This window comes from Euleptes europaea, chromosome 3, assembly GCF_029931775.1.
Source record: "Euleptes europaea isolate rEulEur1 chromosome 3, rEulEur1.hap1, whole genome shotgun sequence".
Classification (NCBI taxonomy): domain Eukaryota; kingdom Metazoa; phylum Chordata; class Lepidosauria; order Squamata; family Sphaerodactylidae; genus Euleptes; species Euleptes europaea.
The window spans coordinates 95037158-95109246 of NC_079314.1; positions in this window are offsets into that span (position 1 = coordinate 95037158).

Sequence of the window (72089 nt, forward strand, 5' to 3'; positions counted from 1 at the left end):
CATTCTGGAGTACGCGGGTTAGTCTTCATCGTGCTATCGGGTTGGGGGTTTTCTTTCTCTATTGTTTAGGTTAATTTACAGTCATATTTTTTGTTGGATAACTGGGGTGGGGGTTAATGTAAAAATCCCTACCTTTTCTTTGGGTTTACGGTTTCTGCTTGTGTGTGCGCGTATAACTGGCACAAGCCACCTTCTTTATATATTTACTTAAGTTTTACTATTTAGGGGGGGGGGGAAATGAGGATGTTTGAATACCCACCAGTTTGGCTCACATCCTGTTTGCCTGTTGGGCACAGGGAGCAGATTCTTGATGGACTGTTCATCTCTTTGTGGGTCCATTCATGGCCGTTCAGCAGGTTGCTTTGCTCTGTTCCTTCCTCACAGTGCAGTGTGGCATAATCAGTTTGTAATACATGTGAGTTCTCAAGCTCTGCTCCCCTGGTCCTTGCTGTGCTGCTGTTCTGCTTGGCAGGCAGTTGTTTCAATAGACAGTTAAATCATTTGTAAAGCATATAGATCAGTCATAAATAAGCAGTGTGGTGTTTTTTTTGTAAATCCTCAACTGGTGCAGACTTCTTACAACTTTCATCTCAGATATTTTTAGTTATAAGCAAGGAAATAGTTGGTTTTTGTTTTTTTTAAACCTGTGTTTATCTTGGTCCCACCATATCCAGTGCAACCTTTTTGGTGGTCAAAAGAGCCCCTTCTCCTTGACAGTGGAAAAGCTAGAAGGATAATAATGATGATGAGGATAGTTACAGCCATTGCTATCTATGCCAAATCATTACTAACATTGTTTATAAGCTCGAACAGAGAAAGTCAAATGTACATCTGAAGACTCATTCAGAACAATCTGCGCAAGGAAAATACCATTCATCGACACACACCAATTGCATATATTCTCAGTAGACATGGAGTCGACTACTTGTCAGTCCAGCTAATGAACTTGTTTCACACCTTAGTATTTTCAGCTGCTGGAAGTATCTGATTCTTGCCCGTTAAGTACAGTATGAAAAACGTATAGACTACCAATGCCACACATTTGGTGACATCAAGACAGTATCAGTATTTTATACCTGCTGAGTATCTTGCATAAAAATGTGGTGCTAAAGAAGATTCCAAGTGTGTTTCCAATTGAAGAATATGCTCCCACTCAGATATTATGAAAAACTTGATTTTTCCAGTGGAGAGGATAATCCTTAGGGGAAACTATAGCACACAATTGCTTTGTCACAGAGCCAGAGGCTTCTCTGAGTAACCCACATGCTTAATACTATCACACTCTCGAACTATCACACTCTCTTGGTAATTTGGGCGATCTGTAAAATTTATCACTGGGAATAGACTAACTAGATTTCATGCTGGTACTAAATTCCTTATAGCAGCCACTACCCATTCTCTTTCTTTGTACCTAGGCAGACACAGGTTCCTGGAGATCCATTAGTCAGGGATAAACATGACATAATTCCATGTAAGTTTCTTTTTAACATTCCAGCACCTTTCTAAACTAGAGTTCAGTCCTGTTATCTAACAGTAATAGCCAAGAATCTAGGCAGGAGCTTCTGAATAACCCAGAGCAAAACAAAGAACTATTAAACAAAAGCAAGTATATATGTTGTGACTAGATTATACAGCCTGCATAAACATACTTTGAAAATGACACAATTTAGCATATTGATTTAGCTTCTGATATGAGTGGCCACCAAGATTAGGTTAATTCATGCCACCGTATTCTCTATTACTATGTATGGGTGTGAAAGCAGGACAATGAAGAAAGTAGACTCCTTTGAAATGTGCTGTTGGAGGAGAGTGTTACGGATACCATGGACTGCCAAGAAAACAAATCAATGGGTTCTAGATCAAATCAAGCCTGAACTGACCCTAGAAGCTAAAATGACTCAACTGAGGCTATCGTATTTTGGTCACATTATGAGAAGGCAAGAGTCACTAGAAAAGACAGTCATGCCAGGAAAAGTTGAGGGCAGCAGGAAAAGAGGAAGACCCAACAAGAAATAGATTGACTCAATAAAGAAAGCCATGGCCCTTAATTTGCAAGACCTGAGCAAGGCTGTCAAAGATAGGACATTTTGGAGGACATTGATTCATAGGGTCGCCATGAGTCAGAAACGACTTGATGGCACTTAACACACACACACACACACACACACACATGAGTTGTCAACTCCATCTTGGCACATTCCTGGAGATTTAGGGGTGGTACCTGGAGAGGAAAGAATTTCAGGAAGGGAGGGAGCTCAGCAGAGATTTGATGCCATAGAGTCTGTCTTACGAAGTTGCCATTGTCTCCAGGCGAACTGATCTCTGTAGCCTGGAGATCAGTTATAATTTCAGGAGAACTCCAGACTCTACCTGGAGGTTGGTAACCCTACTTAAGATTGGCGCTGTGCCAAATGTTCACAAGTGAACATTTTTACTATGACAGTAGTGGAGGATGGGGTACGGTTGCCAGGTCCCTCTTCACCACCGGCTGGAGGTTTTGGGGGCAGAGCCTGAGGAGGGTGGGGTTTGGGGAGGGGATGGGAGGAATTTCAAAGCCATAGAGTCCAACTGCCAAAGCAGCCATTTTCTCCAGTTGAACTTATCTCTATTGGCTGGAGATCAGTTGTAATAGCAGGAGATCTCCAGCTACTACCTGGAGATTGGCAACCCTAAGGTGGGATCTGTTCACAACCTGTTTGCAATCCCCATCCACTATTTTCCAGTTTTTTTAAAAATCCCTTCTTCGTTATGTATTTCCAATTAATCAGGGATCACATAGTATGAAGAAGAAGAAGAAGAAAAGTTGGTTTTTATATGCCGACTTTCTCTACCACTTAAGGAAGAATCAAACTGGCTTACAATCACCTTCCCCTCCCCACAACAGACACCCTGTGAGGTAGGTGAGGTTGAGAGAGCTCTAAGAGAGCTGTGACTTGCCCAAGGTCACCCAGCTGGCTTCATGTGTAGGAGTGGGGAAACAAATCCAGCTCACTAGATTAGCGTCCACCACTCATGTGGAGGAGTGGGGAATCAAATCCAGTTCTCCATATCAGAGTCCACCGCTCCAAACCACCGCTCTTAACCACTATACCACACTGTTGAAGTGAGGATGCCATCTTATTAATTAGATTTGGCTACAGGGCGACATCAAAAAAACATTTCACTCACTTTGGTTTTCTGCCTTCATTTTGAATGGGTCAATACATTTATACTTGCTCCCAGCCTTCTCCAGTAGCTAAAATAGAGGCAATTCTCACATCTTGCAAAATCTTTTGTGAAACGTTATCTCCTATGCTCACTTCACATCCAGATTTGGCTGAGGCCTACTTAATATGTTAAATAACATATGGCAGGACAAAATGCTTAGAGATACAAGAAGTACATTAAAATATCAAACCAGTGTGTTCAAATAGAATATCTCTTCTCTGATTGACAGTTGGAAGGAATCACATAAGCAGAAAACTTATCACTCCAAATAGTCAAGCTAACTTTTTTTATCATAAAACAGTTCTTTGCTGTGCAGTGATTCCACAATCCCACACGTGACAACAAAACCTATCACCAAAAATCTGTATGAGGTGGCCAGTGATTTAATTGATATTCAGATTAAACACAGGGAAGAGACAGGAAGCGAAGTGACCAACTGAGATCTTATTAGCATATTAATCAAAGTTCCAGAAATAATTGATGTAAATGTCTGACTGGGAGATAGATGGGTGTTAAAAGGGTGAGATTTAAAAACAAATTTTCTATATACATTTTAGCCTTTGCCCTGTTGGTAATTTCTTCTGCAGTCATTCACAAATGGATAGGAAACCTCCACCTAGGCTAGAAGGAGATTGTGCCTCCCCAGTCCAAAGAGTTCAGTAAAGTATATCAAGTCCTTTTTCCAGTCTAAATTTGTATAGTTACATGCTCTATTAGTCCCAAGGTAAAGTTGGAGAACTCTATTAGTCTGAATCTGGCTTGATGGGGGGACCTCCTAGGAATACTATGCACATCACCTTCTGTTCCATGATGGAAAAATGGTGGGTGTAACAAAATTAGAATGGGGTTAACAGCCATAGTTATGTGTTATTCAGATAGCTAATACCTTCTCTTGTATCTGATAAAATATGTCAGTTGAAAGGGACAACTAACAATTAGTAGAGCGTTAGATACAGTAATACAAGTCTTTAGAAATCCTTTTTGCCCACTGTGTTTTCCTTTGCAGCCCTTTCCCCTGGTGCTTTACTCTGACCCAGATCAATGGGCAGACTCTGATAGTAAGAGCAAAGCATGGGTGGGGGAGGATTCAGGATTCAGCACCCTTTCAATTGTAACTTTGGCATTTTAGATTTTTCCCCATTCCCTGTCTCTACTTCTGATGGCATTAAGGCAGTCCTGCACTTTGAAGGCTGAAATCGGCTGCCATCATGGGTATTTTTAGTCTCGCTCAAAATGTGGGGAGTTTGAAAACTTTTATGTAATGTGAATCGGGGATATATGGACTGATGTTGCGTTGGAAGTAATTCTGCAGGTGCCTGAAGACCCGCCCACTTCAAGGCACTGTGTTCTGCTTTTATAAATATCCAGCAAAATGAAAAGGTTCTGAGATGGCACCATAGAGATCATGCAACAGCTACATCTTCAATCCATTATAGCACTCTGCATTATAGATCCTGCATTTTGTTTATTGGGAATTCCTAAAAAGAATATGCATAAATATGATAGAGTTATATGCCAATATAGCTTTGCAGCAGCAAGAATTACAATAGCAAAAAATTGGAAACAAGTAAATAAACCTTCAATTAAGGACTGGAGAGAGAAACTGTTGATGTATATGCGGATGGCCAAACTTACAGATTCTTTACATGGTAAAGATATGGAAGAGTTCAAAAAAACTTGGCTAAAGGCCATCGCATTTTGGGATGAACTGGCAAAAATGAATTTTACAAGTATAGTTAATGAATTATAGATAAAGTGTAATGTTGTTTATATAATAACAGTATAAGGTAATTTTAAATACTGTCAGAATACTTCTCCGGAAGTCCATTGGTGGTGGGATACACATTTAAGGTGGGTGGTGGGTATTTGGGCACTGTTTATTCTATAATATTATAACAGATGGTGTAAAACTGTAGTATAAGTGCTCCTTTTGTATTTTTGTATTTTTTTGTTTTCTTTTTATGTGACTTATAATTTGTTATAATTATAAGTCACATAAAAAGAAATTATAAAATATAATTATAAAATATAATTTATATAATTTGTTATTATTAAAACTAATAAAAATTTATATTAAAAAAATCCATTATAGCACTCTGTAGTCAATGTCTGCCCATTGTCAGGATCAATCAGCCCAGATACAAATCGGGAATCTCCTGTCTTATGCTCTGGCAGCTGGACAGGGAAGCAGATGGGAAAGCTGGCTGTCTTGTAAAAGAAGAGACAGCCAAGCAGGCCAGCAGACAGGCAGGCAATGGCACTTGAGGCAAGTCTAGAAATTCATAGGAAAGCCAGAATTGAGGACTACTGCGATTGGAACCATACAAGGATGTGTGAGGGCAATACTACCCCTTCTCCCTCTACACCATATCCTTGAAGTGCTTGTCTCAAGTGCACAGAGCAGAAGGCTCCTGGTGTGACTCTGCCACTAGCTTCATACAGTAGCTTCAAACTGTTGTGCAATTGCAAACCATACTACTTTTTTAGCCTAAACTACATTCCAGCATTGTGTCCCAAATTTATGTCCTTAAATTCCAGACCTATCTAGGGATATGCGTTGGGGGGAAATTGTATTTTTCAGATTAGGATACAAGAAAGGGCATAAATACCCATATGCTGGGTTATTCATGACCCCAATACCATGTCAGCTTGCATTCCCCCACCCCAGAATTCTGAAATTTTGGGGGTCCAGTATTCAAAATGGAGAATGTTTCCAAGGGGGGGCTGAAGTGGCTGGTTTTCAAGAAAATTACACCAAAATGGCAAGGAACCTAGTCTGACCTGTCCACTAGAGACCTCCCAAGTTTCAAGAAGATTGGGCTAAGGGGTCCAATGGGCCCCTAAACAAGGTGCCCCCAGCCATTCTACTTGTCTACATGGTTTCTTGTGGGAAGGGGTTCTATGCTTTCTCCAGGGCAAAAAAAAAGGCACAAGAGCAAGCAACCACCACCCAAAAGCCTCCCAATGCAAAAAGAACCAACAAGCCCAACAGAAGCAACATCAAACCAGAGAATCCCAGTAGACACATAGGCCAACATGGCAAGACTAATACAACCAATTTCAAACCAGAAAATTCATGCTAAACCAACCTGGCAAGCCAATACCAAGAACTGGTGAGAAGACACTGCTGCAGACACATTGTAAAAGAAAAACAGTCCCAGGAGCCTTTAAATGCTGGCCCCAAATATTTCCATACATTCCTGAATATTTCCAGAATTTTTGGGACCCTTTTAGCAGTATCTGAAAAAATCCTGAATGCCATTCAGGACACCTGAATGCCTCAACAAAATCAAAATAAGGAATTCAGGCCAGAAATATCCAAATGCACATCCCTAGAGCCTAACTGCCTTTCCAACTCCCATTGCACAAAGCATGTGTAGCAGAATTCTCACTTCCCCCAATAAGGGTTAATTATTTTAGTTTCTTCCCCTTGAGAAACAATTTTCACCTTTCTTTTTGAGAACTAGAGCTCTGTAGACACAGGGAAGCTTTAAGCATACGTTTGACTAGAAGCTTGCAATATTGCAGTGGCTAGCTGACTGAGGAGTTAATATTCAAACACGAGTAAAAATATTTATCTCCCAGTATGGGATAAATTAGATTTGAAATGGCCATGGTGGGCCATCATTCTTCAAATGGACCTACCCTGGGCCTTCAATAAAGAGAAGCATATCTTGTGCCAAACAGATTCATCTGGAGAGGTTGTTTATTATGATTAGAGAAGGGAGAGCGGCTTAAAATTCAGGAATGTAATTTATCATGACTAGGTTTTGTAAGCTCAGAGTTTGGACAGTTTCTCCTACTGCAACCTAATAAGTCATTTTATCAGTGCATTTTATTTCCTCGGCTGCTGACATCTTCGCAACCCTCTTCCCATTTTGGTACCACATGGCATGAAAACAACTGACAAATAAATAGAAATCATTGGTTGCGAACTTACTGAAATTGCACATTCCATCTGGAGGGCCCGGATAATACAGTGTAGCAATAAAGTCATGACCATTGAAGGAATACAAGATCCTCTTTCTCAACACGTCATGGATATAGGAGGGGAAGAGTAATTGTGGGTTATATAATGAAATCCTTTTCCTGGTGCTTAGCGATGAACTGACACTCAAACTGTATTGCCAAAATGAAATTTAAAAACATTCCTGAACTTTACTTTCTTGTTTGAGATGGCTCAGTGCAGCTCAGTTCCTTCTGATTTTGGTCTGAGGAAGTCAAAAGCATCAACCGTTGAGTGAGAGGCATAGCTGACAGGTAGGACACCTGCTTTGCATGCAAGAGGTACCAGGTTCAGTCCCTGGCATCTTTAGTTAAAGGATCTTAGGCAGCTGGTATTGAGAAAGACCCTTCTCTGCCTGAGACACTGAAAAGCCACTGCCTGTAAGAGTGGACAGGAGCCTGACTAGGTATAAGGCAGTGTTATATGACTGTGTTGGAGAGCATCTCCAGTAATTCCAGGAAGCCATTCCCTGAGCTTTAAATTACCAGCATTGAATGTGTTTTATCCCATTCCCTAACATTTATCCGATTCCTCCCTGAGCCCAGTTTTGGCCGGGGAAGACAGGCTAGAAATATAAATATAATCATATAAATATTATCTATCTATCTATCTATCTATCTATCTATCTATCTATCTATCTATCTATCTATCTATCTATCTATCTATCTATCTATCTAGTACTGCTCATACAGCTATAGCCTTGAGCAGAAAATAAAGGAATAAAAAATGCCTTACTCAGTGTTATTCTTTTGGTATTTAACTATTGCCCCTATGAAGTTGCCACAGAGTAACAGAATCGTTTGTATCCAATAGTAGCCACGTCACCAGCACCCTCGTACTGCAAGATGCCTTGTTGGACCTTTCCATATTTTCAAATAAAGGATTAATTAAACTGGCCCTCAGCTCATTAAACATAGGACGCTCCATGATCATATGTTCAATAGTTTCAGCTTTATCATGTGAGCATCTACATGTTCTATTTGAGTATGGCACTTTTTTATATCTGCCCTCCAGAACCACTGAAGGAAAGGCATTCATTCTTGCCAAAGTAAAAGCTCTTCTGAGTTTTGGTATTGTCAGGCAATAGACATTCTTTGGCAATTGCATCAGAATGGCAATACCCAGAAAAGAGGCTGAGCACACCCTACAAGTCCTACCAGATGTACTGTTGAAGCCCAGTTCCTTTACTCACATTTTGATTAGCTTAATTATTTCTTTGGTCTGTATAGTATTTACCATGTCATCTGTAATTGACATTTCATTTTATTTTCCAATAAATGATTCCATTCGCTAATGTGAGCATCTACCTGCACAAGTCCAAGTAAAGTAGGCCTAATATAAATATAATAATAATATCTAGTGAACTCCATGATATTTGGATGTTTCTGTCTAAAAGAAGCATCTATTAAATTTCTTGGAAAACAAAGATATGAATAAGCCCAGTAACATTTGTCTGAATCTGGGGCCACAATATCTTAATGACTGTCTTCTTCTATACCAGTGGTTCCCAAAGTGGGCAGTTCCACCCTCTGGGGGGCAGTGGGATTATCTAGGGGGACACTAAGTGGCAAGGGGGCCCTAGAGACGGGCCCCTTCAACTGTGTTGTTCAATAATTTACAATAGATCAAGTTATGGCACCATGCTGGCAAATTTGGTGGAAACTATCAGAATTTTTTTTCCAGACGTTGAAGAGCTGGTACCGCTGGATCAAGTTCATCAGTTTTGTTGAATAAATTTCAGCTAAAAAGTTTTAATTTGATTTTGAATAGATGTACAATTAATTGTTACTGTTTTAAAATTTTATTGTTATTATCTTCTTTGGTGAGTCATGCAAACCTCTATTTTGAAGAATGCCTTTTATAGGATAGGGTAGGGGGCGCTGGGGTTGAGTTTGTGGAAACAAGGGGGCGGTGGCTCGAAAAGTTTGGGAACCACTGTTCTATACAGAATAGGGGATGTGGAATAATATAGTAATAGCCCGGTCTCAGAAACTAAGCTGGGTCGGTACTTAGAAAGGAGACCTCCAAGGAAAACTCTGCAGAGGAAGGCAATAGCAAACCACCTCTGCTTGATCACTTGCCTTGAGATTATGTGTGTGGACCTTTTCTTTTGAATGAATGCTTTCTAACTTTTAATGCTGGCAGCTGGCCTCTGTACAGTTCTGCCCAACTCAATATAGCAAGCCACAGCCTTCAGTTTGCAAGACCCAAATAAGGCTGTTAATGATAACTGGTTGGTTTTTTTATTTAACCAGTTATCATTAACAGCCTTATTAACTCCCATATTATTAGAGGCGGTTTACTTCAAACTTGGAAGAAATATAAAGGATTTTTGGAAGGTAAAACCCCTGGGTGGATTAACCCTGTAGAAGCTTTTATGAAGAGAGGGGTACAATTAAATTTGGATATTGATATTTATAGAGAAATTATGGAATGTAAGGAAGGGGTTTGGTTTCTGAAGAGTAGAGAAGAGTTAAAAATTAAAGATTGGTTTATGTATTATAAATTAAGGGATATATTTAACAAAGATCATTTGAGGGGATTTAATCAAAATAAATCTAAATTAGAAATTATATTAAATAAGGGAAACAAAGGATTGATAGGAAGAATTTATAAGTTATTAATTGAAGTGAACTTAGAACAAGAAAGGATAAAACCAGTGATGGTGAAATGGATGAAGGAGTTAGGTTATAATGTTGATTTGGAAATATGGGGAAATTTATGGAAGAGGGAATATAAATTTACAATTACTAATGAAATAAGAGAAAATTTATACAAGATGTTTTATAGATGGTACATAACTCCAGTACTGTTAAGCAAAATGAAGAAAGATGATATGGCTTTATGTTGGAAGTGTGGAACTAAAAAAGGCACATTTATGCATGTATGGTGGTTTTGTAAAAAAATTAAGAGATTTTGGAAATTAATATTAAATGAAACTAATAATTTGATTAATGTAAAAGTAAAAAAAGATCCTGCTTTTTGTTTATTGGGAATTCCCAAAGACAATATGGATAGATGTGATAGAGTTATATGTCAATATAGCTTTGCGGCAGCAAGAATTATAGGAAAAAACTGGAAGCAAATAAATAAACCTTCTATCAAGGACTGGAGAGAGAAAATGTGGATGTATATGCGGATGGCCAAACTTACAGATTCTTTACATGGTAAAGATATGGAAGAGTTTAAAAAAACACGGCTAAAGGCCATCGCATTTTGGGATGAACTGGCAAAAATGAATTTTACAAGTATAGTTAATGAATTATAGACAAAATGTAATGTTTTTTATAGTAATAATAGTATAAGATAATTTTAAATTCTGTCAAAACACTTCTCCGGAAGTCTATTGGTGGTGGGACACACTGTTAAGGTGGGTGGTGGGTATTAGAGCACTGTGTATTTTATAATTCATATGGTATGGGGTAATTCTGAATGATGTATAAGTGCTATTTTTGTATTTTTATGTTATTTTTTTGTTTTTTATAATTTGTTTTGTTTTTTCTTATTATAAAAATAATAAAAATTTATAAAATTTAAAAAAAGATAACTGGTTGGTTTTTCATTGTTTAATGACTGCTGACTTGTAAGGCATTTAAAACTTTTAAAGATTGTAAAGTTATATGGTAGATGCTGCTGCTGCTTTCACAGTGTGTATCATATATTGTCTCCTATGTCTCCTAAGTACTCTTCAAGATTCATTTAAGAACTGGGTTTTAATGGTTTGTTGAACGATTTTGTGCTTTTTTATTGTTTGAGTCTGTTTTATTTTGTAAACTACCTCTGGAGAGAAGGCGTGTATATATTTTCTAAATAGATGAATAAAAATATTGGTGTTAGTAGGCATCAAAGACCAGTGACCTGAACCAGCCATAACACTGACCCACCTAATAGAGTCACATAGAAGAAGAGGCAGAGGCATTTTCTTTGAAGAATGCATTCGCACACATCTACATTTTCATGTATCTCTTTCTTGTTTCTGTCTATTCCCACCCCCTCCTGCCTCCACTTCCTTATCCTTCATTTTGACTAATCATAACTGGCATCTACCATGAGAGTTGTCTGTTGGCTGAAGTGCAATTTACTTGGGGGATATGCTTGTGCCTAACCCCTGACTTCACTGCCTTCAAAGCTAAGAACAGTAAAAGCTTTACAGGTACATCCTGAAAAGTTTCCTCCCATCTAATATACATAAGAGGAAGAGTATTCTTTGGCTTGGAGCCATACACCATGGCACAAGAGATAGGCTCAGGTTGAACCTATTACTTTCTTAAAAGAGGATCTTAGGTGCTTCCTGAATTGTTGTCTGCCATGTGGCAGGGTGTCCAGGCTCCATGCCTGAAAAGGTCTATCAGTCTGTCTATTGTGTTTTTAGCCTACCCTTCCTCTGAGGAGCTCAGGGTACATCATTCTCCTCAGCTCAATTTTATCATCATAGCAACATTGTGTGGTAGATAGGCTAAGAGAGATTGATTGGCCTGTGACCATGCAGTGAGCTTCATGGATGAATGGGAATTTGAACTGAGCTCTCTCCCATCCTAGTCTAAAATTGTGACCTTTACCCCCAAGCCCCAGCTTCAGCAGTTAACATTTTGTCTTCCTCCTATTCAAGGTCTTTGTGTGATTGCTCCTCAGAAGCTGTTTGGGGCAAATTTTGGTGATATGGGACTTTTGGAATGTAGCTCAAAGCTGCGGTTAGAAGTGTTCAAAGGCTGAAATTTAACAGATCCTAGCTGAATATTTCTCTCTTGCAGAACTACCTCCCTCTCAAGGACCAGCTGATTTGAATCAAGCTGTGTGGTGCCTTTCCATCTGTCTGAATGATGGTTAGGCAGTTGGCTCCATTTCACCAAAAAAATACAGTCGATCACAGGCCCATTCATCTGTCATCTGTTGCCTTCTTGTCTCCTTTACTTGTGCACAACTGCATGAAATATGTCCCTCTTGTTGCTTGTCTGGACCCTTTTTTCAGTTTTATTTTTATTGCTGTTTATTATGCAGTCACAATGAAATATTCACATATAGCAACATGGCAAGCAATAACTATGAATTGAAACGGGGCCAATTTAAGGAATAAACAGCTTCCTTCCATTTTTCTTTCTCTCGTTAGAAAACTGAAATGAGCACATTATTAATTACTCTTCTGTCTTCCCTGTCTGTTCCCTTTGCTCTCTTTCATTCCACATGCGATCAGAAAAAAACAGTTAAATGTGATATTGTATTCTCAAAGGTTCAAGACTATATAACATTAAAATAATGATCAAAGCATAATAGAGTAGCGTAGCTGAAGTACACAGGGGTGCAAACCTAGTCAATGATATAGCAAAAAGGGTAGGATTATTTAAAGAGCAAGTGAATAATATTGAGGGGTGGAGGGTTAAGCATGCATGATTAAGAATTATTTACTCCACAATCATGGATGAGTTCTGTGAGAATTTCCCCAAAGGCACCACTTTCATGGCTTAACTAATTTGGATGAATGTATAAGAATGTATGAGAATTTGCAAGACCTGAGCAAGGCTGTCAAAGATAGGACATTTTGGAGGACTTTGATTCATAGGGTCGCCATGAGTCGGAGGCGACTTGATGGCACTTAACACACACACATAAGAATATTTCTATTTCTCTGATGAATTGTCCCTGGACTTAACCAGGGATAAGATCAAATTTCAAAAGCAGTCTGGTTTGATTAGAATATCACCATTTTGACTTTGTTTATCTCTTGTGGAGTGGGGGAGAAATATGCTAGTCTTTATTTTTCCATCCATTTCTCTTTCCTCATGCTGAATTTTTCACACTAAAATGAAACAAAAATTTCAGTATTAGATTTGCGTCTGTTATACATGTATCCATGGCGCAAAAATAGTGTTAAAGAAATAAATGTCAACAACAGTAATGAAAATGAGACAAAGAAAAAACAGTGATAACAACATAGGCAATAAAAAAGAACTGCACAGTGCACATAGAAGTATCAACTCATCCTTAATCTTAACCCTTTAATGAGAACTTTACATGTGCTCTTTTTGACTGTTTTTATAAGGCTGTACCTTATATACTAAATAAAACACTTCAAGTTTTAAAAGGTCATTTATGCATGGGAGTTTTACTTGGTGTTCGATGTTTGTTTGATCCACACATTTCTCTAACAAATTCAAAAATTGCTATGCACCTGCAAAAGTCACTAAATTCAAATCCAGAAGCATCTCTCCACCCCTTGAGAATGCTGCTTTGTAATTGGCGGTAGTGCTTACTGTGAGAAAAACATCCAGTTCCCCTCCCTCCCCCGCCCCCGGGAAACCCAAGTGTCATGGTAAAATCTATTTCACAAAAAGGAGCTCTTTTAAAGGAATGGAATGGGGCAGGGGGGAAAACCCAAGCATCATTTAAAAACCCATTTTTATGTGATAAAGAACTCCAGCTGGAAACCAAAAACCAGGAAGCATTTGAGTCCTCGCCCCCTGAAACACTGCTTTGTAATTGGCAGTAGTGCTTAATGTTAAAAAAAATTCATCCCCTCCCCCCCAGCTTCATTCTCTCACACTTTGGATTATACATGGAGAGGAGGACAATTTGACCTGGGCTGATCTCAGGAGAGATCGAAGCATCGGGATTTAACAGCAAAGGGAAGACCCAGGATTTGCGAGGGCTGGCCACGAGGTCATCTCTAATGGATGGAAAACTCATACATAACTCCAGAGAACAACTGAGTCAGTCTGAGGGCGAACATGAGTCCAAGTACCCATGCATAAACAACCAAATTGACACTAGACTTTTATTTTATTACACCTCATACGAATATCCGTTAATTTTCACTTTAACTCATTGCACATCTGTGGAACCTTTGACTTCTCTCCCTATACAGTAATACTATTGATTTATGATGGGACTCACAACTAACCTTTCTACATGAACTCCTTCCTTTTCCACTGAGAAGTTGCACTGGAAAGACCCATGGTGACATCATGTAGAAGACTCATAGCTTGTCCCCTCTTGTAACCTTCCCCATGAGATTTCCTGGTACAATTTTCCTTCCACAAATCTATCTGAAGAAGTGAGATATGACTCATGAAAGCTCATGTTGAAATAAATGTTTGGGTTAGTCTTGAAGATGCCACTGTACTTTTGTTTTATTTTGCTACAACAGACTAACACAGCTACCCCTTTGCAATCATTATAGCCCAAGCAAACTATCCTACTAAAGCCTGACCCCAGAAGGTGGTAAGTTCAGCATTTGCCCAGATCCCAAATTTTACATGGACCCACTGCCCCAGATGTCATCATTCTCACTTTGTACAAGGCACTCAAGAAGGACAAGAGAAGCGTAAGAGGATTCTAACTTCTTATGCCTCATTTTAGGGGTTCTGTGGGTACTTTGTCCCAACTGCCCCAAATCCTGGAGACTGCACTGGTCTCATCATAAATATATACATCGCTTCCCACACTTTAAGGATGGTTTCTTAGTTGCTTTTGACATTAATTACTAAGCAGCTTTAGGGGTGTATATATTCTGGTGAGCCGGTCCTTAAAAAAAATATTCACTAAGTACAGGTGGGGACCCGCAACAAAATTATGTGAGTTTCGATTAGTTGCCCAAACTATCCCAGCAGCCAGTCTCTTGGCCCCAAGATGGCAGTAAAAGTGAGATTCTTTGTAGCCATCCTCATGAGTTAGAGAGGGGTTGTTAGCACAAACCAAGTGTTCTCCCCCACCCCAGCCCACCCAATCAACTTCACCCTCCTGGTTTGGCAATCACCCGATCTCCTGGTTCTCCCCCTTTCAGTCTCATCACTCATCTTACCAATTGTTTTCCTCCTCTTCCATTTGTCACTTACCTTTTGCTTGTCTGTTTCCTTTACGTGCTGTTAGGCAACCCAAGATGTCAGCTGGATGTTTTCTCCTTCATGATGTTTGCCATGCATGGGTGTTGGTACTTACGTCATGTGGAGGCTTGTAAAACTGAGTTAGCTAGAAGCTGTTTTGTGTGTGTTTCCCATCCCCATCATTAGGGCTGTTGATTCGGTTCGGCCCGAACTGAAAATCCGCCGAATTTCCCTTGATTCGGTGGTTTTTAGTTCGGGACGAACCGAACTAAAAAATGGCAGGAAAAGGGGGGGCCAAATTCAGCGAGTTTGGGAGTTCACGAATAAATCCGGCCAATTCGGGGCCGTCAGTAAGCAGCATAACCTTCAGTAAGCAGCATTCTCCTCCCCTGGCCAATCGGTGGCCAAGCTGGGTCTTCTTCTAGCCAATCAGTCAGGATTGAGTACTGGAGGAATCAGCTGATGTGCGGCCCTGCCGGGGAGAGAGAGAGAGAGGGAAATCCTTGTGTGTGGGGGGGGGGGTGCTTGTGCACATTCGCTCCTTTCCGTGGCTGCAGGGGGTGCATTTTTGGGGGTACAAACCCCAAACTTTCAGGGGATATTCAGACAAGCCTTCTTAAGAGACCACCCAAGTTTTGTAAACATTGGGTCAGGGGGTCCCGAGATATGGGCTCCCCCTTTTTTCTTTCCATGGCTGCAGGGGGCGCATTTTTGGGTGTGCCGACCCCAAACTTTCAGCGGAGCATCAGACAAGGCTTCTTAAGAGACCCCCCAAGTTTTGTAAACATTGGGTCAGGGGGTCCCGAGATATGGGCTCCACCCCTTTTTCCTCTCCCCCCTTTTCCATTTCCATGGCTGCAGGGGGCGCTTTTTTGGGGTGCACCCCCAAACTTTTATCATAGCTTCAGACAAGCCTTCTTAAGAGACCACCCAAGTTTTGTAAAGATGGGTTCAGTGGGGGCAGAAATATCTGCTCCCCCCTTTTCTCTTTCCGTGGCTGCAGGGGGCGCATTTTTGGGTGTGCAGACCCCAAACTTTCAGCGGAGCTTCAGACAAGGCTTCTTAAGAGACCACCCAAGTTTTGTAAACATTGGGTCAGGGCCCCCTGAGATATGGGCTTTCCCCTTTTCCCTATTGGGATGAATGGATCACCCTCGAGAGATGCATACACATGGATCTCATATTGGATACAAATGGAATCATATTGGATTACCCAGCCTCCCAGCCCCTCCTGATGGAACAGAAGACAGCCACAGTAAGACCCCTTTGGGGGCTTTAATCTGTAATTTTTCTTTTCTGTGTGTGTGTGTGGGGGAAAGCAGAGTCTGTGTGTGGGGGGGGAGGGAGCAGTTTCTGTGGGTGGGGGGGAAGCCAAAGGGGGCTTTTGCCGGTTCTGCCTGGGGTGTGTGTTCCCCCTCCAGTCTCTCTCTCCCTGGTTTGAGGGGGGGCTTCATTTTTATGTCTTCAGGTTTTCCCTCATTCATAAGATCAGTTAGGTTATTTTGATGCTTGCTCAAAACTGGTTTTCAAATGGTGACTTAAAGAATGCATCTGCCTGGTCCCAAGTCCACTGCAAAAGGAAAAATTCCACCCCCTCCTGCTCATTATGCATAGCTAGCTGCCTCTGTCCCTTTCCATGGTTTGCAAACTCCCAGGTGTCAGGTGTTGCTTTGCACTGTTGCAAAGGTGTTGCATTGTGTGCTTGTGTTGCTTTGCAGTTGTATTGTTTTGCAAAATTCTTCACACCTGCCCCACCCTTTGCATGTTTGCAAAGGTGTTGCTTTGCAGTTGTGTTGCTTTGCAAAGTTCTTAGCACCTGCCCCACCCTTGCTCTCATCAGCTGTTTGTCGGGGCTGGGAGCTTTGTGCATGGGCGGCAAGCTCTGCCCAGAGATGCACATTAAGGGTGGGGGACCCCTTTCAGGGTCCATATCTCAGCCCCCCCTGACCCAATCTTTACAAAACTTGGGGGGTCTGGCAAGAAGGGTCCTTTGAAGCTCCTCTGAAAGTTTGGGACCTCTACCCCCAAAAATGCCCCCCCAGAGCCGCGGAAAGGCGCGGTTGTGTTTTTAATGGCTTTATTCGGGCGAATTTTTTTCCCGAACTTTGAATTCCTGCCGAATTGCACGGACCCGAAGCGGGGGAGTTCGGACTTCGGCATATCCCGAATCTAAATGGGCCGAATTCAGCCGAATCTGAACTATACCGAATTTTTTTTAATTCAACAGCCCTACCCATCATACCCCCAAATTTGCTTTATTTGTGTGTACTTAGAAATGAACCTTTCAGCATTGGAATCTTTGTTGTGCTGTGTTACTTCCACACAGGCCAACTGCTCCATTCACCGCCCATGGGCCTTCTGCTCCATTCAGCTACCAGGGATACTGAGAGGGGATATGGATTGATGCTCGGAGATAATGCATTCACCCAGTTCTTTTCTCATTTCACTTGGGGGACATGTCTGACTGCAGAGCCGTGCAGTGGTTACTACTCTAATCGAGTACCATCTATTGTTTTATTATAGTTATGTTGTTCAGCATGGTTATATTTATTGGTTTTAATGTATAAGTATTATGGTTTTTATATTATGGTTTTAATGTTGTTACCAGCCCTGAGCCCAGCTTCAGCTGGGGATGGCGGGATGAGGAGGACCCCAAACTGACTGGGACAGTTACATAGTAAAGAAACATACTGAAAGCATGTTAACATACAGAAAGTAGGTTAGAAATTAACTTACTTTCTCCTCCCCCCAGTTGGTGGTAGCCAACTGAAGTGACACTGTGAGTGACGTCTACCCGCCCTTTAACTAAGTATATGTACAGCAGGTCCCATGAGAGTTTTCTCTCTGCCTTCCATTACACATTATATTTTAGTTATTTTAACTCTTGTATGAAGGGAAATGTGCTGTGCTACATTTCTTCCCTGACCTGGATGGCCCAGGCTAGCGTGATCTCATCAGATCTCAGAAGCTAAGCAGGATCAGCCCTGGTTAGTATTTGGATGGGAGACCACCAAGGAATACCAGGGTTGCTGTGCAGAGGAAGGCACTGGCAAACCACCTCTGTTAGTCTCTTGCCATGAAAACCCCCAAAGGGGTCACCATAAGTCGGCTGTGACTTGACGGCACTTTACACACACACACATTTCTTCCAGATAGCTGCAAAGCTACCTCCACTAGTATTCACTGGAGGCAACTGTGACTCTATTAAGAGAGAACCATGGCTTACGTCTAGCATAATCTGGGGAGAGTAGGCACTTTCCCCATGGGTAAATAAACCATCATGTGTGTTCATGCCCTGTGTGCTTTCAATACATAGGGCAATGTACAAAAAGAAAAAAGTTTCGAAACGTTTTATGGACATCATCATAACCTGACGTTTCAAGCAGATTAAAAGATGGTTTCATACTAAAATGATACCTCTATAATTGCAGACAAATAAAGCAGCAAAACTACTACAGTCACCATTAATGCTGTCTGAACATGAAAAGCCAAATAGGCACGGTAAGAAATCCTGACTGTAGGGTTTTTTCCCCTTTCTTCCACAAGTTCAGTTCAAGATATGAAATACAAGTTCTGCAAAAGGGAATTGTATTCATTAAGTGTTAGTTCGTTCGAGGTGAGGTGGCACCATTTCTGATGCAAGCAGCTGGCCAGCACCTCTGTGGACGGAAGGCACTCGCTCACTCCTATAGCTTTTCTATGCTGAGGAACCAGGCGCATGCTGGCATACAAAGCTGTGCATCCATTCTTGTGGCTCATCACAGCTCATCTTTATCTCTCACCTTCACTTGATTCCCACTGAAAACCTACTCATTTTGCACATCTCCTTGGCTTAACATCTCCTCCATCTGGTAATCGTATCTGTTGTAGGCTGTCATTGCCAGATCCTGCAAAAAAGTTGAACATTCCCATCAGGGCTTGCCCATGTGACACGGAAGAGGGAGAAACCATGCCATTGGTAATGAATTGTACCAGGAAATACAGGAGCCTTTCCTTCCAGTAGAAAAATTTTGTTCCTGGGAATTACATTATCACTCAAGCAGCATCATTTACTTTCTGTGGAAACTAAAAACACCAGCAAGCAGGTGATCTGAGACACTGCCTCTAATGTGGAATGTTAGGAGATAACAATTATCTTACTGGATCAGACAAAAGGTTAGGACCAGTTCTAGGTATTTTGTCACCCCCAGCAAGATGCACTCATCCCCACAGTTGAAAGGGATTGACTTTCAGTTGGAGAAAAAAACACCAGAGTTTTTAGTGGGGGAAACTGGCTGTTCACAATTCGAATAAGAATGGAGGACAACATTGTGTGGAAACCAAAAACGAGGCTCGCATCTAGATTTGCTGAAACAGAGAAAAACATCTGTGTGGAATCAGCCCTGGATCCTCCTTTATGATAAAGTGTAGGATTTCAGTATCAGTAATAATGCTGACAAAAGTATAAAAGGGAATGATATGTTTGGCGTTGACAAGAATTTCTCTAGATACTTCCTGTTTTCTGATTGGATTTCTCTAGATACTTCCTGTTTTCTGATTGGTCCCTGCATGTGGCTGTATTTCATGGAGCTGCCATTCAATCATACAATTGTTTCTAAGGCACTGAAACCAACACATCTTCAGCAGATGAGCATATGCTAAATTGATCCTCTCACCGAACGGTGACTCCCTCCAAAGTTATTTTCCCACTGTGTAACAAGTTTTAATTGAATAAATACTTTTTAACTGAAGTATACCCTCCCAAAATCAATCCCAGTCGACTTGCACATCTAAAAAAACAGTCATGTGTGATGGTCCTTAGGGATGGCCACTTTTCAGCTACATGCATGGACATAAGTTAATATCAATTAACGGTCGGATTGACTAGAGGTAGCCATTTCCCGTGCAACACCAATCAAGAATTGCCACGGTTACATCGAAAGGTAATAACCTCTTGGTCACCATTTCCCATGCATTACCAGCACAGTTTATACAGCTTGCAGCTATTTGTCTGAGTCCTTCAAAATGCTTTTTAATAGCTGGAGGCAAAACAACTCCTTGGCTTGGAGCCTGGCTGTTTTCTCTGCAACCTGTGCTTTGTATGACTTGATGCACAGTTTATGATAGTCTGCAGTTTTGGACTTGAACTGGCTCCATACGGCTGTTGTCCTTTAACTCAGTTCAAAGAATATCTGAAGAAGTGATCTGCGACTCACAGAAACTCATACCCTGCCAGAAATTTTGTTAGTCTTTAAGGTGCTACTGGGCTCTTGCTCTTTTCTACTGCTACAGGCAGACAAACACGGCTACCCATCGTGATCTATCTCAGTTCAAAAAGGTCCTCTAACAGTTCAGTTCATTCAGGTAGCTGTGGGTGCAACATGGAAAGAATGGGTGCAAACTAGGATTAGACAGCTGGGGCGGTAGTCATCTCTTATGTTAGAACTGTGCGCCTCTTTCCTTTCCTACCTACAGCCTTTGATCTAAACTGCAGCACAGGTACAGTCTGCGAGATTCTCTATGCTGACACTGGATGGAGAAGCTTCATATTTTACCTAACTTCTTTCAACTTGCACAGAAGTGAAAAAATTTAAATCCCTTATTAAAATGGATCAGATATCACCTGAAGCATGAGATATGGTTGGTATCAGTCCTGAAATTCAAAGGCAGGCTTACTTTCAACGGATACATCCTGTACCTACCTTGCTTTTTAAGTAGCGCCATGCTAATTTCAGGGAAAGCTGCCCCTCAAGGATGCAATATCCTAATATTTCATATTAAGGAGTTATGCTCAGCATTCTTAGCATACTGCAGAGCTGCATCACTCCACTATAAGTCCAGCATAATAATACTGGTGCCATGGTTCTGCATAGTAAGACATATGAAGAATGATAGTTTCCCCTCAGGAGATTATGTAAGGGAAGATTTGTTTCTACGTGTGGGACATTTAATACTATAGAAAGTTCAATTGGGATCACCCTAACACCTGTGGATCTTCATTTAATTTTTTTCAATCTTTCTCCTCAGCATTCTGCTTTAATAGCATAAGTCACATTTTAAAGGTGCACCGCTTTTGCATATTCAGTATTATGCAATTACATATGTAGGGTTGCCAGGTCCCTCTTCACCACCAGTGGGAGGTTTTTCAGTCAGAGCCTGAGGAGGGAAGGGAGGGACTTCAATGACATAGAGTCCAAAGCAGCCATTTTCTCCTGGTGAACCAATCTCTATCGACTGGAGATCAGTTGTAATAGCAGGAGATCTCCAGCTACTACCTGGAGGTTGGCAACCCTGTACATATGTAGCATACCACTTTGTCCCACATAGATCTCCCTGTATCTGTAGTTCACAAACTGAAGTCCTGGCTTGTATATTACTGTGTTTTGTATGACTTGATGCACAGTTTATGATAGTCTGCAGTTTTGGACTTGCTCCGGTTCCATAAGGCTGTTGTCCTTTAACTCAGTTCAAAGAATATCTGAAGAAGTGATCTGTGACTCACATAAACTCATACCCTGCCAGAACTTTTGTTAGTCTTTAAGGTGCTAACAGATATTTTATGGATTTTACTTGATACTGTGATCGTATTGTTTTATTTGTTGTTTTTATTGTTTTGCTATGGCTTTCAGCTAATGCAATAAAACTGTTATGGGAGTCCTGGTTTGCATTTCTACCTTTACTTTTTTAAGACTGTGTAACAGGTGTGGCGGGCAGCTTTTTCACTTCAGATTCCCTCTCTCTAGAAAGAGTCTCCTGAGGCAAGTTCAAAGACCTACCTCCCCGTACTTATTCCCCTTGCCAACAGACATTCTCCACCCCCTGGAGGTATTCATAGTTTTTTGCTTCTACGGATCAACTTGGTGATGTTTTTGTTGTGGTTTTCACTGGGTCACATCCAGACTAAACTGGATGTGACCCAGTAGGACTACCTTTCTTGCCTTTCCCTCCCACTGTAGCTTATTGATCTGCACAAAATGCTGCTCCTGGGGGATAATGGACCTCAAGGAATGTCTAGGAATACCAAGACCCGTGGCACAGAGTGGTAAGCTGCAGTACTGCAAAGTGTCATTCACAACCTGGGTTCGATTCTGATGGAAGTCGGTTTCAGGTAGCCGCCTCAAGGTTGACTCAGCCTTCCATCCTTCTGAGGATGGTAAAATAAGTACCCAGCTTGCTGGAGGTAAAATGTAGACAACTGGGGGAGGCAATGGCAAACCACCCCCTAAACACAGTCTGCCTAGTAAACATTGTGATGTGATGTCACCCCAAGGGTCAGTAATGACCCGGTGCTTGCACAGGGGACGACCTTTACCTTTAGGAATGTCATAGGGGGAGTCTGCAGTGAGAAGGGGATATCAGTAGAAATTTTCAGTTTAGTCAGGATTCAGTCCACTGTCTTTACTGTGGTTTTATAACATCATCCTGAACACTTTTTGCCTGTAATCAACAAATCTATTTCTTTATGTCAGCAGCTGGATCAATCATTTCCCAATACTAGAAATATAAATATAATTGTGAGATCTAACTCTGACACAAGAAAATTTGGCATATTGCTCTGATCGAAAATCTAAGACACCAAATCAGATTGACCAAGGTTGAGCCAATGCAGAAAACAGTTATGCAACTTGATATCCTTTCTTTAAATATACATCTGGCCATTCTACTCAACCTCCAAAATATACACAGTCCTTTGGACTGGACATAAAAAACTGTCTGAGTCAGATTTCTGTTTGTTTCAACAACTTCTTTGGGACTCCTTTATATGTTAAATGAATCTTGATAAGAGGTGTGCATTCAGATATCCCAAAGCTGAAATTAAACCCCAAAGTAGCTGTTTATAATTGGCTCAGGGATATCCAAAATGACCCAAACACTCCCAGAATTCCAGGAGTAACAAAAAGTTATCTTCCAGAATTTGGGGAGTGTTGCAGTTTTGGTATAGTAGTAGTAGTTGCTGATTTTAAGGACATGATTTTCAGGTGCTAAAATTTCTGAACCTAAAAACCGTGCCTGAACAAATTACAAAAATAGTATTGAATCTCCCAAAGGTTTGGCACACTAAAACCCACACCTTTTAAAAAATCCAACCCAAAATTAAAATGAGAGTTTTTTTAAATGCAAACCCTAATCTCAATATTCTTCTATCGTTTTGTTATAACTACTTGCTTTTAAAAGAATAAATGGATGAAAACATAATTAAATAGTTCTATAAACTTTTACATCTGCTCTATGTTATATTTCACAGTAACTGCACATGACAATGGTCTCAGGAAACCAGATGAATTTAGCAGTAGAACATAATCCAGCCTGAGCCATTATAATCGACAAGAATGCTGACATGCAGCTCAATGAGATGTATAAGCACAGCACCTGCATGTAGAGGGATGCCATAGGTAGATTTGTGAACTCAGGCTTAAGAAATTCCAGATTTGGAAGTGGTATCGGAATCTGGGTGTGAGAGGGAGCTCACCAAGGATGTGGAATACGGTTGCCAATCTCCAGGTAGTAGCTGGAGATCTCCTGCTATTACAGCATGAAGAGCCAGCGTGGTGACGTGGTTAAGAGCAGTGGTTTAGAGAGGTGGACTCTGATCTGCAGAACCAGGTTTGATTCCCCACTCCCCCACATGAGCTGCGAATGCTAATCTGGTGAACTGGATTTGTTTCCCTGCTCCTACACATGAATCCAGCTGGGTGACCTTGGGCGAGTCACTCTCTTTCAACCCAACCTACTTCACAGGGTGTCTGTTGTGGGAGGGGAAGGTGATTGTAAGCTGGTTTGATTCTCCCTTAAGTGGCAGAGAAAGTCAGCATATAAAAACCAACTGTTCTTCTTCTACAACTGATCTCCAACCGATAGAGATCTGTTCATCTAGAGAAAATGGCCACTTCGGCCATTGGACTCTATTGCATTGAAGTCCCTTCCCTCCCCAAACCCCACCCTATTCAGGCTCCACCCCAAAAACCTCCTGCCAGTGGAGAAGAGGGACCTGGCAACCCTAATGTGGAGTCACTTTAGGTCTTCCATTGCTCCTACCATTGAGATTGCACCATAATCTGCCCTCCAAAACTGCCATTTCCTCCAATCAATCTCTATATTATGGAGATCAGATGTAATCCCAAAAGAATGCCAGGCCCCATCTGGAGGCTGACAACTCTAGCCTAGGACTGCTAATCTCCAGGTGGTGGCTGGATACCTCCCACTACTACAACTGATCTCCAGGAGACAGAGATTAGTTCCCCAGGAGAAAAGGGCTGCTTTGGAGGGTGGACTCGATGGTTGTTTATGCATGGGTACTTTCACTCACATTTGCCCCTGGTCTGTCTTGGTTGTTCCTGGGAGTTACATATGAGTTTTCTGTCCATTAGTGATGACCTCACTGCCAGCCCTCGCAATGTCCGGGTCTTCCCATTACTCTGTTAATCCGACTCTTCCATGCTTTTTTGTGCGGCAATTGGGTTTTTTTGGGGGGGGAGGAATTTTCTCTCCCAGTAAGCACTACAAGTAAGCCAATTAAAAAGCAGCATTTAAAGGGGCGGGGACTTGATTTGAGCTTGGAGACTGCTGGTGCATAGATTCCCAACAGGAAAGTGTGGGTCCAGCCGGCAACGAACCTCAGGTAAAACTCCAATGCATAAATGACCTATGGCATTATACCCCATTGAAGTCCCTCCCCTCCCCAAGCCCTGCCCCCCTCAGGCTCTACACTCCAAAACCTCCAGGTATTCCCCAGCCAAGAGTTGCCAACGCTACCCTAGCCTCAGACATAACAAAGTCCCAGTTCCTCCCTCACTGTGTGGGTCCAGGCATTCTGTCTGTTAAGCCTTTATGATCTCTATATGCATTTTATGATCTCTAGTGGAAGCTCTAAGAGCCCCGTGGTGCAGAGTGGTAAGCTGCAGTACTGCAGTCCAAGCTCTGCTCACGACCTGAGTTCGGTCCCGACAGACGTTGGTTTCAGGTAGCTGGCTCAAGGTTGACTCAGCCTTCCATCCTTCCGAGGTCGGTAAAATGAGTACCCAGCTTGCTGGGGGTAAAGGGAAGACAACTGGGGAAGGCACTGGCAAACTACCCCATAAACAAAGTCTGCCTAGTAAACGTCGGGATGTGACGTCACACCATGGGTCAGGAATGACCCGGTGCTTGCACAGGGGACCTTTACCTTTTAGTGGAAGCTCTAAACTTATGTTATTTGACAGAGTGGAAGGGGTGGGCTGTATGTGTATATGGGAGGCACACACAGATTTCCCATTCTTTGTAACAACTTGGTATATACTGAATACTATCTAGTGAGATCACACCTGAGCTGAGATTTGAACTGCACATTTTTTTTCTCCTTTGCAGTTCATTCTCTTAATGATGGCCATACACTGGAATCTACTCATTTTATGACAGCAGTCATTTTATTCACCAGCAGTGCTCAGGTGCAAAAGTATTAGTAAGCATTCAAACATATGCATGTACCTTATTATTGCACTTGTTCACACACACAGGCAGAGGCTGCACTTTTTAAAGAGCAGAAATGAAGCCTTTACTCCTATTAGTGATCAATTATTCTCACCGACTTCCCGATTTTTACTGCTTCTGTTTGGAATAAGGTTGCATACATTTTGACTGTGATTTCAATTGCAGGTCTTTAGAGGATCACCTTTTTATAACATTCTCTCTCATCTAGAGATCTACTATGAAGTCCATAGAGGTGCATAACTTTTCTGACATCTCCTGCTTAATACCCAAGATGTCGGGAGGCTCGGAAGGCCTTGCTTTCATGCTCTGTAGTCAGACAGAACTTTGAGATCAAGTGAATTTTTTGCCTTTATTTTCTGTCTGCATTACATATTCTAACTTGACAAGGGAATAGAGGGGAAACTTAATCTGTTAATTAAGGCTTATCGTTGGGAGGCAATCGTTCTCCCTTGTATCCCCAGCCCTGCTTATTTTTGGCACTGTGAATTCACACCAAGCACCTCAACCTGTTTTTGTCACAAGGCCCATCCAAATCCAAGGGTAGCTGTACCAGGATTCAGGCCTAGAGATCATGTTGGAGTGCATGTCCCAGGTTACCAGACTCATTTGCTTGCATCTAGAGCACAGCAAGAGTACAAGAGGTTCTTCTCCAAGCAAGAGGCCAGGATCTTAGTATTTATGTCAACTGGGGTTGCCAACCTCCAGGTGGTGGCTGGAGATCTCCTGGGATTACAGCTGATCTCCAGGCGTCATAAATCAGTTCACCTGGAGAAAATGGCCACTTTGGAAGGTGGACTTTATGGCATTATACCCCACTGAAGTCCCTCCCCTACCTAATTCCTGCTTTCCTCATGCACCACCCCCAAAATCTCCAGGTATTTCCCAACCTGTAGCTCACAACCCTAATGCCAACCCAGAGGTAATACTTCTGTTCAAACACTGGGGGGGGTTGATATTGTCCATACTTCTTCTTTTCTGTGTGTGGTCACCACCTCAAGCAGTCAACAAGAGACTAGAGTGAGCCATGACTTTCCTCCCCCAAAAGCCTGCTTCTCCGCCCCTCCTTCACTGTGTGCCAGGTAGAGTTGCCAACTCTGGGTTGGGAAATTCTAGACATTTGGGGGTGGAGCCTGAGGGCTGGAGCCTCAGTGGGGTATAATGCCATAGAGTCTACCCTCCACAACAACCCTTTCCTCCAGACTCCAGAGGAATTTATCTCTGTAATCTAGAGATCAGTTGTAATTCCCGGAAATCTCCAGATCCCACCTGGAGGTTGGCAACTCTAGTGCCTTACAGGACTGGAAAGTTAAATAGGCAGCTGAAGCAGTGATAAAACTGGGCAGGCAGATAAGGAAAACAGTTGGTAAGTAGAAAAAGCAGATGGAGGGAAAGGAGACCAGCCAAGCAGATGGAAAAAGCAGAAAAGCAAGAGGCATGTGAATGGGCAGGCAGGCAGGTGAACAGGTAAGGAAGGAAGGAACAGTGAGGAAGAAGAGTGGGTGGGCAGGTAAAAGCAAAAACCTGGATAGAGGGAAGACCAAGTGGGAAGGGCTGGAGATGGAGCAAGATCAAGGGCCAGTGGGGAGGGCGGGATTTTGCCTTCCTTTCATGAGTCTTACTGAGTTCCATTCTAGAATTCAATCATTAGAGTTGTGTGATTTACATACATCAAAGTTTGATTTTTCTCTAGAAATTTTAAGAATATCTTGGCAACACAGCAGGTTTGGGGAAGATTTTCTAGGGATTTGATGAAAGGATAAATAATAGAATGATATATACACTGCTGTACCAAAAGCATACTCATTTATATTTTGTAGCCAAAAGTAGATCTTTGGAGCCTGCAATATTTTTTTCTAAACTTTATTTTCAAATTTCTTAATAGTTCTCCATTTTGCTGTGCTTTGATACTGTTTGTGCTGGTCAGGGACTTTCCTTGAGTGAACCCAGCCAATCAAGAATTATGTCGTGCATATATCATAGCTCTGTATAGCCTATTTGATTGGGCTATAAAGTGATGTAACTGAGATCAGTAAGGATGTTGTTTTAGCCAGAATTTGGAAACACACGGGGAGAGTGAGGCGACCTCTGATGGCTGGAAAAAAGCATGCATAATCAAAAGGAAGCCCCGCAGCTGTCTGCGGGGGAAACCACAGGGAAACGTCCTTGTATAACAGGCCCCTGTTCTCCATAGGTGAAAACCTTCCTTTCTTTTTGATGGAAACTCCCAAAATCACCAAAGGAGGGTGCTCTTTGACACTGCTGAAAATGTCCACAAAAAGCGCTATCTCTTTTGTGTGAATTTTACCATGCATCTCTGTCAAAGATGGTTTTTGTTCAGCCAATCTTCCCATAGTTCAAGGGCCACATATGTAGACTCTGGAGGACAATAAATCAATAATGCCTTCTTTGCTTCAAGATTGCATTTCATTATTGACGGAAGAAAAAGGAAAAAAGCAATAAGCACTTGGTTTTTGTTATAACAAAAACAAAATGGAAGATCTGCAAAAAAAAAGAAACAAAGGGGGGAAATATGGTCTTTGGGATTTTTTGCTGGTTTACCCCCATAGTCTGGCAGTATGGATTGGGGCACCCTGTCAATTTTAGGTTAGTATACTTCATCTGAAATAAATGTTTAGCTCAATCACAAAGGCCATCTTGGCCTAGAAAAGTGTAAATGAGCAATCTTCATTATGAAAAGGCCAGGGGGGTTCTGGGGAATGCTTTCGTTGACCTCTCTTGATAGGGGCTTTGCTGATAAATGCACACAATACAGGTTACTGAAGAATCCAATTATAAAGCGATTAAGGAGGCACCGCCTGTCAGCTTCCTTGATTGGCAGAATATGTGTAACCTTCTCGTATTAATAGAAGGTGTCACATACATTGCAACTGGCACAAAGAATAAACTAGGATCTATATGAATGCATTACTTGCATTCAGAGCTGCAACTGCCTGTTCTGCAGCTGTGAATGCGTTTTACTTTACTGAAGCTTCCAACAAGGCTACAGTGCTGTGCCCAGTAAACGGCGGGCTTTCGCTAGCTGCACACATGAACACATGAAGCCGCCTTATACTGAATCAGACCCTTGGTCCATCAAAGTCAGTATTGTCTACTCTGACCAGCAGTGGCTCTCCAGGGTCTTAGGCAGGGGTCTTCCACATCACCTACCTGCCTTTTCCCTTTAACTGGAGATGCCGGGGGTTGAACCCGGAACCTTCTGCATGCCATGCAGATGCTCTACCACTGAGCCACAGCCCCTCCCCTAAGGTAAGAAGATTTGCATCGGGCGGGGGATGAGTGACAATGTTCTGCCAGATAGAATATTCTATCTAGCAATTTTTCAAGATGATTCCACTTTTCCCTGTCTTTGAGTAGGAGCCAGGGTCATTGCAAGAAGGTGTAGGATCTTAGATAAGGTAAGCACCCTATTTCACTCTAATGTTTTAAACAACTAATCAGTTATGAAGGTAGAAAGCCAGCAAGGGAGCATGGGCTATCCAGTGTTTTGCAGGGAGTGCCACATGTATGATTATCTATCCACTGAGAGGAAATCATGGGTGAGTCCTTGATGCATGAAGCTCTTGGCTCTGAGGGAGCAGTCTCTTGAGACTAGGGTTGCCAACCTGCAGAAGCTGAGAGAGAGGGGGGGTTGGGGATGAGACCTTTGGGGACTTATCAGAACAGTCCCACTCCTGTGCTAGCAATTCTTTTGCTGTTGTGGAGAGTGAGAGTCTTGAGGTTGAAGGGCATCAGTCTAAGGAGGGGGGATGTGATCATTTAGAAGGAACCCCTTCCTTGGGTGATGGACCAGTATCCTCTCATAGCAAGGATATTCCTTTGAGGTTGAGGGAAGGTAGGCTTTTGGTAGTGGGTGATTCAATTATTAGTAATTTAAAGGCATTTTGACCACATGGTGACTTGCCTGCCTGTTGCGAAGGTTGCGCACATCATACACTGTCTGAATAGGTTGACAGATAGTGCTGGGCAGGAGTTAGTAGTCATGGTGCACATTGGCACCAGTGACATTGGGAAATGTAGTCATGTGTTCCTGGAGGAAAAATTTAGGTTACTAGGCAGAAAGTTAAAGGCCAGGACCTCAAAGGTAGCATTATCAGAAGTACTACCGGTTCCACACACAGGGCCAGCTAGACAGGCACATATCAGAGGCCTAAATGTGTGGATGAGGAAGTGCTGCCGGGAGGAAGGGTTTAGATTTGTTAGGCACTGGGGAACTTTCTGGGACAAGCTGAACCTGTACAAAAGAGATGGGCTTCACTTTAACCAAAGGGGGACCAGGCTTCTGGAGATTAATATCAAAAAGGTGGCAGAGCAGTTTTTAAACTAATCCCAGGGGGGAAGTCGACAGGAGCTGGAGAGCCTCTGGTTCGGGACAAGGCAGTCCAAAAGGATGATTGTATAAAAAAAGGTAATGTTGATAGGAGCACAACAGAACTTGGGAGTGAGGGAAGTTGGTGACGGAGGGCCATGTCTTGCAACAAAGGAGCAAGGAAGGTGAGAGTTGCTGTAGACAGGAACACATTATAAGTGTCTATATACCAGTGCTAGAAGTCTCCAGCCTAAGATGGGGGAGCTGGAGTGCATGATGCTCAATGACAATTTAGATATAGTAGGTATCTCAGAAACACGGTGGAATGGGGAAAATCTGTAGGTTACAGTCATTCCCAGGTATAAGCTCTATAGGCAGGACAGGAAGGGATGGTTTGGGGGAGGTATTGTATTGTACATCAAAGAGGGCATAGAATCAAATAAGTTAGAAACATCAGAGGAATGAACTTCCCAACAGAGGTGATATGGGTGGAAATATTGGGACCTAAGGGTGACTTAAAAGTGGGGGTGTACTATCGGCCACCTGATCAAATCCTTGAGGCTTACCTTGAGTTGGAGAAGGAAATAAGGGAGGTGACTAAAGCAGATGTTATGATACTGGGAGACTTCAACTAGCCCCACATTGACTAGGTGAACATGTTCTCGAGTCATACTGTAGAAATGTGAATCCTAGACATCACTGTGAACTGGAACAGGTGGTCACAGAGCCAACGAGAGGGGTAGTGATCTTGGACTTGATTTTGAGCAGGACTCAAAACCTGGTGACAGTGTAGAGGTTGTTGCACCAATTGGGAACAGGGACCACAAGGCTATTAAGTTCAACATGCATGTCAATGGAATGTTTTTGCTAAAGTCCAATGGAGTAACATTTTATTTCAAAAGAGGTAACTTTACAAGGAAGCTGACAGGGAAAAACAAGAGAGTCAAATCCCTAGAGGATGCTGGGAAGCTATTTAAAACCACACTAACTGAAGCCCAGTAAGAATTCCCCAGGTTAGGAAAGGCACTGCCAAGTCTAAAAGAATTCCTGCATGGTTCACAATGAAGGTCCAGGAATCTATAAAAGGTAAAGCGGCTACTTTTAAAAAGTAGGTCTGCACCCATTGAATTGAACAGAAGCGACCACAGGCTCTGGCAAAAGAAATAGAAGTCAATTAATATACTAATAAATGAAAGTATAAAATAATGTATTTCTCATGTTTCTGTATATTGAATGTGGGGCGGGTGCCGAAGAAGAAGAAGAGTTGGTTTTTATATTCCAACTCAAACCAGCTTACAATCACCTTCCCTTCCCCTCCCCACAACAGACACCCTGTGAGGTAGGTGGGGCTGAGAGAGTGTGAATGGCCCAAGGTCACCCAGCTGACTTCGTGTGTAGGAGTGGGGAAACAAATCCAGTTCACCATATTATTGTCCGCCGCTCATGTGGCGGAGTGGGGAATCAAACCTGGTTCTCCAGATCAGACTCCACCACTCCAAACCACCACTACACCATGCTGGCTCTTAGTTCACCTAAGGCACCAAAAGTCCTTGAGCTGGCCCTGGGGATGAGGCCAAATTTCAGTTTAAATATCTCCATGTGGATTTGGTTTCTCCTTTGTGAGAAATTAACCAGTGAGTCTTTATTTTCTTACACCTTTCTCTTTCCTAATAGTGATTTTTCTATTAAAATTAATGCATGTTTTCAATATTATTTCTGCATCCATTACAACTATAAATGGCATAGAAATGGTATAAAAATAACAAAAGGGGGAAAGTAACAAAGGAAACCTTGATAGCAGCAGTTAAACTAAGGAAATACTGCATTACACAGTGAGTAATTAAAATATGAAATTTGCTACCAGATGGTGATGGCCTCAGGCATAGACAGTTTTAAAAGGGATTGGATAGATTCATGGAGGAAACATCTGTCAGTGGCTACTAGCCATGGTGACTAAAAGGAACTTCCATGTTCAGAGGCAGTAAACCTCTGAATACCAGTGATGAGATGCAGAAGTATGGAAGGGCGTCAGCCTCTATGCCCTGTTTTCCCACCAGGGTGGCTGATTGGCTACTATGTAAAACAGCATGCTGGACTAGATGGACCACTTGTCATATCCAGCGGGCTCTTGTTATGTTCTTAAATTCCTTTGAGAAAGAGCAGGATAATCAGGGGAAGGCCTCAGCCTGTATGCTCTATTGTTTGACCGCTGGTTGGCCACTGTGCAAGACAGGATACTGGACTAGATGGACCACTAGTCTGATCCAGCAGGGCTCTTCTTATGTTCTTATGAGACCAGAAACCAATAACAATGACAGTGTCTGAAATAGGGTTGCCAACCTTCAGGTACTAGCTGGAGGTACTAGCTTTACAACTGATCTCCAGCTGATAGAGATCAGTTCACCTGGAGAACATGGCCACTTTGATGATTGGACTCTATGGCACTGAAGTCCTTCTCCTCCCCAAACCCTGACCCTTTCAGGCTCCACCCCAAAAACCTCCCACCGGTGGTGAAGAGGGACCTGGCAACCCTAGTGTGAAACCAAAATGAGAGGGAAGTGGGCATATTGGCTCAACCCTAGTTATCACAAGCCTGCTATGTGCAGTGGCCATATTTCCAAGTGGGTCTTCAATGAAATGAATTGCAGTTCACATCAGTGGTTCCTTGTAGCCACTAGAAATTTCTAGAATCTTCTCTCTAAGCCCAAGTGTCTATGAGTATTTCAGTGTTTATACTGTTTATATTTAGTGTTTATATATTGTTTATATGTTTGCTGCATTTATATACCACTTTTCTGCCAAGGTTAGTTCACAGCAAAACATTTAAAACATGAAAAGAAAGAAAAGCAGAATAAAAAGCATGAGCTCTCTGGTCATTCTAGATTTCCCTTCAGAGATTCCCCTCAAGTTTTTAATTGGAACAGAGAAAACAGAGGAAGGACTGCCTCAGCTGATGAAACTCCCAGGCTATAGATGGTTTCTTTAGGGTCTGATGACTTCAGCCCTATAACCTGGTTGTTGTTATTCTGGCTTTCTCACTCAGAGCACACAGGAAATGTAAATATCAGCCCTTTCTTAGTTGTAATCAGCCTTCCTTGCTGGTAGGAATGCAGTATTTCCAGATCAAGTTTCCAATAAATGAACAGACAGTAATCTTACTGGTTCCTCGTAATGAACACACATGTCTAGAACACTGTGGCCAAGCCTAAGTGAACAGCTGTATTTTTTGTGTAAGATCTCCTCTAGAAGTATAGCTGTTGACAGAGTCACACATATCCACAATGCTTTAGGAGCTACTTCCCTGTGATTACATTCATTGCACTTCCAGGAACATATGTACAAAAGAATCACACTAATATGAGCAATTGCATGGTTTCTTCCCACATAAACATCACCATAACAGGAAGGAAATGACACTTGCATGTATAAAAGGGCCACCATATGCTCTGCTAATGAGATTCTTGCATATACGTCTTCGTAGAGCAGCTTGAGATCGCAACGAGCAGCTTGAGTTCGCAAAGAACATTCTGCAGCAGCATGAGGGTAACTTGCCTTCAGCCCTTGTATGTTTGGGGCAAGGGGGGCAAGTGTAGAGATTCAGTAGTATCAATAAGGAAATTTCCCCTGCTTTGTGCATCCCCCATATTAAGAAGAGTTGGTTTTTGCATGCCAATTTTCTCTGCCACTTAAGGAAGAATCAAATTGGCTTACAATCACCTTCCCCTCCCCACAACAGACACCCTGTGAGGTAGGTGGGGCTGAGAGAGTGTGACTAGCCCAAGGTCACCTAACTAGCTTCATGTGTAGGAGTGGGGAAACAAAGCCAGTTCACCAGATTAGCCTCCGCTGCTCATGTGGAGGAGTGGGGAATCAAACCCGGTTCTCCAGATCAGAGTCCATCGCTCCAAACCACCACTCTTAACCACTACACCATGCTGGCTCTGAGATGCCTACACAGAGGAGCAATAAGTAGGGTTGCCAACCTCCAGGTACTAGCTGGAGATCTGGTATTACAACTGATCTCCAGCCGATAGAGATCAGTTCCCCTGGAGAAAATGGCCACTTTGGCAATTGGGCTCTATGGCATTGAAGTCCCTCCCTTCCCCAAACCCTGCCCTCCTCAGGCTCCACCCCAAAAACCTCCCGCTGGTGGCAAAGAGGGACCTGGCAACCCTAGCAATAAGATTGTTCAGATGCAAATAGTGACACTTATGGTTTAATTGTGCAGAGAATGAAACTTGGGAAAGCTCATGCTTTAATTAGTCATTATTAATTCAAGTGGTGGGCGTTCATCAAAAAGTTAATCCCTTTTGGTATGATCTTGGCCTGTGATGGAACCCTGAGCTTCTGTTCTTGCCAAATTAGTGAAGAATCAAGATAAACAGACATCTCTGAGGATATTTTATTGCATATAAAATGTGCAAAAACATTTTAAAATCTCCTGGAACAATCTGTTTGGATAAGATTTTAATATAGTTATTGGAGATGTTGACATTTAAGAGAGAAGTTTATGGTTCATAAAGAGAGACACAGTGATTTCCATATCATGCAGTAAAATCAGGGAATAGTACATGCTAGATGCAAATCAATACTTTAAAAGTAATAAATTAGCCTCTGAATGATATTTATAAACTTTATATACTAGTTTTCACTTAAACACTAACTTTATAGGAATTTTTCAGGAAGCCAGAAGCTGGGCAATTTTTTTTTTTTTTAGGACCAAACACATAAAGGGGGAATTTAAAGTCAATATTTATTTCCTGCATTAAGTGTATACATTTGGAGGCTGTTTTGCCACACTAATTTGGATCCTAATGTCAAAAGATTGCTTGGCTGTTTTCTGATATCATCACTTCCATTTGCAAACTGACAGCTTATTATCATAGCAGTGGCAATGAAAGTTTTGTTATGTTGCAATATTTTTTAAAAAACCCTGCTTGATCAGATCAATGGTCCTTCTAGTTTGCATCCTGTTTCCCACAGGGGCCAACTGGAAGCCCTGGAATGCCCAACAGAGTAGCACAAAGGCTAATGCCTCATCCTGTTGCTGCCCCACCACAAGTAGCTGGCATTCATAGGAATACTTCTTCTGAACATTGAAGTCAGATTCAACCATCATGGTTAATACTCGCTCTTTATGGAACTTTCCTCCATGAATTTGTCTAATAGCCTTTTAAAATCTGAGTTGGGGCTATCACCTCATCCCTTGGCAATGCGTTCCACAAGTTAACCATGCAAAGAATACTGCTACAAACTGAAGAAGAGTTGGTTATGATATGTCAATTTTCTCTACCTTTTTAAAGGAGAATCAAACTAGCTTACCACCTCCTTCCCTTCCTCTCCCCACAAGAGATACTTTGTGAGGTAGGTGAGGCTGAGAGAGTTTGAAGAGAAATATGATTACCCCAAGGTCACCCAGCAGGCTTCCTGTATAGGGTTGCCAACCTCCAGGTACTAGCTGGAGATCTTTTGCTATTACAACTGATCCCCAGCCTATAGAGATCAGTTCGCCGGGAGAAAATGGCTGCTTTGGCAATTGGACTCTATGGCATTGAAATCCCTCCCCTCCCCAAACCCCGCACTCCTCAAGCTCTGCCCCAAAAATCTCCCACTGGTGGCAAAGAGGGACCTGGCAACCCTATTCATATGGAGGAGTGGGGAAACTAACCTGGTTCACCAGATTAGAGTCCACCACTCATGTGGCGGAGTGGGGAATCAAACCTGGTTCTCCAAATTAGAATTCACCGCTCCTAACCACTACACCACACTGGCTCTCCAATCAGTCAATCTTTAATACTTTTCCAGGACAATAGAGACACTTACCCCAATGTCTGGCTTGTCTTCCTCTCCACATCCTCTATCAACTTTATGGACCATTCTCCCCAGTCTAAATAAAAGTATATAAAGAAAGCAGCATGAGGGGTCACTGGGCAGGGGAGGGGCTGAGGTTCAGCAGAAGAGCATCTACTTTGCAAGCAGAAGGTCCCAGGTTCAGTCCCCAGCATCTCCAGTTAAAAGGGTTAAGAAGTAGATGATGTGAAAGACTTTGTTCTGAGACCCTGGAGAGCAACTGACAGTCTGAGTAGACAATACTGTCCTTTATGGATCAGTATTCTTACTCAGTATAAGGCAGGTTTATATGTTTATGTGAGCAGCCATGAGGTCATTACCCCTACCTTAGTCTCTGCTTCAGAATAGTCCCCAACTTGCAGGAACAGGATTGGAGTTAAAGTACCAAGGCAAAATATGAGTACATGGCACCCACATCCAATATGTGGGATTATGCAAGTTCTTACCAGGGATGCACACTTTCATTTGCATCCCTGGTAAGAACTTGCATAATCCTACATATTGAGTCTTGAAGTATAATCCTAAAGAGAGTTACACCCTTCTAAATCCATCAGGGTCAACGGGCCTAGAATGGTGTAACTCTGTTTAGGACTGCACCCACTGCTAATTTGCCATTTGCATGTTTTTCTGGGCACAAGTGAATTTGTTGGAACCAACTTTTTCATTCAGATTTTATATTTATTTGGCACTTTGACCTTCACATTTGCTCCGTCTTTGCCAAGGATGGGAACCAACTGGCAACACTGTGCTGCTTTCACCCTTTGCTAGTCAGCTTTTCCATTGCTAATACATCCCGTATCTTTGTGTACCAGGCAGCTATAGAATGTAATATGTTATCTCGCCTGTGCGTGGCTGTTTCCAACCTAGATGCTGGAAGCACGGAAGCAAATAAGACTGCAATTCTATGGGAACTCCAAGTAAGCATGTGGGAGGTTGATTACAATAGTTGCATTCATTTAAAGGGAAATCGGGCTAGTCTTTGTTTGCTGGTTAATTAAGTTTGTGCCCCGCTCCATCCTTAAGACTCAAGCCAGGTATATTAAAAGCATTTATTAAAAAGACAGCTAACAATAAATCATTGTTGGTTTTAACACCAATAACTGAAAGATAGCCAAGACTAGGGGAGGAGGGGATTCCAATCCTTTTGCAAAATGCTGAGCTTTGGCAATTATCCAGGGGAAAGGAATTCTGCAGCTCAGAGGCTGGGCCACCAAGAACACTTCATTGAACACCTGATGTCTTGGCCCGTGACAGCTTCACTCCAGAGAGATCTTTGACTTGATGGGAGACAGAAGAGGAGACTACCCCCTTAATATATTGGGCCAAGTCATTTAAGGCTTGCTTGGCTACTACATTTCTCCTGTGACACACCATTTTGAAAGCTCAACCAATCAGCTTCAATACCTCCGTTTCTCCTACAGAACTGATACACCACTGAATATTGCAGGTGGATAGGGTTTAAGAAAGTCAACAAAAGTATAGAAGAAACCTGCAGCCTTCCAGAGATGTCAGAACTGAATTAAAGCAGGAAGGTACCCAAGTGGGAATAATCAGTGCAGGAGGGAGAAATTGCCTCCAGTGGGTTGTTATGTTATCCTTATTCATAAGGACTGGTCGGGCATCTGTCTCCTGTAATTTATTCTCTTTCCATTCACTTGTATATTATTTGATTGATTGGTTTACTTTAAAATTTACATATCCTGCTTTTCTGCCCAGTCAGGATGACCAAGGCAGCTAATAATTAAAAACAGAGCATTATAAAAACAGATCATAAAACAAATTAAAACCTAAACTGAAACACATATGGAAAAACAGAAACAGCAATTAAAACATAGGGCAGAAAGGAGCAGTGGTTGAGGGAATGGCAGACAAGCAAAAGACTTCACCCACCACCCACTTATCTAGCCTGGGTCCAGGATCATCCACAAGCTATGAACATGTTCCTTTGAGGGAAAATAAACCCATCTAGAACTGGAGACACCTTAAATCCCAGGTCATTCCTTCTACTTACCAGTAGCACTTCCATCTTGTCAGGATTAAGCTTCAATTTATTAGCCCACATCCATCCCAAAACAGCTTCCAGGCACCAGTTCAGGCTTTCCACAGCCTTCCAGAGATCTGCTGAGATACAGCTATGTCTCACCCACACATTAGTGACATCCCAGCCCAAATCTCAGGATGACCTCGCCCAGCTGTTTTATGTAGATGTTAAAAAGTGTGGGAAAACAATATGGAATCTTGTGGGACCCCATAGGCCAAGGGGCCGAGCAGCAGTCCACCAGCACTACATTCTGAAATCTGCCTTCCATGTAGGACCAAAACTACCCCAGAATGGTGCCTTCTAGTCCCAATCTCAAAAGGTGGTTCAAAAAGATACCATGGTCAATGGTATTGAAAGTCTCTGAGAAGAGGAAAAATACATTATTCCATTGGGGTCAGTTATTCATCTTTCTGTCTTTTCGTTGCTCCAAGTATGTATGCTCAAACAGGCAACTATGCAGCCACCCATGTGAAATCAAAATAGGACATTTATGGAAGAGAGAATACAATGAAAGGAGAAATATGCGGTACGGGAATAAGGGGTTATAGTAGCAAGGCTCCATATAACAATCAAACTAAACGGGCTTGAGCATTACCAAGGATCGCAGCATATCCATCCAATCTGGCAGCCACAGATTGATGCCATATTGTAAACATGGGGATCTTAAAGTGACAGGGAGCTTCTTTCTTGGAGCGCAAGGATAGATTGTGTCAAGGACAATGCTAGGATAGTGGAGAAGTCAATAGCTATCACCTGTAGCTGTCTGCATAACCATTACAGGTCACTTAGAGAAACTCCCACTCCGGCTACAGATGCAATCAACATGTAAAAATTGGAGTGGGTAGAATCACAGAGGTCCTAATATTTTTCCACTTCACAGCAAAGGATCAAGCAAGGAATATAAAGAAAGGTGCAAACATGCAGTCCTCTGTCCCTCACCCCTACACATGCCCTGGCTAGTGTTGTTCTAAGGCAGACTCTTTGAACTTAAATGCTACAGCATGCCAAAAGCTTGCCATTACCTTAGAGTCTTTGCTGGACTACTGGTCCATTGTTCCATGTGTCAGTGGTGGCTACCAAGATGAAGCCTAGGTGTGTGAGTTCCTTCCTTCAGATGAAATCAGTCAAAACGGACCTCACCAAATGAGCCTCATTCCCCTCATGTACAATTTATTATCTCTCTCTGCCCACCCCCGAGTGTCATTCCTTTTCTTCCTGTCCATCCCAGAAAGACATACCATCTGGCATTTGCTATTCCCAAGTCGTTGCCACCTCCTAGGTGTCACATTCCTGACAGGGGGTGAGGTGGCATTTTAAAAGTTCAACGCTAGCTAGAAGTGTTTGCAAAACCTGTTCCAACAGAGAAACTTCTTAAAATGAATGTAGGGGTTTTGTAGCCCCCAAACTCTCAGTAGTGTAAGGTAGCCCTAAGTACTGTACATTTCTCCACATAAGTCCATGTTGTAATCATCACAATAGGTCTCGAAGGAACATGCCTGCTTTGTAGTCACAACACATGAACACATGAAGCTGCCTTCTACTGAATCAGACTCTTGGTCCATCAAAGTCAGTATTGTCTACTCAGACCGGCAGTACCTATCCAGGGTCTCAGGCAGGGGTCTTTCACATCACCTACTTGCCTAGTCCCTTTAACAGGAGATGCCAGGGATTGATCCTGGGACCTTCTGCATGCCAAGCAGATGCTCTACCACTGAGCCACAGACCCTCCCCAACAAATAGGTTAGTTCAAGAAGCAGCCTTGTTGGTCTGCAATAGAAAAGATAGATTCAAGTCCAGTAGCACCTTAGAGACCAACTAGATTTCCCAGGGTATGAGCTTTCTAGAGTCAATGCTCCCTTCATTAAATAGGGACAAATGGGGTGGTGGGTTGGTGTCCCCAGGTGAATGAACCAGACTGAGTCCATGGTGCATCCAGTATTTAAGGACTGTTATACATGTATGCCATTGTACTGTCTAGGCCTGGAGGGTTCTCTGCTCCTTCTGACTCACCAAGACTAGAAAAATGTGATGTTTATAGCTTTTGAAAGGAGAAATTCTTAACTTCCCAAAGGGTCATAGCACTTGCCTGTGGCTCTAGATTTTCCAGAGCTATCACAATATTATTATGTAGCGAAAAAGCTATTTGAGGTCATTGCAGTGTTAGTAATACTTTTCTTTCTAACTTCTGTTCAGCCAGACTGGAGTCACACTGCATGTGCACAATTCTTTTGTAGCTTTCATCTCCAAGGACACAATTTTTTTATTATTATTGTGAGCAATGAAGGACCAAATGAGGGTTTCCTCATTAATAGCCATAATCATTTAGAGGAGCATTGGTATCTACATTTCCACCAACAAGGTCTTTTTAGATCTGAATAATGCAGTAGGGCCAAGGTGATGTGACTCATTTGATACAATTACATGCCACAACCTCTCGAGTTCCTTCAACATCACTGCTGTTTCTCAGTCCATTTTGTTCTTGTTTCCTATGTATCTTGACAATCAAGTCAGCTTTGTCTCTTTTTCATGTCCTCAGATCTAAAATATTCTGTTCTAAGTTGATCCTAGGCACTGGCCTTACTGAAGCTGTCAGTGGAAAACCGCAGGCTTTGATTGATGAGTGAGATACATTGGGAGTCAATAGAATTACAACATCAATTTACACAAGCATCTGGGTTTTTCTTTGTGTGTTTGATTGATTGTGAGTGTTTGTGTGTGTGTGTGTGTGTGTGAGAGAGAGAGAGAGAGAGAGAGAGAGAGAGAGAGAAGCTAGATGAGCATTTGCTTTTTCCAAGAAATAGAAGAAAGGTTGGTTTTTCTCTATCTCTTAAGGGAGACTCAAACCAGCTTACAATCACCTTCCCTTCCCCTCCCCATAGCAGACACCCTGTGAGGTAGGTGAGGCTGAGAGAGTGTGACTAGCCCAAGGTCACCCAGCTGGCTTCGTGTGTAGGAGTGGGGAAACAAATCCAGTTCACCAGATTAGCCTCCGCCGCTCATGTGGAGGGGTGGGGGCTCAAACCCAGTTCTCCAGATCAGAGTCCACTGCTCCAAACCACCGCTCTTAACCACTGCACCACACTAGTTCATTCTTCAGGTGCCCTGTTAAAGCCATGGGAGTTCACATACTGGACAATGGCCCAACTTGCAACTAAGGTTGCTAATTTGTAAGCTAGTTTTATAATAAACAGAGAAGAACTGAGAAATTAACATCTCTGTGAGAGGCGGCCCTTTTTAGTGGCCCATCTGTACATTTAGTAGCATCCCAGGAGGTAAAACATGTCATTCATAGGGAGAGCCAGTGTGGCAGTGTAGTGGTTAGAGCATCAGTCTAGGATATTTGAGTCCTGGGTTCAAAACCCCACAGTAGGCCATTCACCCTTTCTCAGCTAACCTACCTCACAGGTAGGGTTGCCAGGTCCCTCTTCGCCATCGGTGGGAGGTTTTGGGGTGGAGCCTGAAGAGGGCAGGGTTTGGGGAGGGGAGGGACTTCAATGCCATAGAGTCCAATGGCCAAAGCAGCCATTTTCTCCAGGTGAACTGATCTCTATCGGCTGGAGATCAGTTGTAATAGCAGGAGATCTCCAGCTAGTACCTGGCGGTTGAGAAAAACACAATCCCTACGCAATGTTCTTGTGAGGTCTGATAGATTGCCTAGGCAAGAAGGAGTTAAAGCCCCGGGACATTACAAATGCGGAACATGTGTATTCTGTCCCCAGAGCCTTCCCATTAAGGAAGTCAGTGCAACAGGCACCAATTTTAAATACACCTTGCGACAATTTACTAATTGCCTGTCTAACAATGTTATCTATGCGGTCACTTGCCCCTGTTTTTTAATTTACATAGGGTCAACAAGCCGCCAATTAAAATTGCGTATTGGGGAGCATAAAGCAAGGATACGCTCTAAGACCCTGGAGGCACCGCTCACAGCCCACTTCCTTGAGAAGGGCCACTCCGACACAGACCTCCGTTTTTTTGCATTATGGCAATATAGACCACGTAGGTTTCAACAAGAGGACATAACAAAGATTCTCCATAGACGTGAAATGCAGTTTATATATTTATTCAAAACTCTCTCTCCCACAGGTCTAAACAATGAATTTGATCTAAGTTGTTTCCTATAAAGCATCTCTTTAAGGCTCACTAGTTCTCATTCCTGCTCTTTCCTTCTCCGCTTGCCTCTGCAATTAGTTTCAGCTGGTTTCTGTCTATAATTAGTGTTTACTTTTGAGCCAACACTACCAGCATTAAGCTAGGAGAGCCCGTGGGGCCGCTGGTCATTGGTATGTATATATATGTGGTTCTTTATTAATAACAATTTTCTTAATTGGAATTTGGATACAATATGGTTCTGTTGGATATATTTATTTATTACAGAGGTCGTTGTACCCTTATGAAAATTGATTAATCAACTGAAGAAGTTGAGGTCGTTGTACCCTTATGAAAATTGATTAATCAACTGAAGAAGCTCTTTCCAGGCGAAACACACTCAAATCCGGAGGTGTTGTCTTGGATTTGTTGGACTTTGGACCTTGATGAACACTGTTATTATTGCAAGTTTCATACCAGATGGTTTCTGGATCTTCCCGGAACCAGTTCATTTTCTCTTAAGAGGACTCAGTATTGGACTTTGATTTGAACTCGAATTGTACATTTTGGACTCTATTTCATTTTGATGTTTATAATACTTTTATTTTTCATTGGTGGGGTAACCTGTGACACCTTGGTTGTGACTGTTTTGATTATATCACTGACAAATGTACAGAATAGTACACCAATACTGAATTATTTTTGAGTAATCATTATAAAATTCAGTTTGATTATTGTTAATTGGAGCTGGTGCTGTTTTTCCCTTTAACCAGTACCTGGCGGTTGGCAACCCTACTCACAGGTTAAATGGGGGGAGGTAAAATGTTCTTAATAGCAGAAAGGGTGCAGATATGGAATGGTGGCTGTAATTGTAAGGTTCTGGTGGACATGGACACCACAGTAGTTAATACTACAAGAGGAAGCAGGGGGAGGGAAACAGAGAAGTAGATAAATGGAACCAGATGAATAAAGAACTTGAAAACCTCTAGAAATTTAAAGAGAATGCAAGAATGGAAAGGGAGCCAATGTAGAAAACTGAAAAAAAAGCAGTAGTGTGATCATATCAATGAAAGAACAACTCTCTGTGCTGCAAATCATAAATTAGAACAAAGAAATTTGAAGAGAGAGGTGTGGCTGAACAAAAGAATTCTTCAATAATCAATTGACAAATATTTAGTATTGCTAGCTCTTTCCCAGATGGAGATCTTAAGATCTTCCAAATATGGTCATGCCCACTCGATTGCTTCCTGGCCCTGTTGCACACACTTCAAAGTCACCTGTTGCCACAAACCTAGGGTTGCCAGGTCCCTCTTCACCAACAGTGGGAGGTTTGGGGGGTGGAGCCTCAGGAGGGTGGGGTTTGGGGAGGGGAGGGACTTCAATGCCATAGAGCCCAATTGCCAAAGTGGCCATTTTCTCCAGGTGAACTGATCTCTATTGGCTGGAGATCAACTGTAATAGCAGAGGATCTCCTGCTACAACCTGGAGGTTGGCAACCCTTCACAAACTATATACCACCCCTTAGATGCAGTGGAAAGTGGAACTGGGGAGGCCGCTCTGGAGCACGAATGGACTGTTCAGCTGCAGCCGCCTAGAATCCTGCTGTATCAGGAAGTGGTGTCCAGCCCAGAAAAAAATGAGAGCAGAAGCACAATCTGTTTTTATTTATATTGCAGCCCACCCTGAGCCTTTCGGTGAAGGCAGTGAGAAGCTTAAAGAATGATACAGAGAGATTGAATGGTTGTGGATTTTGCAACCAGGAAAGATTGATGCCAACCGACTGCCCTCTGCCCCCTGCATCTGCCACTTCCTCCCACCGTTTGATGTTTCTGTTCAAATGATTAGCACAAAATATGTAACAATGTTGACATTTAAACTGACATGGAATTCAAAGTTAGCTGCCTGGAGAGTCAAACAAGGCCATTCACATCTTTTCCAGAACTACAGATACTACTATGCTGGTTTAAATTCAAGACACACAATACACAGTTTGTCTTTTGTTGTGGGTTTTCTTTTTTGGTTTTATTTTGTTTTTGTTTTTTGCACTGCTAACTGCTGGAGATTTCTTTTAAAAGAAATTGTGTTTACCATAGCATAATTACAAGGAAATGTAAATATATCAGACAACTGTACTGAGAAGAAACAGAGAGATAAGTAACCAACCTAAGAGTGCAGCCCTGGCTTTCTCAGCACAAATCTGTCATAATAGTTTTGTTTACTTCTGGAACTGCTATTGAAAACATATTCTCTAACTACTGCTATGTAAGGACATCTAGCATTAAATTTGATTTGGTTATCTTGGGTAGATCTGTCAGAAATCCAGACTATTCCTCACAAAAGTTTGCATTAAAGAAATTTCCCCAATACTAAGCACAAGAGAAAATGAGGCAGTCAATCCTCGAATGAGGTCTGGGCAAGACGGAACCAGTGTAAATGAGAAATAATGACCTCAGAGCATGAAAATGTACAGGAGCAGAGTCAGATGTAATTAATCCCAGAAGCAACAAAAAAACACCCGAGAATGCATACTCAGGGTTTTTGCCCAAGTGTAATAACTAGAAGAAACCAATCACATTCTTCGACTAAAGGTGTCAGATTTTGACACAGCAGCTCTGCAGGTCTGAAGGACCAGCTAATCCCATACGGTTTTACTAAAGGTGGGTGAGAGGTACTCAAAGGTCAGTTATCCATAGCTGGAGGTGGACGGTGCTAGGGTTGCCCACTCTGGCCTGGGAAATTCCTGGAGATTTGGGGAGTGGGGCCTGGGAATTGTGGGGTTTGGGGAAAGAAGGGGCCACAGAAGGGTATAATGCCGTAGATTCCACCCTCCACAGCAGCCATTTTCTGCAGGGGAACTGATCTCTGTCAGCCAGAGATAAATTGTAATTCCAGGAGATCTCCAGGCCCCACCTGGAGGTTGGCAACCTATACACACTCAGCTGTCACCACTGATTGGTCTGTCATCAGGAACGTCTGATCATGCCCCCCTCCCACAAGACTTGGTGTCTTCATTTTTTGGAGCAGAGGTGCGGTAAGACAGCTCCCACTCAATGAAATGGTGGGAACTGAACTTCCTGCTATGTCTACTTAGGAGATCATCACAGACGTGAACATGTTTTTTTCTTTTTTTTCTTTTTTAGGGCTTGCATGCTTCTTTCTTCTTCCACAGTCCTTTCCATTCTCTCAAGAACCCAGTTAAAGACATCTCGATTATGAAATTTGTTATGTCTGAATGCGGATACCTTTATTTCTCGGTCAATAAATCAAGCTTAAACCAGGATTAAGCTGCCTTGGGTAACTTTGAAAATATATACATTCCCTAAATAAATAAATGAACCATTGTTTATCATCTCAGCTAGTGGGGATGAAACAAATATCATGCACACAAAAAATGGAGCTGGATTGAAGACTTCCTAAACCATTAAGTCTTTGATATTAGTATGATGCACAAGGAGAGGAGGGGACAGGGGGGTATAGTGGTGTACGAGCTCAACAATTGACCAGGTTTTTGCTCCTCACTAACTCCAGCTTATTTCTGACATCTGAATGGAGTCCTGGCAATGGGGCTGATTCAGATATGTCTAACTCCTACGGCAAGGCTCACATTCTGCAAGGACTCCACCATCTAGGTTCGCTTGGGGAATAATTGCTTTGAAGATTCCCCAGCATGAAAATTTCAGTGCGCACATTTTTGTAAATGTTCCTGGATGTGCAAAATACTTCTTGATTTCTGTCAGCTGCAATCCATTTTCAGTGTTTCCCCCCACACACACACGCTTTATACAGAAAACTACAATATTCATACTGTGTGGCACAGTTGCATTTTAGGAAATTTTAATGGCTTCAGAGAGAGTCTGGCAGGTACCACTGGAAACTGCAGAACTGAACCCCTCACATCTGTTCGTGCCTCTGAAAATCTCCTTCTCAAATACTGTTTGTATTGCTTCTGAGTTGTTGCAAGTTTACACTTGGCATACTTCATTTGTGAGCCACCAGTAGACTGAAGATCTGTGTAAATCTGTAGCCTCATGTCATTTGTCTCAGTACATAATATCATCCCAATCCAGCTAGGGTCCATTGAGATTAATTTACTAGAAACCTTTTGTATTTCCTGTCCCTAGCCCAGTCCATCAACCAGTACTGCATATGCATAGTCAACAGCTCCATTCACCTACTCAGCAAGGAGAGCAGGTAGCTGAATTTATTTATTTTTTAACTTTTATTTGTATATATAAAGGGTACAGAAGGAAAAAGGAAAAAAAGAAAGGATAAGGGGAATCCGTCTGCAATAAGCATTAACAAAAATACATCCTTGTCATTCTATTAAGTTTCAAGGAGATTAGAAAAATCTTAGTGGATTGAATAAACATTTACTAATTAACGTTTTTTACCTTAAACATTTATATCGATATTCAAATAAATTTAACAATAATAAAAACTTTAATAAAATTTTGTCTCTATAAGTTCGTATCAATATAACTATAAAACGGTTGCCATTTCTCATTAAATTGTTCTATTGATTCATTGGTGGTAGAGTTCATCATGAAAGTCATTCTGGCAATATTAGCAAACTCAAGTAGTTTGTCTTTCCATTCTCCTATATCTGGTAGAAACGTTTGCTTCCAAGTTCTTGCCAATACAATTCTTGCCGCTGTTGTGGCGTATTTAAAAATGTCTCCAAAATTTAAGGGTAAATCGGATGGTAGCATACTAAGTAAAAAATATTTTGGATCCAGCTTTAAATTAATTTTTGTTATCTTATGTAGTTCATATAGGATATTTTTCCAGTATGATTGCACCTTTGGACATGTCCACCAAACATGAAAATAAGAACCATCTATCTGTCGACATTTCCAACAAGACCCCTTTTTCTCTTTCGGGTTAGCCATTTGGGAAATCATATTGGCCGTCATGTACCATCGATAAAAAGTCTTATACCAGTTCTCTTTAACATCTTGACTTACGGTGTATTTTAGTTCTGAAGTACAAAGTTTTCCCCAAGTGTCCATTGGTATCATTTCTCCGAAATTTTGCATCCATTTTATCATATTCGTTTTAACTTGTTCATCTTCTGTATCATATTTCAAAAGTAGTTTATAAATTTGTCCTAATAAATGATCAGCTTTTTTGGTCACCAATGATTCAAATTCTGTCAATTCTCGAAATGAGCCAGATTTTAAACAGTCTGTCCTTAGATGAGAACGCAATTGAAGGTACGTCAACCAACTGAGTTTTTCGAACTTGTCTTCTAATGTTTGTAAACTTTTAATCTCTCCTGTTGAGTCCACCATGTCACCATATACTAATAACAAATCATTCTTCAGTTTAATGTCATCCAAATACAGGTAGCTGAATTTAGACCCCCTCTGTCTGCAGCCTTATAAACTGTTGATTAGGGTTGCCAATCTCCAGGTACTAGCTGGAGATCTCCTGCAATTACAACTGATTTCCAGGCAACAGAGATCAGTTCCCCTGGAGAAAATGGCTGCTTTGGCAATTGGACTCTATGGCATCAAACCCCGCCCTCCTCAGGCTCCACCCAAACACCTTCTGCCGGTGGCAAAGAGGGACCTGGCAACCTTACAAATCAGTGCTTCCATATCTTTCTGTTTTTGAAAATGGGGCCCTGACTGCTGTCCAAACTTGGATCCAGAGCAGGGCCTATAACTTAAGATATTTATTGAACATGTTTTTATCCTGTCCTTCATCCAGGTAGTTCAGGATAGTGTGTATGCCTCCCCCCGCACGCACACACACACACACTATTTATTTTCACAGCAAACCTGTGAGGTAGATTGGGCTGTTAAACAGTGACTGGCCCAAGGTAATCCTCTGAGCTTCAGACAGAGGGGAGCTTTGTGCGAAGCATGGTGAGAACTTCACATTGAGCACATTCTTCAGGCAAACGTAACTTTTTTGACAACGACACTTTACCCAGGGTTGAGCCTCCGATTAGTTCATTTCACCCCCATCATTCACCATCCGATTCAAGCACTGAGCCAGGCAATATCGCAGCCATGATTAATAGATTTTGTTTCTTTATCCACTGGGGTCATTTTTGTACCTGCCCAACAAGGGGTAATCAGTCACCACAAAGATCACACTTGGGCCCTGCCATTAAAATGCACCAATCACTCCATTCCCCCCACCCCCCATTATGACTGTGTAGGAGGATGCATCATTTATACAGCCAACACTGGATACATTGTCTTCCTTTGTGTTGCCCAACCCAGTAACTCCCAATAAGGACCAGTATTGGTGAACACCATAAGAATCCTTTGAGCCATAGGAAGCGAAAGGCATAGGAAAGCATCCTTTACATATCCTTGGACTTTAAAACACCAACAGCCCATTCCTGAAAGGGGGGGCTGAAACCAGCATAAGTGCGTGTAAAACCGTGGTTACTCGCACTTACCCTGGCGGGGAGGTCAGTCCCGGTGGCGGCCGAGTGCCGCGGGACCTCGCCTCGCCCCTCCGCTGGCATGGCCTCTCCGTGGCACAGGCCACGGCGTACAGAGGCCGCGCCAGCACAGGGGGGCGTTACAGGGGCGGGGTGGGGGGAGGAGCCACCGGTTAGGCAGCTTCCTATCCCGGTTCGGCCAGTTATTCCAGCACCAGGAACGGCAGTGCAGCGCCTGCTTTTGAGTAGGCGCAGCCGCGCTGTTTTCAATGGGGCTTTTAGCCCCGGTAAAACAAAACAAAAAGCCACGAAATGGCTTTTTTTTTGTTTTACGGCGTGTGCAAATTGGCTTTGGAAGAGGTGCTGCTGTGCCTCTTCCCCGCCAATGCCGCATGCTGTTATTTCAGGAATGGTCTGCAAGTCTGCAAGATCAAGTTTTAGAGCGGCCTAGTCAAATCAATAACCCTTCCAGCACTATCAAAGGTGCCTCTTCTCTATAGGTTAATTTTACTTTCTTATCTCAGGCTGTACCCCAAAGTTTGCACCAACGGATAGCTCAATATTCAGTCATCCAATCAATAACTGGTATGGTGTTAACCAATCAGGGCCAGAAACCCAACATGTTGGTTTTTGGGTTTTATACCCCATTTTTTCTCTACCTTAAAGAGTCTCAAAGTGGCTTACCCTTCCTCTTCCCACAACAGGCACCTTGTGAGGTAAGTGGGGCTGAGCGAGTTCTGAGATAACTGTGTGATGACTAGCCCAAGGTCACCCAGCAGGGTTCATGTGGAGAACTGGAGGATCAAATCTGGTTCTCCACATTAGAGTCCGCCCTTCATGTGGAGGAGTGGGGAAATCAAACCCGGTTCTCCAGATTAGAGTCCACCACTCTTAAGCACTACACCACGCTAGCTACAACATGCTGGAATAATAGCCATTACCCAATTAGCATTCAGGTAGATTCGGGGTATCAAAAGGGAAACACAAGGCCTCCTGCTTTGTACATTATTCCCCCACTGTCTTCCACTTGCTACAGAACATTAAGATACTGTCTCTAAGACTGCCAGGGTATGGTTTATTGTATGTTTGTTTTACTTTCTTTTCAGAATTTAGACTCTGGATCTTTATTTTGTTATGGTCATGAAGAAACTTTCAGACTAAGGACTTACAGCGCATTCCTGAGCGGAATGGCTGCACCGGTCATAGGAGGCAGCATGGCTGCGCTGCCTCCAAAGGAAGTTTCGCCCCCCTCCCCACTGGGGCCGAAACCGCCTTCTGGCAGGAAAGATCAGTGCAACTCTTCATAGGGTTGCACGGGAGATACGCCACCTAAAAGGTATCTTGCCAAAATAAAATTAAAAAGGGGTGTTCCTTTGGAGGCCACCTAAAGGAGGCTCCTCCCCTAGCCCAGCACCAGAACGCCCCAGGAATGCCCTCCTGTGGATGGCACATGGAAGTGTGCCGTCTGGACACCGGCGCGAGGCTGTGCCGGCGTCCCTGGGCAGTGCTGCCGGAGCAGCGTGGGGAGGGCGGCATCCCGGCCTTCCCACTGGCGTCCGGGCTGCTTTGTGCGGCGTAACACTTACACTGGCGAAGCCCCTTTTTCGCCTCCTGAGCTCTTTCGGTGAAAGAACTCAGGAATGTGCTGTTAGTCTCCCATACATTTCTTTTGATACTTTGAATCACTGTTTCAATTATGGGATTCTTGTATATATTGAACTGGAACCATTCTGGTTGGACCCTCTTACTTGTACCTAGTCTGTACACATGGAGGGTGTTCCGGTGTGCAAAAAAGAGGACTGCAACCATGTGCAGTCAAAGAAGCAAAAAAAAAAAAAAAATGATGGTGCAGTGGGGGAAATAGTTTTAATGATGTTTCACTCAGAGATCCCTACACATTTCATACACTGCTTCATTGGGGATCTTATTATGGTTGGGAACATTCTGAGGTATGGCTGTCTTTCAGATCCCCCGATGAAGCAGCATGCAAAACATGTAGGGATCTCTGAGTGAAACATAATAAAAAAACCTTTTCACCACTAATGTTCTGATGTGACAGACCCATCTCAGGGACTAATTTGGGTAACATTTGGCAACTGCATAGTTGCTGGCATCTATCTTGAATCACAGTGATTGCACAATGGAATTTATCCCACACCGAGGCGGGTTGTTCATTATTTCTCTATTATTTCTAAAGTTTTTTAAAAAACGATAAGCAATTTTTTTCAGTGATGAAGGTGGAAATAAACTATGATTCTCATACGTTTGTGTGGGAACATACATTTGTGAATTGCCTTACATCAGACAGTTATTAATGTGGCTGCCAACCAGACTCCCACATAAGAACATTAGTAGAGTCCGATGGATCAGACCAATGGTCCATGTAATGAAGCATACTGTTTGACACAGTGGCCAACCTGTCGCTCTGGTGGGCCAAAGCAACAGGGCATAGAGGAGGAAGGGCTGCCCTGATGTTGCCTCCTGGCACTAGGATCCAGAGGTTTGATGCCTCTGTATGTGGTGGTTCCCTTCAGTCACCATGGCTAGTAGCCACTGATGGGTCTCTCCTCCATGAATCTGTCTAACAGCATGGTGTAGTGGTTAGGAGCAGTGGTTTGGAGCAGTGGGCTCTGATCTGGAGAACCGGGTTTGATTCCCCACTCCTCCACGTGAGTGGCGGGCTCTAATCTGGTGAACCGGGTTGGTTTCCCCACTCCTAGCCATGAAGCCACCTGGGTGACCTTGGGCTAATCACAGTTCTCTTAGAGCTCTCTCAGCCCCACCTACCTCACAGGGTAGGGAAGGTGATTGTAAGCCGGTTTGATTTTTCCTTAAGTGGTAGAGAAAGTCGGCATATAAAAACCAACTAGCATGGCGTTTGCTTTTTTTCACTGCTGCTGCACACATCATTTTAATTGAGCCTTCCACTACAACCCCATGATCTCTTTCAACCTCAGCCCACCATCAGCATATATTTAAAATCAGAATTATTATTTTTTGCTTCCAGTTCCACATCATTTATGAGTAAAGTAAACACCACTTGTCCCAGTACCAATCTTTGTGGTACCCCACTTCCCACTATTGCGAGAACTGTTCATTTATTACTACTCTCCGCTTCCTGCCATTTAACCATCTACTAATCCATAAGAGGACCATAAGAGGACCTCTTATCCCATGTTTGCTAAGTTACTCAGGAGTCTTTGGTGAGGGACCTTTCCTTTTGGAAGTCCAAGTATATGATGTCTGCTGGATCGCTTACAACCACATGCTTGTTAACCTGCTAAAAGAACTCCAAAAGGTTGGTAAGAACATAAGAACATAAGAAAGGCCCTGCTGGATCAGACCAAGGCCCATCAAGTCCAGCAATCTGTTCACACAGTGGCCAACCAGGTGCCTTTAGGAAGCCACAAACAAGACGAGTGCAGCAGCACCATCCTGCCTGTGTTCCACTGCACCCAAAATAATAGGCATGCTCCTCTGATACTAGAGAGAATAGGTATGCAGCATGACCAGTATCCATTCTAACTAATAACCATGAATATCCCTCTCCTCCATGAATATGTCCACTCCCCTCTTAAAGCCCTCCAAGCCGGCAGCCATCACCACATCCTGGGGCAGGGAGTTCCACAATTTAACTATGCGTTGTGTGAAAAAATACTTCCTTTTATCTGTTTTGAATCTCTCGCTCTCCAGCTTTAGCAGATGACCCCGTGTTCTAGTATTATGGGAGAGGGAGAAAAACCTCTCCCTGTCCGCTCTCTCCAAACCATGCATAATTTTATAGACCTCTATCATGTCTCCCCTCAGCCGCCTTCTTTCCAAGCTAAACAGCCCTAAGCGTCCTAACTGCTCCTTATAGGAAAATTGCTCTAGTCCCTTAATCATTTTTGTTGCTCTTTTCTGCACCTTCTGAAGCTCTGTAATATCCTTTTTTAGGTGTGGTGACCAGAACTGTACACAGTATTCCAAGTGTGGTCTCACCATAGATTTGTACAAGGGCAGTATGATATCAGCAGTTTTATTCTCTATTCCTCGTCTAATTATGGCCAGCATGGAATTTGCCTTTTTTACAGCAGCCGCACACTGGGTTGACATCTTCATTGAGCTATCCACTACCACCCCAAGATCCCTTTCTTGGTCTGTCGCTGCCAGCACAGATCCCATCAGTGTATATGTGAAGTTGGGATTTTTTGCCCCAATATGCATCGCTTTACACTTGCTCATATTGAATCTCATTTGCCATTTTAATGCCCATTCTTACAGTATGCAGAGATCCTTCTGGAGCTCTTCACAGTCTGATTTTGTTTTAACCACCCTAAATAATTTGGTGTCATCTGCAAACTTGGCTACTTCACTGTTTAACCCCAACTCCAGGTCATTGATGAACAGGTTGAAAAGCACTGGTCCCAACACAGATCCCTGAGGCACCCCACTGCTCACATCCCGCCATTGTGAGAACTGACCATTGATTCCTACTCTCTGCTTCCTATTTTTCAGCCAGCTCTCAATCCATAAGAGGACTTGTCCTCTTATCCCATGACTATGAAGTTTGCTTAGCAGTCTTTGGTGGGGGACTTTGTCAAAAGCTTTTTGGAAATCCAAATACACAATATCCACATGCTTATTGACGCTATCAAAAAACTCTAATAGGTTAGTGAGACAGGACCTACCCTTACAGAAGCCATGTTGGGTTTTGCCCATCAGGCCTTTCCCTTCCATATGCTTGACAATATCTTTAATAATGCTTTCCACTAATTTACCCGGAACAGACGTTAAGCTAACTGGCCTGTAATTTCCTGGGTTCCCCCTGGAACCTTTTTTATAAATGGGTGTTACATTGGCCATTCTCCAGTCCTCTGGTACAGAGGCTGATCGAAGGGACATATTACATATATTTGTTAGAAGTTCAGCAATTTCCCATCTGAGTTCTTGAAGAACTCTAGGATGAATACCGTCTGGTCCCTGTGACTTGTTAGTTAGCAGTTTGTCTAGACGTTCTAGGACTTTCTGCCTTGTTACCACTATTTGGCTCAGTTCCTCATTTTCCCCTCTCCAAAATCTCTGTTCAGGAGAAGGAATCTGCCCTGTATCTTCAACAGTGAAGACAGATGAGAAGAATTCATCTAGTTTTTCAGCAATCGCTTTATCCTCCCTTAGAGTTCCTTTACTCCCATTGTCATCCAATGGTCCAACCACTTCCCTAGCTGGTTTCCTACTCCTAATATACTTTCTTATTGTTTGATTTGATGTGTTTAGCAATAAGCCCCTCAAAATATTTTTTTGCGTCTCTAATTATCTGCTTGCATTTCCTTTGTGCAAGTTTGTGTTTGCTTCTGTTCGCCTCATTTGGGCAAACCTTCCAGTCTCTGAAGGAAGACTTTTTTCCTCTAATTGCTTCCTTCACCTTACCCGTTAGCGATGGTGGTGACCTTTTGGACTTATTACTACCTTTCCTGACCTGCGGTATACAAGCTAGCTGAGCCTCTAGTAATGTGGACTTGAGTAACCCCCAAGCCTTTTCAAGAGATTTAACCCTCTTAACTGTTCCTTTCAACTTCCTCTTTTCCAGTTTTCTCATTTTAGAGAAGTTCCCTGTTTTAAAGTCAATGGTAATTGTATGAGATTTCCCAGTCACTTTCCCACTTACATATAAATTGAATTTGATGCCATTGTGATCAGTATTGCCAACTGACTCAACTACATCCACATCTCTCACTAAGTCACCGGCAGCACCACAGAGTATTAGATCCAGGATTGCCTCCCCTCTGGTTGGGTCTATGACCAACTGTTCGAGGGCACAGTCATTTAGGATGTCTAAAAATTTTATCTCTTTGGCTTGTTTGGAGCATACATTTATCCAATCAATATGAGGGAAGTTGAAGTCTCCCATTATTACTACTTCGTTACCTTTACATGCTTCCCTAATTTCAATCTCCATCTCAAGATCACCCTGAGCCATTTGATCAGGGGGCCAGTAGAACGTCCCCAGTACTAAATCTCCTTTGGGGCCCGGAATCGTCACCCATAAGGATTCTGTGGACGAGTCTGCCCTTTTTATGGTCTCTGGCTTATTAGACACTATGCCTTCCTTGATATACATAGCAACACCCCCTCCAATACACCCTTCCCTGTCATTTCTACACAGTTTGTAACCAGGGATGACTGTATCCCACTGGTTCTCTCCCCTCCACCCGGTTTCTGTAATGCTCACTATATCTATGTTTTCTCTTAAAACCATGCACTCTAATTCCCCCATTTTTGCTTGGAGGCTTCTAGCATTAGCATAGAAACACCTCCACACTGTTTCTCTCTTTCGACTTGCCTGGCATGTGCCTTTGGGCATCTTTAAGTGGCTATCCTTAATTTTTTTTTTCATTCCCTTTCATGTCTAAGTAATTCCTATGTGGGCAATCTAAAGCAATTTCCCCTTTGTCCGTATGCACTGAGTTTGCCCGAACCGGATGCTTCTCAGCTCCTGTCGGCTTTCCCCCCAGGTTCAGTTTAAAAGCTGCTCTGCCACCTTTTTTATATTACGCGCCAGCAGTCTGGTTCCATCCTGGTTCAAGTGGAGCCCATCCCTTTTGTATAGGCCCGGCTTGTCCCAAAATGTTGCCCAGTTCCTTACAAACCTAAAGCCCTCTTCCCTGCACCACTGTCTCATCCACACATTGAGACTCACCAACTGTGCCTGCCTAGTTGGTCCTGCACGTGGAACAGGTAGCATTTCTGAGAAAGCTACCTTGGAGGTCCTGGCTTTTAGTCTCCTGCCTAGCAACATAAATTTGGATTCCAAGACCTCCGGACTACATTTCCCCACGTCGTTGGTGCCAACATGCACCACAACAACTGGCTCCTCCCCAGCACTATCTACCAGACTACCTATATGACGGGTAATGTCCGCAACCTTCGCACCAGGCAGGCAAGTCACCATGCGGTCCATGCACCTGCCAGAAACCCAGCTATCTACATTCCTAAGGATTGAATCCCCAACTACAAGAAGCCCCCTCCCCTCTGAGGCATATCCTCGGTATGAGAGGATATCTGTTCATCCACCAAGGAAGAGGTCCCTTCTAAGGAACCACATTCCCCTACCTCCATGAGATGGCCTCCTTCCCCAAGGGCTCCATCATCCGTGACTGGCAGGTTGCCGTCACCTTGGGACTGGGATGTGACTATTTCATCCCCAGAGTCCTTAGTCACCTCTCTCTCAGCCTGCCTCAGCTCCTCCAGTTGAGCTACCTTGGCCTCAAGGAAGTGATCTCGCTTCCTGAGAGCCAGGAGCTCCCCACACCGAGCACACACCCACGACTTTTGTCCAGCAGGCAGATAATCATACATGTGACACTCCATGCAGCACACTGGATAGCTCCCCGACCCCTGCTGGCTTTCTACCTTCATAACTGGTATTTTATTTATTTATTTATTTATTATATTATTCTTTGGTGTTGTAACCCTGCCTTTTACTCTCTTGCACTCTTCCTGTACCAAATAAGAACTGAGTGCCGAAGTTCCTTGCCCTGCAGCTATCTGCTACTAATCCACAGGGATTATTCAAGTTGCTTGGTACTCCAACTGGATGAAGGGAGTTACTCTGCCAAGATAACAAGATTTTATACTCACCCTACAGATCCCAAGTCACAATCCACAGGCTAAGAGCCCTTGTGCTCTCACTCTTTGGCTCACGCCTCTGGCGAGCAGGAGCCTTGGAATTTAAATGCATACAGGAAGGGCTTCCCTTTGAAGAAGCCATGCTGATTTTCTCTCAGCAGGCTTTGTTCCTTGATCTGCTTAATAGGGCTCTCTTTAATAACAAACACCAAAGGACATGACACAAAATATTCTTTTCACGGCAGTATTTATTTCTATGTCATAGTAATGCTTTCTTTAATCACAGAGCTGGCATGGTGAGAGCCAGCATGGTGTAGTGGTTAAGAGTGGTGGTTTGGAGCGGTGGACTCTAACCTGGAGAACCGGGTTTGATTCCCCACTCCTCCACATGAGTGGTGGAGGTTAATCTGGTGAACTGGATTGGTTTCCCCACTCCTACCCTGACCTGGATGGCCCAGGCTAGCCTGATCTCGTCAGATCTCAGAAGCTAAGCAGGGTCAGCCCTGGTTAGTATTTGGATGGGAGACCACCAAGGAATACCAGGGTTGCTGTGCAGAGGAAGGCACTAGCAAACCACCTCTGTTAGTCTCTTGCCATGAAAACCCCAAAAGGGGTCGCCGTAAGTCAGCTGCGTCTTGAAGGCACTTCACACACACACACACATGAAGCCAGCTGGGTGACCTTGGTCTAGTCACAGCTCTCTCAGAGCTCTCTCAGCCCCACCTACCTCACAGGTAGGATTGCCAGGTCCCTCTTCCCCACCGGCAGGAGATTTTTGGGGCAGAGCCTGAGGAGGGCAGGGTTTGGGGAGGGCGGGATTGGGGAGGGGAGGGGCTTCAATGCCATAGAGTTGCCAAAGCGGCCATTTTTCTCAGTTGCCAAAGCGGCCATTTTTCTCTAGGTGATCCGATCTCTCTAGGCTGGAGATCAGTTGAATTAGCAGGAGATCTCCTGCTACTACCTGGCAGTTGGCAACCCTACTCACAGGGTGTCTGTTTTGGGGAGGGGAAGGGAAGGCAATTGTAAGCTGGTTTGATTCTTCCTTAAGTGGTAGAGAAAGTCAGCATATAAAAACCAACTCTTCTTGTTGTTGTTCTTCTTCAGTGTGTGGTGGTAGGGGGTAGGTGGTGGTATGCTTTTCTGTATGTACACCAATGTGGAAAGCAACTTGGAGAACAGTCTTGCACCTCTCTTGAGTAACATGAATAGGCAGCTCCTGGATAGCAACACACAGTTCTAGCATGAGCCAAATCATCGGGTGCTTGTGCATGTGTACTTTGAACCTGCATCTTCCCAGTCAAAACTTTAACCACTATACCACATTGGCTCTATGAAAACCATATGAAAACTTCCTTGAGCTGAACAAACATCACTGACTCATGAATCTGAACATCATTTGGCTTTTCTGAAGGGGATTAGGTACCACGAAGGTTGAGCAGAAACAATGTTAAAAATAAATTAAACAAAATAAATCAATTTATTGTACAGTGAGCTTAAAATACAAACTAAAAACATAGGCCTTGAATTTGGCCTCTAGACTGAAACCACTGCACTAAGTAGTCATCAATGTACATTATATAATACAAATGAATACCCACAAGTTGATGACATACAAATAAGACCACAATCACAGTAAGCTAGACTAAGTGGGCCGACTTCAGTGGCCACTAATACACAGATACACATACACACCAAGAACAAGCATCACTGCTTCATCACTGATCTCAACAAACACCACCGATTCATGAATCGAAACACCCATAGGCTTTTCTGAAGGGAAGCAATACTATGCAGGTCTATGCAGAAGCCTCATTTTATTCAATGAGACTTACTCCCAGGAAGGTGTTCTTAGGATTGCATCCTAAAAAACATTTGTTTATGTGTTGTAATTCACTTTTCTCATAAGTATTCATATGCTGTGCTATGTTGTATTGACTATGACAACTTTGCTCATCATTACGTCTCAGAGATTTCACTCCTGGAAATTGAGTTTACCAGAAAGTATGTCTGGCCCCTCCCTCCTGGCTCATTCCTTGTGCTGTTTTGCTCCCACAGGAGTTTTAGCAGGGTTTAAGATCCAAATTAGTAAAATGAAATTAACTCCATAACATTCATACATCATGAATAACCAGAGTTAGTCAAAATACAATTTGTTTGTTAATTCATCCATGTGAGAAGGGAGCCAAGGAGATGAGGAACCGGGCAGGTGCATGAGCCAGACACAAACCCATACATTTTTATTTAATTGCAGAATTGGGTGTCTGAATGCAGCCACAGTGATGCAAACTGCTGTCAAGTCACAGCCAACTCATGGTAACCCCATAAGGTTTTCAAGGCAGGAGGCAAACAGAGGTGGTTTGCCATTGCCTGCCTCTGTGTAGTGACTCTGGACTTCCTTAGTGGTTGCTTCCCCACTCAGGGTCAGTCCAAGAAGTCAGGATACCAGGAATCCAAAGTATAGCAGGGAGACAAGGCCAATACTCAGGGAGGTTGGTGACAAGTTGCTCGCACAACAGCCAAGCCTACTTGATGACTTAAGTTGGGCTGGGGTGAACCAGCCATTGCTTGTTAACCCATCTCAGTATTCCCTGCCTGGTCAAGCTCATTAATCTTATCACTGTCAGCAGGGAGTGCTCCTTGCAAGGCCTGCACTCTAGCACTCCTTCTTCACTCATGTAGCTGTGCCCTGAGCCTCCTGAGCCTCTGCTCCAGCGGCTTTTGGGGGGCTCGCTGGTGGCTGGACCTCTGACACAGGTGACTCTCCTGTGCTGGGTGACTATAGACACCAGGAGGACCCATCTGCCTGAGGCTCCTCTGCCTGTGGCTGCTCAGCCTGCTGCTGCTCCTCTCTTTCTTAGCCTTCAGCTTCAGGGTTTTTGTTGTCTGAGAAAGCCCCAGCAGGCTGACCCATGACAGTGGTCTCCCATCCAAGTAGTAACCAGGGCTGAGCTTGCTTTGCTTCAAAGATCTGATGAGGTCAGGCTAGCCTGGGCCACCCAGGTCAGGGTGAATGCAGCCATACTGTTGGTAACATTGGACAGGTGAGACAAAGTCTCATTTGAATGCTTTAGTTTTACCATTCAACTGTGTGATTTTAAAGTACTTTTACATTTTCTACTAAGGCTCTAGATAGGCACCAGATACATGTTTTGAACATGGGAAACACTTGGCTTCATTCCCTCAGAGAAATATCAGCCAGAGACATTTCCTATGGGCTAATTCTGCCAAGGCAAGTACATTATCACAATATTGTCAAGACTACTCTGATCAGTTTGTTTCCTAGCTCCTTTCATGAGTCCAAAATAGGACCACCCTATTTATTCTCCCGGAATGCAATACGCCAATTCCTTGGTTTTACAAACTGAATGGAAAAGAATCCATCTGAAAAACCGCTGCTTCATTCTAATGGTCAGGACCGATCGCTTGGAGGCCAGAAGTGGATCTAATCATGCAGTAAATGTCAGGATTTGCACTGGAAGCTAAATCGGCTCGACAAATAAAAGTAATTCACCCATGCCCAGCTCCACACAACTATCCTGTCTCTGGTTCTGCTCAGCCAAATTGTTCAAAGCTGTGTCAAACATATTCCTCTCAGTAAAGCCTATACACTTTAGGATTGTCCTTGTGGACACAAATTTGAAGGATGGATCTTTATTCAACTTTATTACTTTTTCATCCAGCCTTTCTTCTTAGACATTCCAGATGGCACACATGATTCACCTAGGGATGCTGTTAATGTTGCTGTGAACATGTTAAACAGTTAAACGTAACATGTTCAAAGGTATTGATTAGACACGACCTGATCACCTGGTTTATTTGGTTTCTTCTGCACGTGTTTGCATTGGGTTTTTACAAAACTGTACATGCTCAAAGACAATGCTGATTCAGACCAATCAGTAGCCATTACCATTGCAAGGGACTACTTAGATGAATTCCAAAGGATAGGATTTTATTAAAACAAAGCAATTATTATGACTAATTTACATGGTCTGTGGCTGGTTTAATTGTCCTGCTTCAAAACTTGGCTTCTCTGTTCAAACCTCTGGCCTCTTTTATCATCAATTATGCATAAACTGCTAATTCTGTTGATTTATGATGGGATTCACATCTGACCATTATACTTCAACTCCTCCCTTTCCCCCTTACATTCAGGATTTACACATGGAAAATTCATTACAGAATTCATACCAAATCTCTCCACCTCGTCTCCTTCTCCCCTTGTAATCTTCCCAGGGCTGTAACTAGGGTGTGTGTGTGTGAGGAGGCCAGCTTCCACCCCTTTGTCATGCAGAGAGGGTGGCAGAATTGCCTCTCCTACCCGGCACAGAGGTGCCTACAGGAGAGGCAGTTCTGCCACTGTCATGGGCCCTGCCTTGAGAGCTGAGGACTTGGAGGACTCTGAAGCTGAAGTGGAGGAACAGGCTGCCTCTGGGCCCTCAGTACCTCCATTGCAGCCAGTAGCATAGGAGCCTGAAACAACTCAGCAGGAACCACAGCTAGGCAGGGAGATGGAACAAGGGCAGACAGAAGCTACTCTTCCCCCAACCCCTGCAGTGGAAGCTGAGAATGGCATCCCTCCAAGCTCACCTGAACCTGATAGGCGTATCAGGACTTGGCAGCGTGTGGTTCTGCAAGGTAGAAGGAGAAGTGCTTGCTTGGAGAGGCTAAGCCGACAGAGAACTGGTGCTGAGTCGTTTCAGGATGAAGCCTAGCCTGGAAGTGCACTGACTGATAAAGGCAGTTCAGGCGTGCTTTCACTTTGCGGAAGCAACCGTGCAGTTTCTCTGTGTTCCAGCTACCGCTCATGATTAATCTCTCCGGCCGTTGACTCCTGTCTGCTTTGACGACGCCTCTGACTTCTGACCTCGGTAGACAGCATAACCTTCGTCACCTACTCCAAAAGGGGCTAGATACCTCCCGCACGTCTGAGGACTGCGGGCACCGGCCGGCCCTTGGCCTACGCCAGCACAGCCACCCTCTCTGCATACCACAGGATTGGCAGCTGCCCTCCTCTCCCTTCCCCCCCAGTCACGGCCCTGAATCTTCCCATAAGAGTTCCCAGTATGACCTTTCCTTCACATATCTGAATAAGTGAACTGTGACTCACCAAAGCTCATACTGAAATAAATGTCGTTAGTATTTAAAGTGCCACTGGACTTCTGTCTTAAGTGAAGCAGTAATGCAGTAGGGATGAGGTGGGAGTATAACATATTGGGGCTGCATCAGAATGCTCCTGCGCAAAAAGCCAATTGCATGGTTAGGAAGAAAGACAGTGAAGCAACCTGCTGAACAACCATGAACAGGACTACGAATAGTTAAACCTATCATCCAACGATTGGCTTTGTTTGTGACTGATGAACAGGGCATGAGCCAAACTAGCGGGTGTTTGAGCATCCCTATATTCACCCCTCACCCTTATAAGAACCCTGATAGGTCAGGTTTAGAGAGAGTGACTGGCCTAGGGAAGTAGTCCCCAGCATATTACCTGCCACTGCCAATGTGTTTCCTGGTGCTCGCATCCTTCTTCCCCAAAACAAAGATCCAGTCTTGGCTTTCCTCTACCTCATTGGAGCAGGAGGTTCTTCAGAGGACCACAGAAGGCATCACTTTGGGTATACAGGGAATGTCCATTCAGAAATGGCTGCCTCATCATAGGACAATGTTTAGCTTGGAACCTCCTAGCATTTTGTGGTTACATCCTGTGGCTGTCATTTTGTGGTGGTACCCATTCCTTTCTTGAAATTTTAAAAGTGCCCACAGGCTCATCAAGGTTGGGGACCCATGGAAAGTGAGGGAGGATTTGAATTCTGGTTTAAGCTCAACATACTGCTTGCATTTGACACACTGGCTCCATTACACAGAGAGAGAGAGTCTGACTATAGTCTGCTCTGATAGCACAGCCATCATGAGAGGTTCCATAGACAGCATGAGGCTACATCACTCCTGCCTCACCATCTCAAGTTCTTGCTTTTAGTACTAAGAGACAGAGCAGAAGTACAGACCACATGGACGGACCCTTAAACCCCATACTAATGTTTTGTCTGAAGTGTTCACATTTTTATCATTCCCTTCCTCCAAGAAGCATAAGGTTCTACCCCCACATAAGGTGAGGGCTCACAAGGTTCTACCCTCACAATGACCTAGTAAGATACATCAGAGAGAGACACCTCTGAGATAAAACAATTGGCCCAAGGTCCATTTCATGACTGATGGTGGATTTGAGCCTGAGTCTCTCCAGTCCTCATCCAACATTCTAACTGCTACACCACATTGACACCGTATGCCATATTCTGCATGCTATCTAATTGGCACATTTTTTTAGATTCAGCAAGATGGATTTTCTTCTCTTGCCTTTGAAGGGTCATCTAATTGCTTGTCCTAGTTCCTCAGCCCAAACTCAAATAATTTCTGTTATCCTTTGAAGATACAAGGTATAGAAGAAGCATTTTAGAAAGACAACATCATAGGGTGTGATAATGCTTGGAATCACAAAATGACAGTGAATTGTTGAGTGTCACTACAAAGAATAACAGCTCAGTACTAACAGGCTAATTGCCATCAGCATGGCTGCTATTATTTTGATCAGCCTCAGCCCCAACTATTACCAGCAAATGCCAATGAGGATGAAGAAGATTATTCCTTGGCTTTGACAGTTCTGCTGCTGAGAATAAGTGACCTACGGTATTCTTTCTTTGGGCTGTCAAGACTATCCCAGTTCTGTATCCTTCCCTACTCAAAAAACCCAAAAAGACAATATAGAAAGTTCAGTTGTAAAAAGTCTTGGGGTTTTTTTTAAGTCATGCTTTCTTTTCTCCTCTGGGGAAATGATTGAGGCTCACCTTTAAGCCAAAAAGGAAATGGAAGGGTTGTTCTTGTTTATAGTTGTCTCTTCTGGGCTCATAACCTTCAGACTTAATAATATTCCACTTATATCTGCCCCCTCTCCTCCAAATATTAGTGAGAATCCAGACAGGTTTAGCCTCTTGGCTACAGGCTAAGTATAAGCCAGTTACTATTGGTCAGAAATATGCACACCAACTTTTCATTTTTTTGTGCAAGTGTATGACAAGAATGCGAAAGTGAACTCCCTTTGCCAGCATCCTTCATCGAGCAAAGAAATTATGGCACTTTCACACACATTGATTAATACACTTTCAATCCATTTTAATGCACTTTGCAACTGGATTTAGCTGTGTGAAATGGCAACATCCAATTGCAAACCATTGCTAAAGTGCATTAAAATGAATTGAAAGTGTGTTAAAGCATCAGGGGAGGGGCCATAGTTCAGTAGTAGAATATCTGCCTTGGACCCTGGATAGCCACTGCCAGTTTGAGTAGACAATACTAACTTGGCGGACAAATGGTCTGATTCAGTATAATGGTCTGATTCAGTATCTGATTCACCATGTGCCCATGGTGTTACCAATTTTAAAGTGCTTTCCGAAAGTATGTGTACCAACCCATCAAGTCACCCACAAAGTCACTGAAGTTTGGTGAACTTTGGAACAGGGGGTTCAATTTTATGGGCCAGCAAAGAGGTTGCCCCCATCCTCTAGGCATTTGTGAGCCGAGCTGTCCATCTGTTTTAAGGTTCAGAAGTTCAGCGTTGCCAATGACTGACGGAAAAAGCCGATTGGCAGGGTGGCATCTCAAAGTCTGGGGCTCCCTTTGTATCTGGGGCACATAGCATGATGTCCATGCAAATTAGCTTCCAAATTGAGGGAAAAGGCTTAAATGCAAGGGAAAAAAAGGCACAGAAAACATTTCTTTTGGTGGCAAATAACATCCTGTGAACAGTCCTTTATTATAATCATCAAAAGTCTGATTCCAAGAGATGGTCACGGTGCGGAGAAATGAAGCCTCTCAGGGCGACCTTCAGTTTGAGAGCAGGTTTTCATGGGGAGAGGTGATATCAGAGCCAGCTGAAGTCATGACCAAGGCAGCTCTTGTGAAAGAGATTGCTCATCCGCACGGGTAAGGAGTCTTCTTCAGAAGCAGCTGAAGAAGCTGGCATTTTTTCGTTGGCGGGTATATCCCTCCGGTCAGGACTGGGTGAGCCCCGTCTTTTAAATAACACTTATACTTGATGCAGAATTGCAGATCAGCCCACCGCCTGGTTGGTCAGACCAAGTTGGCTCCAATTACATGACCCCTACCCCTAGTTGGGGCCCTAACAAAACCAGTCAAAGATAGAAAAATTGGAGAAAGCACAGAGCCGTGCATCTGAGCAAAGGCGAATATTCAGCTTCGGGCAGATTTCCAAGTTTTGGCAATTGGTCAACCCGAAACCCGAATATTGCTGAAATGGCTAATTTCAGGTTTATTTTCATTTCAGGTATATTGATATGCACAACCCTAGACAAGACTATGCATGTGCCAAAAAAGCTTCCTAAGCCAAACATAAAATAAACTTCACCTTCACTTTGTGCGTTCTCACTCCAGTCAACAAATTGCCTAGTGCTAAAATTAAATTGTTCCTTTCCCAATTCACTCCCCTATGGGCTTTGATGTACCTATTAAATGTTGGCTCTGCATCCTCATTTTGGAAACCAGAAATGTACTTGGTTGGTTGCAGAAGAAGCTTAAGGCCAGGGGAAGCCTGATCATGATTAATTTGGTTGGGTGACATCGGACTTGATAAATTGCTTAACAATATTTGTTATTTAAATGCCATAGTAGCTTATTTTAGTATCTTGGTTTAGTATGCTTGGCTCTGGGACTGATTCATTTGTTATAGGTATTCTCTGAATTTATATACCTGGCAGTAATTTCTACTGTCTGGCAGACACTTTCAGTCAATGACTGAATAAGCCTTCTCTCAAAGAAGACACAATTCTTCCCTCAGACTAGAGCCAGTTCCTTTCTAATTAGCATCATGGTTCTGGGGTCTGTAATGGTAAACCTTTCTGAAGTTAATGAGGCAATTCTGGGAACAATTAAACCTTCCATTATAACGACACACAATTTTAATGGAAATGAAGTGTTCCATTTTGAGGGGGAATAAAGTCTTCATCCCTGCCTTAGCTATAGAATTTGTCTTTAAATCTGGTTTTAAGATATGACATTAAACTAAGAGTTAAATATAGATACATCCTCTTCTTTCGAGGGGGAGAAGTGAATGTTAATTATGTAGATATGCAAGCTAATTTATGTTTGCCTCAGCGTTATTACTTGTTCACATTGCAGAGCAAAAATTGGATATTCCAATAATTTTATATTAGTAACTTCAAACAACAAAAGTATTGCTACATGTCTCAGTGCTGTTTTATGATACAGCCACTGGGGAGGCTCATTAGAAAGCTCTCACAGTGAGCAAAGCCTTCAGTTTGCATGACTTGATCAAGGCTATCAGTGATAGGATGTTTTGGAGGTCATTAATTCATAGGGTTGCCATAAGTTGGAAGCAGCTTTACAGCATACAACAACACTCAAAATCATGAGATAAAATGGAAGTTGGTTGGTAACAACCATACTGTGTTTAACAAGCCAGGCGTCCAGTGGCACCTTGAAGAATAATACAAATTATTAGTTTCATGAATGGCTCATAAAAGCTAATGCTGTAATACATTTAGTTAGCCTATTCATTTAGTTAGTCTACCCTTGTGGGACCCAGCTGAGTTCCGCAGGGCAGGAAAGGCAGAGATGTTCCACCAGGTCTATGGTTGAAGGCAGCAATGGTTTTACAACAGCTGGCCTCCCTTCCTTTCTGGTCCCTCCCTTTCCTTCCCTTTACCTCCTTTTTCTTTCACCCTATTAAAGGATGATTCTTCCCCATTCTTAATCTGGTATATTGAGGGAATTGTCTGTTTTTAAAATTGTTGATTGATCTATTGTGTTTGTTGTTAGCCACCCTGAGCCCGGCCTGTGCCGGGAAAGGGTGGGGTAGAAATCTAATAAATAAATAAGATACCAGTGGACTCTTGTTTGATTCTTCTACTCCAGCTGGATACTGCAACTAGGGTTGCCAGATCCCTCTTCGCCACTGGCAGGAGGTTTTTTGGGTGGAGCCTGAGGAGGGTGGGGTTTTGGGAGGGAAGGGACCAATGCCATAGAGTCCAATTGCCAAAGCAGCCATTTTCTCCAGGTGAACTGATCTCTATCGACTGGAGATCAGTTGTAATATCAGGAGACCTCCAGCTAGTACCTGGAGGTTTACAACCCTAACTGCAACCCATCTTTAACTATTCTGCACCCTAAGATTTAGAAGGGTGTAAGTGAAGTCAATGTGTTCAGAATGATGGAATTCTGTTTAGGATTGCACTGTCATTGTTGATTTTTGTTATGTCAGTCAAGGCCATAATCTAGGGGCTAACTCAAAGACACATCTGCCAGACAGCCAAAGCATGCCAACATAAATTCACACAACTAGAGCAATAAGCCAGCCCTAAGTATCTCCTGCCCTGACCTGGATGGCCCAGGCTAGCCTGATCTCGTCAGATCTCAGAAGCTAAGCAGGGTCAGCCCTGGTTAGTATTTGGATGGGAGACCACCAAGGAATACCAAGGTTGCTGTGCAGAGGAAGGCACTGGCAAACCACCTCTGTTAGTCTCTTGCCATGAAAACCCCAAAAGGGGTCGCCATAAGGCGGCTGCGACTTGACGGCACTTTACACACACACACACACACAAGTAAGTATCTCCTATAATAGATAACAGTGCCTGAGCCAGGACCTTTCCCAGGTAAGCTAGTCTGGGCAGGATCATGGTTTTACATACATTCTTTTTGATTTACTCTGACCCGAGATCTGAGACTGGGCCTTGATGACTCTTTCTGGGTACAAATCTGTGGAGAATTCTGACTCCTGCCTGAATAACAAGTTGTTGCATTACCTGACTTGCTTGTGTGTTGCTACGGCTATCTACTTCTAAACTTGCTTCCTGAGAAGCAAGTTCACCCCTACGCTTTAGCTCACAACTTACCTCTGTTGTTTTTCACCTGTCTGATCCTTCCATCCTCTTGAAATGCATTTCCTGCACATATCTCAACCTCAAGGTGAGGTCAAAACCTCAGCAGATGGCTATATGAGCATACTGGTGTCTTTTACTACCTGCACAGTCCATTGGGTGGCTGATGTTAATGGTGATATCTATGCACTGGCTAGACCAAGAGGTGACTGCTTTAAGCCAGCAGTTCTCAAATTGTGTGTTGGGACCCAAATGAATTGTAACTCTCTCCCAGATGGCAGATTAGGCCAGGAGGTGGGCGAACTAGAAGAGAAGGCTGTGGGATGCTTGGTGACAGTTTTGCTTGTGCATAATGTAGAAAGTGGCCAGGGGAAATAACCTTAGTAATTGCTTAGTAATTCCAGTTGCTAAGTAATATTGCTAAGTAATGCTTACAATGTAAGCAGCTTTGGGTTCCTATAAGGTAGTTTAACACATTTAACTTCAACCAAAACAAGGGCTTTTTTCAATCATGGCCCCAACCTGGTGGAATGCTCTCACCCCCTGTGAGAGACTAATGCCCTGCCTAGGATCTGAAGAGCCTGTTAAGATGGAATTGTTTCTCCAGGCATTACTTATTTAAAATATGTATTAGAAGAAGAAGAAGAGTTCGTTTTTATATGCCAACTTTCTCTACCACTTAAGGGAGAGTCAAACCAGCTTACAATCACCTTCCCTTCCCCTCGCCACACCCTGTGATGTAGGCAGGGCTGAGAGAGCTCTAACAAAGCTGTGACTTGCCCAAGGTCACCCAGCTGGCTTCATGTGTAGGAGTGGGGAAACAAATCCAGTTCACCAGATTAGCCTCCGCCACTCATGTGGAGGCATGGGGAATCAAACCCGGTTCTCCAGATCAGAGTCCACCGCTCCAAACCACTGCTCTTAATTACTATACCATGCTGCCTTTCTATTATTGTTATTGTTATTTTATTACTTCATTCGAATTAACAACATAGCAGTGCAAGTGGTTTGACTCTCAGGTGTTGCTACTGAAACGCTGGACGCCTAATAAGCAAAGACAGGGAGGCTACCAGTAGCGACACGGCGCATGCAGGCAGGGAGTCTGACCTCTTAATTATGGGTAGATTTGGACCATCCCAATGCTTCGGCACCTTCATGTTTTAGGGAAATAAACTAAAGGGGTTAGAGCAAGGAGGCGCCAAGAGCGAGACAAGCGGCGAGCTCGGAGGAGCAAGCCTTCTTTAGAAATTACATACATAGAAGAAAAGCAAAAATATGTGTAATCACCAGATTGTGAGCATGTGTCTATGCACCTACAAAGTGTAGGCAGATAGGCTCAACCTCCAAAATCAGGAATGCCACCTTTTCTAACATTCCTGATCATGGGGACACACTCTCCATGCGTAGATGCTGTGGGTGCTTAAATCAGGGGCAGGGGCAGTGCATTAAGAACACAAGAAGGTAAGAAAAACCCTGCTGGATCAGACCAAGGCCCATCAAGTCCAGCAGTCTGTTCACATAGTGGCCAAACAGGTGCCTCTAGGAAGCCCCCAAACAAGACGACTGCAGCAGCATTCATTCCTGATTCCCCCATGTGCATTGAAATCAACACACATAATGAGATTTAAAGAGGGCAAGTGGGTAAGCCAGTCACAGGGATACGCCTTCTCCGAATGTCTACAGTTCAGCTTCCCTAAATGTATCTTTGACTCCACAGCCTATTTCTGTCCTGCCAGTATCATACAACCATCTGCAGAATGCAGGCCTTGTGTGAAACATTTATCTGGTCTCCTTGTCTCTGACTGGCTCCTTGTTGTCTCAACTTCATGCCAGCACCACTCAGATTTCCCAGAAGCCTCATCTCTCCCCCCGCCACCGCTTTTAAACCCATTGCCCACTTTGCCCCATTTCCTTCAGCCTCTCTGACTCTTAACCATCATCCCACTCAACTTCCTGGCTAATGCCTTTTTATGCGTCTAGCTGTCCTAATGTTTTATGCATTTCCCGCCATCACACAGACTCTCCTGTCCCTAGATCAACTATGATGGGTTTCCTCATTTGTCCTCCCCTTTCTCCCTCTTCTCTCATCAACTATGATGGGTTTCCTCATTTGTCCTCCCCTTTCTCCCTCTTCTCTCAGATCGTGGTCATTCTTTTTCTCAATTCATTCTCTTTGTATCCTTCACATAGATTCCTGTTTCTCATACCACAGCCTAATTCAGGAGTTCCCAACCTTATTGAGCCTATGGGCACTTTTGGAATTTTGACACTAGGTGGAGGGTGCCAACACAAAATGGCCACCATAGGAGTAAGGGCCAACCACAAACTGGCTGCCATGAGATGAAGAGCTTCATACAAAGAAAGCCCAAGTGCAGGGGACAAAAGAAGTAATTTTAAAAAATACACTGGGAAAGATACAGTGGGAAAGAGCACTGTAGTGGTAGCTGCCACCCAAACCACATTATTTTAATTTGCATAGCTAGGTCTGTCCAGAAGCCATTAGACATAAAAGGATAACAGTAGATGTATTGGATCAAACTAATGGTCCATGTAATTCGGCATCCCGTTTAAGTGGCTAGACAGATGTCCCCCGGGGGCCTACTAAGGGCAAAGAGGTCAAAGCTTCCGTTTTTTGTGGGCCCCCCCCCAGCACTGGCATTCAGAAGGCTACTGTCTCTGAACATAGAAGTTCCATTTAGCTAATAGTCATCAGAGGACTCATCCGTCATTAATTTGTCTAATCCCCTTTTAAAACCAGTTTTGCTGATGTGCATCACAATGCTCTGTGGAAAATTCCACCAACATAATTGCTTCTTCTTGTCTACCTTCAATCTTCTGCCCATCCGTTTCATTGGGTGCTTACGAGCTTAGCATTATATGATAGGGCAAAATAAATTCCCTCTATCCACTTGGTCACTCCATGCCTGACTTTATAAACTTCTACAAACCTCCTCTAGCTGTCTTATCTCTAAACTAGAAAAACAATACACTGTGGTAAAAAACCACATTCACAGTTATTTACTATTCCAAAGATTGAACATGTAACTAACAAATCCCTACAAGAATTACAAAATATGGCCAAATAGTAAATAAACTAAACTCTCACTTGTGTGTGTGAAGTGCCTTCAAGTCGCAGCTGACTTATGGCGACCCCTTTTGGGGTTTTCTTTTCATGGTTAGCCTTATCCAAACCTTGATGGTTTTGAATATAATTTTCTGCCCCTTTCCAGTGCTGTCCATGCTGAACTTCAGTTGCCACATTGTCATCTGCTCATCCAGTTTGAAGAGGTCCTTTTTGGGTTCTTTATAATCTATTTTGCTTTTCATGTTGAATAATTTGGTGTAATCTGGAAACTTGTATGCTTTGAAGAAGAGGAAGAGGTGGTTTTTATATGCTGACTTTCTCTACCACTTAAGGAAGAATCAAACCGGTTTACAATCACCTTCCCTTCCTCTCCCCACAACAGACACCCTGTGAGATAGTGGGGCTGAGAGAGTGTGACTAGCCCAAGGTCACCCAGTTGGCTTCATGTGTAGGAGTGTTTATCAGATTGGCGTCTGCTACTAATGTGGAGGAGTGGGGAATCAAACCCGGTTCTGCAGATCAGAGCCCACCGCTCCAAACCACCACTCTTAAACACTACACCACACTTGCTCTCAGCCTGGAGTCCAGACCATTTATCAACAAAGGCTCGGTGTTTCCCATGTGTAAATTGAAGGAATGGTTTTCCAGAATGCGTCCTAAATGCTAGGTGCTTAAAGAAAATGCAGCACAAGTGTGTGTTTGAACAGATTTGAAAACTGTGTTGCTCTCATCTCTTGAGTTACAGGGTTTTGTTGTTGATTTTTGTTTGTTTGGGGCAGAATAGGAATCTGGACTGCATTGGGCTGTTTTCATATGAGTGTACTGCTTGGTAGGAACATAAGCACATGGAATTGTTGTGCACCTTATATGAATAGAGCATTTTCTCTCGGCTTTGTCCCTGAATTCCCTCAGCCCTGATCCTCACTTTACCGCTCTCCTTGACCCTTCTTTCCCTTCGTGCCTCACATAGGTTGCCAGCTTTGTGCCTTCTCGAGTCAGCAGCCATACAGTACTGTATTCAGGTCAAGTTACTGAACCCATGTATTTGTAGGACTGTCTCTCCTGCTATGCTCCATTGTGACAGCTTTGCTCATCTGAGCAAAGCCTTCTGAAGGTGCCACACATAGTTAAATTGTGGGACTCCCTGCCCCAGGATGTGGTGATGGCTGCCAACTTGGAAGGCTTTAAGAGGGGAGTGGACATGTTCATGGAGGAGAGGGCTATTCACGGCTACTAGTCAAAATGGATACTAGTCATGATGCATACCTATTCTCTCCAGGATCAGATGAGCATGCCTAATATATTAGGTGCTGTGGAAAATAGGCAGGATAATGCTACTGCAGTTGTCTTGTTTGTGGACTTCCCAGAGGCACCTGGTTGGCCACTGTGTGAACAGATTGCTGGACTTGATGGACCTTGGTCTGATCCAGCATGCCCTTTCTTATGTTCTTAGGTTCACACTGCAAATGATTGGCAACTGCCACATGAATTCTCTGTGGTGGCTGGCACCTTGTGGAATGGTCTGCTTATGTCAATTAAGAAGGCTCCCACACTTTTTTTGGTAATCCTTGAACAAGAAGAGCTGATTTGTATACCCTGCTTTTCTCTACCTTTAAGGAGTCTCAAAGTAGCTTACAATCACTTTTCCTTCCCCTCCCCACAACACACACCTTGTAGGGCTGCGAGAGTTTGATGAGAACTGTGACTAGCCCAAGGTCTCCAGCAGGCTTCATGTGGAGGAGCGGGGAACCTGGTTCTCCATAGTCCGCCGCTCTTAACCACTACACCACGTGGCTTTCTAGTCCTATAGCATTTGTTTATTGGATCTCTTGTGCTATCTGATGCATTGTTCTACACTGTGTAATCCACCTTGAGTTCCAGTGAGAAAGATGGACTATAAAGTAAATAAAATAAATAAATGTAAATAGTGTTGGCCATAATACTGTTCCCTGTGGAACCCTACTGCTTATTTCCCTTCATTGCAAGAACAATTTACTCCTGTTTTTTTGTTTCTTGTTATATAACCAGCTTCTAATTCTCAAGTGGCTCTGTCCTTTTATTATGTTACTGCTTAGTTTATGCAGAGACCTTTGGTGAAAGTTTTTGTCAAAAGGTTTTTGAAAGCCCAACTGCATGCATTTGTTAGCTAACTCAAAGAACTCCAAAGGGTTAGATTCTTACTCATTAAAGTTTGTTCCTCCATGTGCTTAATAGCTTTATCTTTAATGACAATTTACACTGGTTTACCCATAATACTGGTTAGGCTTACTGGCTTGTTATTTCCTGCATCCCCTGTGGATTCTCCCCCA